This window comes from Aegilops tauschii, chromosome 4 (genome assembly GCF_002575655.3).
Source record: "Aegilops tauschii subsp. strangulata cultivar AL8/78 chromosome 4, Aet v6.0, whole genome shotgun sequence".
Lineage (NCBI taxonomy): Eukaryota > Viridiplantae > Streptophyta > Magnoliopsida > Poales > Poaceae > Aegilops > Aegilops tauschii.
Window position 1 is genome coordinate 56,386,064 of NC_053038.3, and position 72,089 is coordinate 56,458,152.

At 46.8% G+C, this 72,089-nt stretch overlaps 1 protein-coding gene across 2 annotated transcripts; it reads right to left on the reverse strand.

Annotated features, from left to right (window-relative positions):
- Positions 1-31,559: 31,559 nt before the first annotated feature.
- Positions 31,560-38,308, reverse strand: LOC109752963 (phototropic-responsive NPH3 family protein NPY4). 2 transcript variants are annotated; one of them, XM_020311894.4, is made up of 5 exons: positions 38,011-38,308; positions 36,300-36,775; positions 34,342-34,411; positions 32,528-33,712; positions 31,560-32,440 (listed from the first exon to the last, which is right to left on the reverse strand). In XM_020311894.4, exons 2-5 carry the CDS (start codon positions 36,359-36,361, stop codon positions 31,853-31,855), a joined length of 1,905 nt encoding a protein of 634 aa, XP_020167483.1. In that variant the 5' UTR covers positions 36,362-36,775; positions 38,011-38,308; the 3' UTR covers positions 31,560-31,852. The 2 variants fall into 2 exon arrangements, with proteins under 2 accessions (XP_020167483.1, XP_073352365.1); XM_073496264.1 differs by lacking the exon at positions 38,011-38,308 and adding an exon at positions 37,496-37,735.
- Between the last annotated feature and the right edge of the window lie 33,781 nt (positions 38,309-72,089).

Below are 72,089 nucleotides of genomic sequence, written 5' to 3' on the forward strand. Positions count from 1 at the left end.
AGAGATTGAAGGCAGAGCATCAGAAGCCAGCAGGATTGCTACAGCCATTGTCGATACCCGAATGGAAGTGGGATAAACTAGGCATGGATTTTATCACGGGATTGCCCAGGACTCGTTCAGGCTATGACTCGATATGGGTTGTAGTCGATCGTTTGACGAAGGTAGCTCATTTCATCCCAGTGAAGACCACTTACACCAGTGCTAAGTTGGCAAAGATATACATGATTAGGATCGTATGTCTGCATGGAGTTCCGAGGACCATTGTATCAGATAGAGGAACCCAGTTTACTTCAAAATTTTGGAATCAGTTACATGAAACTTTGGGTACCAGGCTAGAGTTCAATACAGCCTTTCACCCACAGACAGATGGACAGACCGAGAGAGTCAATCAGATTTTGGAAGATATGCTGAGAGCTTGTGCGCTAGATTATGGATCTAGTTGGGACGACAATTTGCTGTATGCAGAGTTTTCTTACAACAACAGTTATCAATCCAGTTTGAAGATGGCCCCTTTCGAAGCTTTGTACGGAAGGAGGTGTAGAACACCATTGTTATGGGACGAAGTTGGAGACCGCCAGTTGTTTGGACCAGATTTGATTAAAGAGTCTGAACAGAAAGTGAAGTTGATTCGCGATAGGCTCAAGGTAGCCCAGTCCAGGCAGAAGAGTTATGCGGATTCTAAACGCAAGGAGACAGTTTACGAAGTCGGAGACAGAGTTTATCTATGAGTATCACCACTTCGAGGAGTGAAGCGCTTTGGAGTTAAGGGAAAATTAGCGCCACGTTTTGTAGGACCATACAAAGTTTTGGAGCGTATGGGAGAAGTTGCTTACAAGCTGGAATTGCCTGAAGGATTGTAAAGAGTTCAAGATGTATTTCACATATCCCAGTTAAAGAAGTGCCACACAGAGATGGCTGAGATACCACTGAGAGATACAGTGCCATTGGAAGCGATTCAGCTGGATAGTGACTTGACCTATGAGGAGAAACCAGTTAAGATTCTTGAGTATGCCAGCCGAGTCACCCGCAGCAAGGTTATCAAGTTTTGCAAAGTTCAGTGGAGTCACCATACCGAGGATGAAGCCACCTGGGAGCGAGAGGAAGATCTACGGAAGGACCACTCTCACCTATTTTCTAGCCAACCCGAATCTCGAGGGCGAGACTCCTCTTAAGGGGGTAGGTTTGTAACATCCCAAATTTTCAATTTGGAATGTTATACATTAGATCATCATTGTATATCATATTTTATTTCATTATGCCTAGATCCTAGAAATTCTACGCAACTCAAGGACCCACCGGAGAGAGTTGGGGATTTCGTTATTTTCAAGTTTGGGTTTTCTCAAATTTTGAAAATAGGATCATTTGGTTTTATTTATTTTATCTTCAATTATTCCAAATATAAAAATATGAGAGAGGGAATAAAATGACTTTCCCAAAATAAAGGAATAATTAGGATTTAATAAAAAAATCAAAGAAGATTTTATTTTGGAGTTTTTCGCTATTTTATTTGGATAGGAAAAATGCGTGTTTTTCAAAATTTCATTTAGGCGCAAAATAAATGTTCATCTTGTCCGGCTTGATTTTAGAAGTCGGGGAAAATTTATTTCGGGATTTTTGGAGTTCGTTTAGTATTCCTTTTGTTTGTTTTTTGCGCATATTTATTTAAAAAAACGAAACCGACTATGGGCCGTGTTCGACCAGGACTCGGCCTGGCCGGGTCCTTTATAAGTCGCGGCCCGACCCCGTTGTTGGCCCAAGCCGCCACGCCCCCGAACCCTAACCCTAGCCCGACGCCGCCGCCGCCGACGACGACGCCGTCCCGTCGCCCGTCGCCGCCCCGCCGCCCGACGCCGTTGCCACCGCCGCCCGTCCCGACGCCCGACCCCGCCGCCCGCAGACCCCGCCGGAGCCGCCGCCCTTCGCCGAGGTAGCCGCCGGAGTTGTGGCCGCCGCCGGCGGTTTTCTCTAGAAAACCACCCGGTTTTTTTTAAAAAAAATTGCGGTTGTTTTATTTTTTTAGATCGGTTTATTTTTTTTCTTTTTCTCGATTTAGTTAATTAGCGAGCGTTCGCTCGTTCGTTCGTTTTAACGAATGTGTTCATCGTTTAGTTACAGTTAACGAATGTTCGTTCGATAAACTGTTCGTCGGTTTTTCTTTTTCTCGGATTTTCCGCGATTATTCCAGATCGTGATTTCTGATCCGATTTTCGTTCTAGTATATCTTTTCGCTCGTTTATCGGAATCAGGCGATTCAAGCGCCTAGAGTTTTGTCTCGAAATTCTCTTTCCGTTTAACCAACGCAAACAAGTTTTTGCTACTGTAAAATTTGACTTAGATCCATATTAGTAAATGAAGCTTGTTTCTTTCGCCGTTTGACTTTCGTTGCTTCGTTTGATTTGATTCTTTTTGCAAACCGGAGTTCTTAAGTTGAACTTTCTGATTAGATCTTTTATTTGAGTTTTACCTATGCATTAGTTGAGTGCTTACTGTATGCTTGTTTGTTTGCGATAGAGTACCCGGAGTGCGCCGCTTGCTACTTCGAATCTCTAGGTTTCACGGATCATCAGCAAGGCAAGTAACACTTTGATCATACCTCTTTACTACCCAGTTTTATTGCATTAGACCAATCCTCAAACATTGCATGATTAGGATCTAATTAAATTGTGGGTATTGGGAAGTAGATGAGGTAGTACCTATTACCTGTTTTGTTATCAAACCCTGGGAGTTACTTCTACGTTTGCTCATATTGCTATCCTATGCTAGTAGACGTGGATTGGGTGAGTGTATCCATGACAGATGTGAGATTGTTAATTTAATGGTTTACTTAAGGTGGCAACTTGAACACACATCTGGGTGGATTGAGGCACTTGGGTATTCCAGTGATTGCCTGTTTTCTTTTGGACCGACACCCAGGCTCAAAGGGATCATGAGATTATTCATGCTAGAAACTTCCGTGTGCAGCCACAAGCTATTATGGGCTCTAGCATAGTTGAGTAAGTTGTGTGAACTCTTACAGTGGTAGACTAGCAGATGTAGGAGAAAGTAGGTGTAACGGTCTACCCCATCGTAAGGTGCAAACACTTCTGAAAGACTATGTCTCGGTCATCCGTTTCTCAAACACCATGTAGTGCGAGAAATCCAACGGAGGAGATCGAGTCTTGTGGGGAAAAGTGCACAAACCTCTGCAGAGTGTATAAACTAATCATGGTTAGCCGTGTCCCCGGTTATGGACATCTTGAGTATCTAGTACTTGGATTATCATGTGAATCTCATCATGTTACTCAAATTAATTTTGTTGGGTTAAGGATGATTCTTAATTGGGATTGAGATGCTGTCAACCATTCTCAATGTTTAACAACCACCATGATAGTTAAATAAAATTTATTCCTTTGCAGTAGGGAAAAATTGGCTTTTCGCAAAACTGTAACCATAGAGCTTAAACACCAGCCAAGTATGCATGTAGTATAGCTTTATTCAGTTCATTACTCTCTATGTGTTATTTTGCCAGCATATTCCATGTGCTGGCCCGTTTTTGGGCTGCAACGTTTCATGTTGCAAACTTTTCAGACGACGAGTAAGGTGCCTTAGGTCGTGGTCTTATACTCAGTGATGCCGTTGGAGTTGATGGACTCACTTATCTTCCAAGTCTTCCACTGTTATCGTTTTAGATGGCCTTAAGCCATATTTGTCATACCTATTTCTCTCTTGAGATATTCGATGTAATAAGTGTGTGATTGCTACTCTGTTATAAATCCTCCAAGTACTGTGCGTGTCAGCATTACTGATCCAGGGATGACACTGGTGCATGGTAGATCAGACTGTTTGAGGTCTGGTCGCTACAAAAACTGGCTTGCACCCATTGTATGTGAACGTAGAGCTTATCACACCCGATCATCACGTGGTGTCTCAGCATGAAGAACTATCGCAACGGTGCATACTCAGGGAGAACACTTGTATCTTGAAAGTTAGTGAGAGATCATCTTATAATGCTACTGTCGAACTAAGCAAAATAAGATGCATAAAGGATAAACATCACATGCAATCAATATAAGTGATATGATATGGCCATCATCATCTTGTGCCTTTGATCTCCATCTCCAAAGCACCATCATGATCACCATCGTCACCGGCGCGAGACCTTGATCTCCATCGTAGCATCGTTGTCGTCTCACCAACTATTGCTTCTACGACTATCGGTACCGCTTAGTGATAAAGTAAAGCAATTACATGGCGATTGCATTTCATACAATAAAGCGACAACCATATGGCTCCTGCCAGTTGCCGGTAACTCCGTTACAAAACATGATCATCTCATACAATAAAATTTAGCATCATGTCTTGACCATATCACATCACAACATGCCCTACAAAAACAAGTTAGACGTCCTCTACTTTGTTGTTGCAAGTTTTACGTGGCTGCTACGGGCTGAGCAAGAACCGTTCTTACCTACGCATCAAAACCACAACGATATTTCGTCAAGTATGTGATGTTTTAACCTTCAACAAGGACCGGGTGTAGCCACACTCGATTCAACTAAAGTTGGAGAAACTTATACCCGCCAGCCACCTGTGTGCGAAGCACGTCGGTAGAACCAGTCTCGCGTAAGCGTACGCGTAATGTCGGTCCGGGCCGCTTCATCCAACAATACCGCCGAATCAAAGTATGACATGCTGGTAAGCAGTATGACTATTATCGCCCACAACTCACTTGTGTTCTACTTATGCATATAACATCTACGCATAAACCTGGCTCGGATGCCACTGTTGGGGAACATAGTAATTTCAAAAAAAAAATTCCTACGCACACGCAAGATCATAGTGATGCATAGCAACGAGAGGGGAGAGTGTTGTCCACGTACCCTCGTAGACCGAAAGTGGAAGCGGTATGATAACGCGGTTGATGTAGCCGTACGTCTTCACGATCGACCGATCCTAGTACCGAACGTACGTCTTCACGATCGACCGATCCTAGTACCGAACGTACGTCACCTCCGCGATCTGCACACGTTCAGCTCGGTGACGTCCCACGAACTCACGATCCAGTAGAGCTTCGAGGGAGAGCTTCGTCAGCACGACGGCGTGATGACGGTGATGATGAAGCTACCGGCGCAGGGCTTCTCCTAAGGACTACGACGATATGACCGAGGTGGATTATGGTGGAGGGGGGCACCACACACGGCTAAGAGATCAATGATCAACTTGTGTGTCTATGGGGTGCCCCCCTCCCCCGTATATAAAGGAGTGGAGGAGGGGGAGGGCCGGCCCTCTACTATGGCGCGCCCTGGGGAGTCCTACTCTCACCGGGAGTAGGATTCCCCCCTTTCCAAGTAGTAGGAATAGGAGAGAAGGAAGGGGAAGAGAGAAGAGAAGGAAGGAGGGGGCGCCGTCCCTCCCCCTAGTCCAATTCGGACTAGGCCCTGGGGGGCGCGCGGCCTGCTCTAGGCAGCCCTTCTCTCTCCCTTAAAGCCCAATAATGCCCATATACTCCCCGGCGAATTCCCGTAACTCTCCGGTACTCCAATAAATACCCGAACCACTCAGAACCTTTCCGATGTCCGAATATAGCCTTCCAATATATCGATCTTTACGTCTCGAACATTTCGAGACTCCTCGTCATGTCCCTGATCTCATCCGGGACTCCGAACAACCTTCGGTACATCAAAACACATAAACTCATAATACCGATCGTCACCGAACGTTAAGCGTGCGGACCCTACGGGTTCGAGAACTATGTAGACATGACCGAGACTCATCTCCGGTCAATAAACAATAGCGGAACCTGGATGCTCATATTGGCTCCTACATATTCTACGAAGATCTTTATCGGTCAAACCGCATAACAACATACGTTGTTCCCTTTGTCATTGGTATGTTACTTGACCGAGATTCAATCGTCGGTATCTCAATACCTATATCAATCTCGTTACCGGCAAGTCTCTTTACTCGTTCCGTAATGCATCATCCTGCAACTAACTCATTAGTTACATTGCTTGCATGGCTTATAGTGATGTGCATTACCGAGAGCGCCCAGAGATACCTCTCCGACAATCGGAGTGACAAATCCTAATCTTGACCTATGCCAACTCAACAAGTACCATCGGAGACACCTGTAGAGCACCTTTATAATCACCTAGTTACGTTGTGACATTTGATAGCACACAAGGTGTTCCTCCGGTATTCGGGATCGGAGTTGCATAATCTCATAGTCATAGGAACATGTATAAGTCTGAAGAAAGCAATAGCAATATACTAAACGATCAAGTGCTAAGCTAACGGAATGTGTCAAGTCAATCACATCATTCTCTAATGATGTGATCCCGTTAATCAAATGACAACTCATGTCTATGGCTAGGAAACTTTAACCATCTTTGATTCAACGAGCTAGTCAAGTAGAGGCATACTAGTGACACTCTGTTTGTCTATGTATGCACACATGTACTAAGTTTCCGGTTAATACAATTCTAGCCTGAATAATAAACATTTATCATGATATAATGAAATATAAATAACAACTTTATTATTGACTCTAGGGCATATTTCCTTCAGACGCGTCGTGGGTTGCCGCTGCCATCCGCATGACAACCACCTGAAGACCTCTGCACGACGGCCGCGCCGGGCGCCATGCTCTCTGGTTTATCCCACAGAGAGCATGGTTGTCCCCAACGGCCCTGAGATCAAAAACCACGGCACGTTCCGAAGACGTGTATGAGAGCAAGAAGCCCTCCTGCACGACGAGAGGATGACGCCCGCGGAAGATCAGATTCGCCTACATCAATGGTGAACCCTTTTCGAGGCTCCTCCTCAGCGCCGCGAAGGGATGAAGAATGGGGAGCGTCTGACTACCACGCCCCATGCTCACTACGGGCCTCGACATGGTGTCGTTCACATCCCCTCCCACTATAATTAGGGCTACGGGCGACCCGGCGACGAGCGCACCGGAGACACCACCTCCGGTGCTGCCACCACGTCGCCCGGATATCATCCTCGGGTCTAAGAGAAGTTCTAGACTAAGGCCCGGGGTTGGCCCCGGGCTCTTCTCTTCAACATGGCCAGCAAGAGATAGAAGACAGAGAGAAAAGGGATGCGGAGATAGATAGCTCAGCTCCTCCTTCGCCCCTCCTTTTATAGGCGGGCCGAGGAGGGGAGGCGCTCCATCAACGAGCGACCACTGTCCTCCTCTGCCAATTCAAGAAGACCGGGCCCTCGCCTTGATACTCTCCCGTGCCATGCGCCTCCGTTACCTACCCCGCGTGATGCATGCCGCATATGTGGCTAAGGATAAGGGCGTGGTGGGAAGAGTGAATTGGCAGTTTCTACCCCGTGCATTATAGTCATTCATGGGCCACTACAAGGGCGGCCCCACCACCATGGGCTTCACACGACGTGCGGGGAAATCGGAAACTGACCCAAGCTCAAGATTAATGAAGAAGCAATGAAGACTCTAAGAGGCCATCCTCTTCAGCGCCCCTGCCTGTGCACTTATTAGGGCCTACCCTGACGACGCTCGGCAGCGCTATCAGGGCAGGCCCGGGGGCTTCTGTCGGTGCAACAAACCCTGGGTCCGTTGCCCAAACTGTGCGCAGGCACGGGAACAAGATTACAACACCAGGTCGTGCCAGAGTACAAGAGACCAAGATCATCGAGGGACCAACGTGCAGATCAAGAGGATCAAGATCAAGCCAGAAGAATAAGATACCACCAGGAGAAAAGCCTCCCTTGCTGGGAAGGCGAGCTCGGTGAGGGCGGGGTCACCCCTGGAAGAAAACGACCAAGACAGCCCGGCAAGGCCTGCCGGGACTTACGGTGGCAAAACCACCTCACCCAACCACTCTGCCACGACCCACGTCGTCAATTAGTACGGTGTCAAGCCGCAAGGTGATTAAGTGGCAGCCATTCGCCACATGGTGGCCTCTCTCTACAGGAAATGCCTACATATGACACCCGTCCTGCGACGTGTCGAGCGAGCAGGCGTGGAGCTGGCAAGACGAGCCCGGCAAGGCTTGCCGGGCAAGCAAAGATGTGACGTTGAGCGGTGCATTTAATGCATCCTGTCAGCCTGCGGAGTTAGGTATGATAGCACTGTTTGCTATCTTATCAGTCCATAATGACTGTTTTGCCATTATGGTGACCCCTTAATCTATAAAAGGAGGCCCATGGCAACCGTAGAAAGGGTTAGAAGGTTGGACAACACACACACACACACCCATATGTGTGTAGCCACTGCCGCCCCTGCTGGGAAAGTGTACTATGCTCCACCACCATTCTTCCACCATCAACCCACCAAAGCAGGAGTAGTAGGGTTTTACACCTCACGGCGGCCCGAACATGGGTAAAATTGCCTGTGTGATCGCTGCCGCACTGCCCCCACGTTCTTCTGCTCTTTGTGTAACGCGAAATCCCCCCTGTCGAACCAGCAAGGGGCCCTTGGTCCCATAGGTGGCCGTGGTTTCCCATGACACTAGTTCATCCCAATCCTATGAGGAAAGAGGTCTTGATGATAGTCTTCTCCAAGAAGAGGTCTTGAATCCACAAGGGGGTCTTCTCCTAGGAGGTCTTGATCTTCTAGAGGAGTGGATACAATGAGCAAAGCTCTCTAATGTCTATCAACTACTTTGCTAAGTCTAAATGGAGGAGGGAGAGGGATATATATATAGGTAGGTGGAGGAAGGGGACGAAGTGGAGACCCAACAGGTGACTCTCGGCCGTCCATCTTGATGAGCCCGTGCGCACGGGGTAAGTTGGCCCGTGCGCACGGGGGTCCCGTGGGCATGGTACAAGCCCGTGAGCATGGGGTGCTCCAGCGCCAGCTCCCTGTGTAGCCCGTGCGCATGGGGTCTTCGAGGGTCGTGGGCACGGGGTCACCTGGGAAGTGCAGAGATGAACTTCGTGCACTCCTTCTTCTTCCTTGTGGCCCCTCTCCTTGGCCTCCGGGAAGCTTCGTAGCTTCTTGGTGGCGGTCGCCCTCGTACCTAATGATGCACAACGTTCCATGGTGAGGTAGCAACCAAGTCCAATAGATATTCATGTAAATCTCGAAGAGGAGCGGGTTCACCTTAAGTCTGGTCAGTCCACTTGGGGCTTGAGGTGCTATGAAGGTGTATAGATGACCGTGGGATGCTCCGCATCATCCCCTCCCCCTTGGGAAAGATCCGACCTCGGATCGTAAACCGTATCGCCATGTACACGGTAGGCATAGATGTACTTGTTGTTGAGCGGAGTGTATGTGATGGCGTAATCCAAGTGCTTCAAAATGTCATCAGGATGGTATACATGCAAAACGAGCAAACACAAGGGACACTTGGAAATACAATGGTTAGCGCGCACAATGCATCCATCAAGGAAAGAGTCCGTTTGAAAAGATTGTTCGTGACAAGGCATGAGATGCTTATCTAAATGATGTAGAATGATATGTAATGCATTCATGGAAGCAAATTCATTCACTGTACACACAAAGGTGTTGTGAATGTGATCAAGGCAACCATTGTGCAAAATGATGTCATAATGTGATGGTTTATTAAGAGCATGAACATGGTAATTGGTGCTCAATGTGAGTATGTGCTCATGCAATTGATGATGGGCAATATGGTCATGATGTATGAATATGCCATCAAGAAAGATCACAACAAATTTGCTAAGAAAGTGCACAAGCTCATATATCATGGATGACATGGAAATGCAAGATGTAACAAGGCAATCATAATGTGAGTCAATCCATGCATAAGATGCAAATTTGTTATGGGTGGTGTTGTACAATAGCTCAATGTCATGACACTCCTCAACTTGAAGGCCCATGGGGTCCATCTCCAATGTCGTTCCTCCATCCAATAGATGTATCATGTAGACAAGAAGAAGGAGACAACAATGAAAGAATGACCCATCCAATATGCATGTGTGAGGATGTATCAAAGGGAAGGAGGTCACCTTTAGGAGTTTCTCAAGGATGTTGGAGGTGCGCATCTTGTATGCCTTCACATAACCAATATGTCTCGTAATGGTACCGCCTTGTGAATCCTTCAAAATGAAAGAACATGACAAACACTCGAAAAAACAAATGAGGTTAGTGCAAATGCAACACCTATCATTCGTGTGGTAAAATACCCAACAAATGTTTGCATCATTCTTATCATTATTAAGGACAAGGTGTGGTATAGTATGAAAGCATAAGATGCTAGCACAACCAAAGGCATTAAGCTCAAATAAGTAAGCATGCTTCACAAGTAATGTGTCCAAGTCTCCATGATCAATAAGCGTAGCAAGTTGGCACTCAATACAAGATGATATGAGAGATGTAACTAAGGGAGACAAGTGAAAATGATCAATATAAATCATGTGAGGGCATGAACATATATGCTATCAACCCAAGAAAGCGAGTAAGAATGGAACATGGGTGATGCAATGAAGCAAGTAATCATAGTGATCAAGTCAAGCAAGCTAGTAGTGCGAAGATGCAACGTACTAGAAGGAATCATGGCAAGCATGTCATGTGTGCAAATAGTGGTCATGAATAATGCACATGACATATCACAAGCATGAAAACAAGATATGAGCAAGAGATCATCAATGTATTGGCGAGAGGCCATATGTAAATAGCAATGGGACATCATGACTCTCGCAACACAACAAGCAACAATAGCATAAAGCATGTATATAACATGGCAATAGCAACAAGTATCTCCACCAAGCATGCAAATACACATAGAAGTATTATAATGGTGAGTCATATGTAAGTGCAAGCAAGGGTCACAATTGCATGGCAACATCATGTGAAGAGGCATAGAAGCGAGCATAACATGCAAAGTGAACACGGTAAAATGAGCATAAGGTGACAAATGGTAAATAGCCCATAGTCGTGTGAGAGCCAAGTAAAAGATATGCGCGTAGTCGTTGTGCGAGGGAAACGGTGGTAAGGATAGTCCACATGATCCCAAGTCATCGTTGCTCTCAAGAGCTCGTTTCGCCAACTCTTGGGATTGAGAGGTTGATGAGTATATGAGAGTACCTACACAAAGAAAAAGCAAAAGGAAAATTGTGTGTGCGTGGTATATGTACACATCATCCATTATGATGCATACGTGCAAGTGTTGTTTAGCACAAAATATCCAATGCTGAAATAAATGAGATGCATGATATAGAAACATGTCATCCATCATGATGGGTTTGTTGTTATGTATAGCATAATGGAGACTCGAATTGTGTAATGCATCACGATAAATATGTAGAGCATTGTTATTCATGGAATGCATATGGTGCACACAATCATGGGAATCATGCAAAGTATGGAATGCATCAAAATCTCCTAATATGTAAGAGGAAACTATGGGGGTCTCCTCATGAGCATTAGTGGAAACATGACATGGAGAATATTGACAACATTGAAAACAATGCATATCCGAAGCAATGTGTTCATGGCATGGCATAGTAGATGAATTGCGCAAATCATTTAAAGGATGCATGGCAATATCATCATATGAAAAACAAAAGCCAATGACCATCATCTCGTCATCTATGCCACAAGTGCAAATGGGATTTATTTTAATGGGGGCATGCATAGTGACTATGTTGAGATTGTAATGATGCAATATGGGAGATCTCACTCATAGCATATGACAAGTTTAAAGGGTTGTCGAACATGACATGACCTATAGAATTTTCACATGATATCCTATGGAGCATAGCATCACAACTAGGAAATTCGACATTCTCATCATCATATTCATCATAAATAGGTAAGTCATGACATGAGGAAGTCGCACTAGCATGAAGCATGGTAATAGGTGTGTCAACATCATGCAAGCAATCATTGGTAAGATAGTCCACTAGTGGGACAAGAGAAGCACCATCACCTATGTTACATTTGGAGCATTGCTCATGTGTTGTAGATGAGGTGTCGAAGACCAAGTCGTGGTCATCTTCATCGTGATGGAACCATGTGGGGGTGCATCATCGTCCACCATGGCCATCGTCGTTGTTGGAGGTATGGACTCGTCGAGGGTAGGCATGTTGTCATGTAGGAGACCTAGCACCAAAGAAGAAAACACACTCGGAGTAGAGGTTAAGTCGTCAGAAATCATAGTGGCCTCACAAGCCGTGTCAACTACCTCACTCACTAAGTGTTGTGGCTCACTCACTCTCGGTAATATGCTCTCACTCATATGGTTGGTGGAGTCACTCAAATTGCTCTCAACCTCACATAGGATGTGTGGCATAATCTCGTGTGTGTGGCTAGTGGTGGTCACACTCATCCTCTCATAGGAAATGCGCTCAATGTCACATATGGTGGAGTCACTCATATCACTCAAGGTGGTGTGGCTCTCCTCACATGGTAATTGGGGCATCTCGTCATATGTGGGTGTCGGAGAGATGTAGGTGCAAATGTCTCCATGTGCGGTCTCGTAGCTTGACTCGGAGTATGAGTCCCGTTGGGGCGCCATCTTCATGTTGTTGAAGGGGTTTGCACTCGTCGCCGTGATGGAAGGGGATGGCCCTTGCTCGATCGTCTTGTCGCCGTCTTGTAAGAGGCCCATCTGACGTGGCACCTCGTGTTGGGGAACGTAGTAATTTCAAAAAAATTCCTACGCACACGCAAGATCATGGTGATGCATAGCAACGAGAGGGGAGAGTGTCGTCCACGTACCCTCGTAGACCGTTAAGCGGAAGCGTTATAACAACGCGGTTGATGTAGTCGTACGTCTTCACGATCGACCGATCCTCAGTACCGAACGTACGGCACCTCCGCATTCAGCACACGTTCAGCTCGGTGACGTCCCGCGATCTCACGATCCAGTAGAGCTCGAGGGAGAGTTTCGTCAGCATGACGGCGTGGTGACGATGTTGATGAAGCTACCGACGCAGGGCTTCGCCTAAGCACCGCTACGATATGACCGATGTGGATTATGGTGGAGGGGGGCACCGCACACGGCTAAAAGATCAATGATCAATTCTTGTGTCCTAGGGTGCCCCCTGCCCCGTATATAAAGGAGCAAGGGGGGAGGCCGGCCGGCCCCTGTAGGGCGCGCCAGGAGGAGGAGTCCTACTCCTAGTAGGAGTAGGACTCCCCTTTCCTACTCCTACTAGGAGGAGGAAAGGAAGGAGGAGAGGGAGAAGGAAGGAGAGGGGGGAAAAGGAGGAAAGGGGGCCGCCCCCCTAGTCCAATTCGGTTTGGGCTAGGGGGGCCGCGCGCCCTGCCTCCTCTCTTCCACCACTTGGCCCATGAGGCCCATTACTTCTTCCTCGTATTCCCGTAGCTCCCCGGTACCCCAAAAAATACCCGAATCACTCGGAACCTTTCCGATGTCCGAATATAGTCGTCCAATATATCGATCTTTACGTCTCGAACATTTCGAGACTCCTCGTCATTTCCCCGATCTCATCCGGGACTCCGAACTACCTTCAGTACATCAAATCACATAAAATCATAATACTGATCGTCACAGAACTTTAGGTGTGCGGACCCTACGGGTTCGGGAACTATGTAGACATGACCGAGACACGTCTCCGGACAATAACCAATAGCGGAACCTGGATGCTCATATTGGTTCCTACATATTCTACGAAGATGTTTATCGGTCAAACCGCATAACAACATACGTTGTTCCCTTTGTCATCGGTATGTTACTTGCCCAAGATTCGATCTTCTGCCATGGTCGGGCTTTCAGTCTTACTCAATTTCACACCTTGTAACACAGGCATGAACTCTTTCTTTGACTGTTCCATTTTGAACTAATTCAAAATCTTATCAAGGTATGCACTCATTGAAAAAAGTTATCAAGCGTCTTGATCTATCTCTATTGATCTTGATGCTCAATGTATAAGCAGCTTCACCGAGGTCTTTCTTTGGAAAACTCCTTTCAAATACACATTTATGCTTTCCAGAAAATTCTACATTATTTCCGATCAACAATATGTCATTCACATATATTTATCAGAAATGTTGTAGTGCTCCCACTCACTTTCTTATAAATACAGGCTTCACCGCAAGTCTGTATAAAACTATATGCTTTGATCAACTCATCAAAGCGTATATTCCAACTCCGAGATGCTTGCACCAGTCCATAGATGGATCGCTGGAGCTTGCACATTTTGTTAGCACCTTTAGGATTGACAAAACCTTCTGGTTGTATCATATACAACTCTTCTTTAATAAATCCATTAAGGAATGTAGTTTTGACATCCATTTGCCAGATTTCATAAAATGTGGCAATTTACTAACATGATTCGGACAGACTTAAGCATCGCTACGAGTGAGAAAGTCTCATCGTAGTCAACTCCTTGAACTTGTCGAAAACCTTTTTCGACAAGTCTAGTTTTGTAGATAGTAACACTACTATCAGCGTCCGTCTTCCTCTTGAAGATCCATTTTATTCTTAAACGCTCACCGATCATTGGGCAAGTCAATCAAAGTCCATCTTTGTTCTCATACATGGATCCCATCTCAGATTTCATGGCCTCAAGCCATTTTGCGGAATCTGGGCTCATCATCGCTTCCTCATAGTTCGTAGGTTCGTCATGCTCAAGTAACATGACCTCCAGAATAGGATTACCGTACCACTCTGGTGCGGATCTCACTCTGGTTGACCTACGAGGTTTGGTAGTAACTTGATCTGAAGTTACATGATCATCATCATTAGTTTCCTCACTAATTGGTGTAGGAGTCATAGGAACAGATTTCTTTGATGAACTACTTTCCAATAAGGGAGCAGGTACAGTTACCTCATCAAGTTCTACTTCCTCCCACTCACTTCTTTCGAGAGAAACTCCTTCTCTAGAAAGGATCCATTCTTAGCAACGAATGTTTTGCCTTCAGATCTGTGATAGAAGGTGTACCCAACTATCTCCTTTGGGTATCCTATGAAGACACATTTCTCCGATTTGGGTTTGATCTTATCAGGATGAAACTTTTTCACATAAGCATCGCAACCCCAAACTTTAAGAAACGACAACTTTGGTTTCTTGCCAAACCATAGTTCATATGGTGTCGTCTCAACGGATTTAGATGGTGCCCTATTTAACGTGAATGCAGCTATCTCTAATGCATAACCCCAAAACGATAGTGGTAAATCGGTAAGAGACATCATAGATTGCACCATATCTAATAAAGTACGGTTATGATGTTCGGACACACCATTACGATGTGGTGTTCCAGATGGCGTGAGTTGCGGAACTATTCCGCATTGTTTCAAATGAAGACCAAACTCGTAACTCAAATATTCTCCTCCACGATCAGATCGTAGAAAAACTTTGTTTTCTTGTTACAATGATTTTCCACTTCACTCTGAAATTATATGAACTTTTCAAATGTTTCAGACTTATGTTTCATCAAGTAGATATACCCATATCTGCTCAAATCATCTGTGAAGGTCAGAAAATAACGATACCCGCGGTGAGCCTCAACACTCATCGGATCGCATACATCAGTATGTATTATTTCCAATAAGTCAATTGCTCGCTTCATTGTTCCGGAGAATAGAGTCTTAGTCATCTTGCCCATAAGGCATGGTTCGCAAGCATCAAGTGATTCCAAAATCCCATCAGCATGGAGTTTCTTCATGCGCTTTACACCAATATGACCTAAACGGCAGTGCCACAAATAAGCTGCACTATCATTATTAACTTTGCATGTTTTGGCTTTAATATTATGAATATCTGTATCACTATGATCGAGATCCAACAAACCATTTTCATTGGGTGTATGACCATAGAAGGTTTTATTCATGTAAACATAACAACAATTATTCCTCTAACTTTAAATGAATAACCGTATTGCAATAAACATGATCAAATCATATTCATGCTTAACGCAAACACCAAATAACATTTATTTAGGTTCAACACGAATCCGGAAAGTATAGGGAGTGTGCGATGATGATCTTATCAATCTTTGGAACCACTTTCAACACATATCGTCACTTCACCCTTAACTAGTCTCTATTCATTCTGCAACTCCCGTTTCGAGTTACTAATCTTAGCAGCTGAACTAGTATCAAATACTGAAGGGTTGCTATAAACACTAGTAAAGTACACATCAATAACATGTATATCAAATATACCTTTGTTCACTTTGCCATCCTTCTTATCCGCCAAATACTTGGGGCAGTTCCGCTTCCACTGGCCAGTCCCTTTGTAGTAGAAGCACTTAGTTTCAGGCTTAGGTCCAGACTTGGGCCTTTTCATTTGAGCAGCAACTTGCTTGCCGTTCTTCTTGAAGTTCCCCTTTCTTCCCTTTGCCCCTTTACTTGAAACCAGTGGTCTTGTTAACCATCAACACTTGATGCTCTTTCTTGATTTCTACCTTCGTCGATTTCAGCATCGCGAAGAGCTCGGGAATTATCCCTTGCATATTATAGTTCATCACGAAGTTCTAGTAACTTGGAGATAGTGACTAGAGAACTTTGTCAATTACTATCTTATCTGGAAGATTAACTCCCACTTGATTCAAGCAATTGTAGTACCCAGACAATCTGAGCACATGCTCATTGGTTGAGCTATTCTCCTCCATCTTGTAGGCAAAGTACTGTCAGAGGTCTCATACCTCTCGACACGGGCATGAGTATGAAATACCAGTTTCAACTCTTGGAACATCTGATATGCTCCATGGCATTCAAAACATTTTTGAAGTCCCGATTCTAAGCCGTAAAGCATGGTGCACTAAACTATCAAGTAGTCATCATATCGAGCTTGCCAAACGTTCATAACGTCTGCATTTGCTCCTGCAATCGGTCCGTCACCTAGCGGTGCATCAAGGACATAATTCTTCTGTGCAACAATGAGGATAATCCTCAGATCACGGATCCAATCCGTGTCATTGCTACTAACGTCTTTCAACTTAGTTTTCTCTAGGAACATATCAAAAATAAACGGGGAACAACATCGCGAGCTATTGATCTACAACTAGATATGCAAATACTATCAGCACTAAGTTCATGATAAATTAAAGTTCAATTAATCATATTACTTAAGAACTCCCACTTAGATAGACATCCCTCGAATCATCCAAGTGATCACATGATCCATCTCAACTAAACCATGTCCTATCATCACGTGAGATGGAGTAGTTTTCAATGGTGAACATCACTATGTTGATCATATCTACTATATGATTCATGCTCGACCTTTCGGTCTCAGTGTTCCGAGGCCTTATCTGCATATGCTAGGCTCGTCAAGTTTAACCCGAGTATTCTGCGTGTGCAAAACTAGCTTACACCCGTTGTATTTGAACGTCGAGCTTATCACACCCGATCATCACGTGGTGTCTCGGCACGACGAACTTTCGCAACGGTGCATACTCAGGGAGAACACTTATACCTTGAAATTTAGTGAGAGATCATCTTATAATGCTACCGTCAATCAAAGCAGAATAAGATGCATAAAGGATAAACATCACATGCAATCAATATAAGTGATATGATATGGCCATCATCATCTAGTGCCTTTGATTTCCATCTCCAAAGCGCCGTCATGATCACCATCGTCACCGGCGCGACACCTTGATCTCCATCGTAGCATCGTTGTCGTCTCGCAAACTATTGCTTCTACGACTATCGCCACCGCTTAGTGATAAAGTAAAGCCATTACAGGGCGATTGCATTGCATACAATAAAGCGACAACCATATGGCTCCTGCCAGTTGCCGATAAATCCGTTACAAAACATGATCATCTCATACAATAAAATATAGCATCATGTCTTGACCATATCACATCACAACATGCCCTGCAAAAACAAGTTAGACGTCCTCTACTTTGTTGTTGCAAGTTTTACGTGGCTGCTACGGGCTGAGCAAGAACCGTTCTTACCTACGCATCAAAACCACAATGATAATTCATCAAGTTAGTGTTGTTTTAACCTTCTCAAGGACAGGGCGTAGCCACACTCGGTTCAACTAAAGTTGGAGAAACTGACACTCGCCAGCCACCTGTGTGCAAAGCATGTCGGTAGAATCAGTCTCGCGTAAGCGTACGCGTAATGTCGGTCCGGGCCGCTTCATCCAACAATACCGCCGAACCAAAGTATGACATGCTGGTAAGCAGTATGACTTGTATCGCCCACAACTCACTTGTGTTCTACTCGCGCATATAACATCTACGCATAAACCTGGCTCTGATACCACTGTTGGGGAACGTAGTAATTTCAAAAAAATTCCTACGCACACGCAAGATCATGGTGAGCCATAGCAACGAGAGGGGAGAGTGTCGTCCACGTACCCTCGTAGACCGTTAAGCGGAAGTGTTATAACAACGCGGTTGATGTAGTCGTACGTCTTCACGATCGACCGATCCTCGGTACCGAATGTACGGCACCTCCGCGTTCAGCACACGTTCAGCTCGGTGACGTCCCGCGATCTCACGGTCCAGTAGAGCTTGAGGGAGAGTTTCATCAGCACGACAGCGTGGTGACGATGTTGATGAAGCTACCGACGCAGGGCTTCGCCTAAGCACCGCTACGATATGACCGATGTGGATTATGGTGGAGGGGGGCACCGCACACAGTAAAAGATAAATGATCAATTGTTGTGTCCTAGGGTGCCCCCTGCCCCCGTATATAAAGGAGCAAGGGGGGAGGCCGGCCTCCTCCTCCTAGTAGGAGTAGGACTCCCCTTTCCTACTCCTACTAGGAGGAGGAAAGGAAGGAGGAGAGGGAGAAGGAAGAAGAGGGGGGAAAAGGAGGAAAGGGGGGCCGGCCCCCTAGTCCAATTCGGTTTGGGCTAGGGGGGCCGCGCGCCCTGCCTCCTCTCTTCCACCACTTGGCCCATGAGGCCCATTACTTCTTCCTCGTATTCCCGTAGCTCCCCGGTTCCCCGAAAAATAACCGAATCACTCGGAACCTTTCCGATGTCCGAATATAGTCGTCCAATATACCGATCTTTACTTCTCAAACATTTTGAGACTCCTCGTCATGTCCCCGATCTCATCTGGGACTCCAAACTACCTTCGTACATCAAATCACATAAACTCATAATACTGATCGTCACAGAACTTTAAGCATGCGGACCCTACGGGTTCGAGAACTATGTAGACATGACCGAGACACGTCTCCATAAAATAACCAATAGCGGAACCTGGATGCTCATATTGGTTCCTACATATTCTACGAAGATCTTTATCGGTCAAACCGCATAACAACATACGTTGTTCCCTTTGTCATCGGTACGTTACTTGCCCGAGATTCGATTGTCGGTATCTCAATACCTAGTTCAATGTCGTTACCGGCAAGTCTCTTTACTCGTTCCGTAATGCATCATCCCGCAACTAACTCATTAGTCACATTGCTTGCAAGGCTTATAGTGATGTGCATTACCGAGAGGGCCCAGAGATACCTCTCCGACAATCGGAGTGACAAATCCTAATCTTGATCTATGCCAACTCAACAAGTACCATCGGAGACATCTGTAGAGCACCTTTATAATCACCCAGTTACGTTGTGATGTTTGGTAGCACACAAAGTGTTCCTCCGGTATTCGGGAGTTGCATAATCTCATAGTCATAGGAACATGTATAAGTCATGAAGAAAGCAATAGCAACATACTAAACGATCAAGTGCTAAGCTAACGGAATGGGTCAAGTCAATCACATCATTCTCTAATGATGTGATCCCGTTAATAAAATGACAACTCATGTCTATGGCTAGGAAACTCAACCATCTTTGATCAACGAGCTAGTCAAGTAGAGGCATACTAGTGACACTATGTTTGTCTATGTATTCACACATGTATTATGTTTCCGGTTAATATAATTCTAGCATGAATAATAAACATTTATCATGAAATAAGGAAATAAATAATAACTTTATTATTGCCTCTAGGGCATATTTCCTTCACCTCGTAGCTCGCCTCCATGACCGAAGGGAATTTCCCAAGCTCGGTCGTCTTCCTTGAGGGGCTTCCGAAGATGGAAGTGTCGCCCTCGCTCGTAGGTGATCACCTTGGACTTGATGATGTCGAAGTAGGCATACTCGTGGGAAGTAGGCGAAGATGCCGTACGTCCAAAGGCGAAATGCCAAAGTTGTTGATGAAGCCGCAGCCTTGGGGTCGATGGTCCTGTTCTGTAGAGCCCGTGCGCATGGGGGTGCAAGAGGCCGTGTGCACGGGGGTCGAGGGCCCGTGTGCATGGGGGTGGCAGAGAAGCCAACTCTCGTCCCGAAGGTCGCTCTTCATGGTCTTGTTCATTGTCTTGGCAGGCGTCTCGAAGATGATGACAGTGTCGCGTGGTACTTGCATCGTGTGGCCGCTCCGAAGGTGTGCGACTTGAGCGTCTCCGCCATGAAGATGACGGAGGGGAAGAAGACTTGTAGTTGGCCAACACATGTCGGATGTCATCCATGTGTGCGTCCAACTTGTCGTCAAGGTAGTCCCTTTTCCTTGCTTCGGAGTGTCGTATGTCGATGGCGAGTCGCTCGAGGCGGTCGAAGACCGAAGATGATGTGTTTTGCCTATCCATCACAAAACTCGAGCAAATGTGAGTGGAAGAATGGGAAGAACTAGACCAAATGTACCTTTCCAATGTTGAAGATGGATCAACGATCACTCAATAATGTATTATGGAAGTAGCACAATTGGTACCGGATCTTGTCAATTCTTACACCTACACAAATAAGGCTTATGGTGGAGCTTGGTGAGGATAGTGGCACAAAACTTTGATGCAAAATTTTAGAAAGAGTCAATAATGTTGGAAAAGATTCACAAATTCGCAAGTGAAACAAGTAGAACAATAGCAATGTGTGGCACACGGAAACACACACACAGATAGATAAATGGGGTCGTGCAACCAAGGAATGAGCACAAAATGTGGAATCCACGGAAAACGCTCGTGTTGCACAACTGAAGAGAGACGCTAGCATGATTGCTCACAAGGTAGATACGACACTTGTGCACAACCTATAACATGCAAAATGTATGAGCTTTCTATCCCAAGTATGCTATGTGTATGATGTTCCCGGTGTTCTTCTTAAGATGATCCAAGATGATCGGGTATGGCAATCTTATGTGCAATGTGGTATGATGCTATGGCTATTGCTTACAAGCTCTTTGTTTTCTCTTCTTTGCTTAAAAGCTTATTCTTCCTTTTTTTGATATGGCCACTTATGCAAAATGCTCGAACCAAGATAGCAATTGTGTATATTCGGGAACAATCTTGTGACACAAGAGATGATATGATACCAATATGATATGGTATGTATGCAATGGAAGGTGTAGATTGATGATCACTAATGTGCACAAGTAACGTTGCCGGCAATACTCAAGGGCTAGTCTTGATAAGCAAGTGACGCAAAATTGGCTAAGGGGTTATCAATGCAATGGCAAGAATGTACAATGATGGGATACCACGATACCAAGGTGATATAGAGGTTACCGTTCTTGCGTACTATTAGGGTGTCAAAATGCTGAAGTGGTCAATGTCGAATCCTTTTTGAAGTTGAGCGGCGGTGTTGTCGATGTCGAACCGTTCCTAGTTAGCCGAAACACCCTAGGAAACGGAATAACCGCAAACTCAAAATCTCCAAAGGTAAATGTCAAATGGTAGTAGCGGAATGCGTTGGTGGTTCCGGAGTTGGCAATGTGGAAGTGGTGGTGGTGGTTGATGAAGAAGCAACCGTCCCTAAGTATCCTAAACACCTTATGAGACTCAAGTCACAACTCAAACAACCACAAATGCTAAATGGAGCAAAATGGGTTAGGTTGCGGAAAGCTCTTGTGGTTTTGCGGATGACATGGTGGAGGGCCTAGGCAAAGATGCCAAAATGTAAAAATTGTGATGGGGTCAAATGGTGTTGGAACCTATCTACATGGATGGGGGATGCCAATAGCTTCTCAACGAGCTAAAGAACACGAAAATCGGACTCCGTATGTGGAAGTTATGCCCAAAACGGTGATGTGTCGGCGGCTGAACTGGGGGGGGGGGCGTGCACACGGGGGTAGAGGCCCGTGGGCACGGGGTCCCGTGCGCATGGTACAGGTCCGTGGGCACGGGGTGTCCAGATACTTTTCGGTGGCCCGTGCGCACGGGGTCTGGGGCCCGTGGGCACGGGGTGGGCGGAAATTTCACGATTTCGGGGCGGAAGTCGAAGATTTCTAGGGCAAAATTAGAGAGAATTTGGGGATGGATGGTGGAGAAAAGATGGGGGAAAGCTGGATCCACTTGAAACCAAGCAAATCCATGGATCAAATCCAACAAAACCTCATCAAACCAACAAAAAAAATTGGGGCTATTTTTGTTGGGGATTTTCGAAATTGGGGATGAACACAGCAAAATTAGGCTAGAAAACAAGAAGGGGGGGCTCCAATTTTGTGATAAACCATGGCTCATGATACCAAGATGTTGTAGGGTGGAACACTAAGATGGATCTTTCACGAATTGGAGGGGAAATACTATGAAGAACACGAAGAACACAAGAGAGGGGAAACACTCAAATCAACTAGATCCAATCACACATGTGCTAAACCCACATACACAAAGAGGATACAAGGGTCCAAATCCAACGCAAGAAGATACAAGAGGTAACTAGTTCATCCCAATCCTATGAGGAAAGAGGTCTTGATGATAGTCTTCTCCAAGAGGAGGTCTTGAATCCACAAGGGGATCTTCTCCTAGGAGGTATTGATCTCCTAGAGGAGTGGATATAAGGAGCAAAGCTCTCTAATGTCTATCAACTACTTTGCTAAGTCTAAATGGAGGAGGGAGAGGGATATATATAGGTAGGTGGAGGAAGGGGACGAAGTGGAGGCCCAACAGGTGACTCTCGGTCGTCCATCCTGATGAGCCCGTGCGCATGGGGGTCCCGTGGGCACGGTACAAGCCCGTGCGCATGGGGTGCTCCCGCGCCAGCTCCCTGTGTAGCTCGTGCGCACGGGGTCTTCAAGGGCCGTGGGCACGGGGTCGCCTGGGAAGTGCAGAGATGAACTTCGTGCACTCCTTCTTCTTCCTTGTGGCCTTGGGGGTCCTTCTCCTTGGCCTCCGGGAAGCTCCCTAGCTTCTTGGTGGCGGTCGCCCTCGTACCTAATGATGCACAATGTTCCATGGTGAGGTAGCAACCAAGTCCAATAGATATGCATGTAAATCTTGAAGAGGAGCGGGTTCACCTTAAGTCTGGTCGGTCCACTTGGGGCTTGAGGTGCTATGAAGGTGTGCATGGAGATGACCGTGGGATACTCTGCATCAATTATGATCAGACCATCATGGGTACAAACCCTGGTAGTAGAGTTGTAGTTACAACAGTTACTCCAAAACCAACTACAAAAATACCACATCCAGGACCAAGGTTTCATGCTATGTTCTTCTGCATAAATGGAGCAAGGGAGGGATTTCTCAATGGATGCAGACCATTCATTGGTTCGTTATGCCTTCCTTGTCTTATCACTGGTGCTCAAATCTTTGTTATTGTACATCGCAAGTTTTAATTGTTTAGTATTGCTTTATAGTGACTTAAATATATAGTATTGTTAGATTAGAATCTCATAGTTTAGTAGTGATTTATAGTGACTTAAATTGTTCTTTGGTTGCAACAACAGGTGTTGATGGATGCTTTATTAAGCTCACCACCGGTGCTCAAATCCTTGCTGCCACTGGAAGAGATGGCAATTACAATATTTTCCCACTTCCATTTGCTATTGTTGGACAAGAGGACACAACTAACTGGTGTTGGTTTCTGCACCAACTGAAGATATGTCTAGGAGGAGAAGTTGGCATTTATACTATGTCTGATAGACAGAAGGTTTGCATGCATCTTCCTGTTATGTTCTTCTTGTTATGTTCTTCTTGTTATGTTCTTCTGCATTAGAGTTACTCTCTGCATTAGCATGTTATGTTCTAGATGCAGTAGTACAGCAGCTAAGTCTAGCATGTTATGTGAACAGGGGCTACTAAATGTGGTAAACCAAGTTTTTCCGAACTGCCATCAAAGATTTTGCCTTAAACACTTCTATGCAAAATTCCAAAATGCTGGGTTTAGGGGGGAAGATCTTAAGAAATGCATGGATAATGCCAGCTATGATTATAACCAGCACAAGTTTAGCATTGCCATGAATGACCTGAAAAATGAGAGTGAGGAAGCTTGGAAGTGGCTAAGTGGAATACCTAAGCACACATGGGCTAGGCATGCTTTTAACACTAACTGCAAGACAGACTTGGTTGTTAACAACCTGTCTGAGGTGTTCAACAAGTACATCCTAGATTTTAGGGAAAAACCTATTAGGACTATGTTGATGGTATTAAGGACAAGCAGATGGCGAGGTGGCATAGGAACACACACACACACACAGAGAGAGAGGGAGAGAGAGAGACAGGAAAGGCAGCTCTGTGGGAGATCACACCACATTATGCTGAGAAGCTAGAGGTGGAAAAGGAAAGGGCCAGATTCTGCAAACCTATTCAAGTTGGTGTAAATCTTTGGCAAGTGACCAGTGGGCAACAAACACATGCTATAAACTTGGAACTTTATACATGTGGCTGCAAAAAGTGGGACCTGTCTGGCATACCATGCAACCATGCAATATCAGCAATTAACAAGGCAAAAATATTTTCAGAGGACTATGTCTGCAATTTCTTCAAAAAACATTTTTACCTTGCTGCATATGAACCAATGATATATCCAGTTCCTGGTGAACATGGTTGGACAAGGAAAAGTGGACCAGACATAGAGCCACCCAAATTTCATGTGAAGAAGGGGAGAAGGAAAGAGAAGAGAATAAAGGGCAGATTTGAGGTTCCAAAACCAAAGGACAGTTCAAGAATGGCCGCTATAACATGCAGCAACCGTGGGCTCCAAGGCCATAGGTGCACCAACTGCAAGCAACAGTTGAGACCAGAGTTGGCTATGAGGAAAAACAAGCATGTGGTAAACCCTTGTTAATAGTACTTGTTAATTGGTTTCCTTGTATGTTTTATGTGCTAAACCCTTGTGACTAACTACCATGTTTCCTTGTATGTTTGCAAGGCACCTGCAAGATCAAGGAATGAAGCTACTCCACCTGCAAGATCAAGGAATGAAGCTACTCCACCAGCAAGATCACAACAGCCACCATCAAGATCACAACAGCCACCAGCAAGGTTTGCTACTGCAAGTTCTGCTTCTGCAAGATCTGCTACTGCCAGATCTGGAAGAAGGCCAGCTAGTGCAAGTGTCCCAAGGCCTTTCATTGCCCCACAATTTGCTGTTGGAGCTTCATCTTCTGGTCCTTCTACTTCTGGTGCTCCTCCTTCTAGTGTCCCAAGGAGTCATTCTGGCTGGATGGCATTCTTTAATGCCAGTGGTAACACTTGAGTAATAGAATGGTGCAATTTATCATTCTGAACAATGAATGTTGCAACTTTGTCTGATGTGTACTGGAAAATGCTTATGGGTTTTGCTTCTGAACTAAGTTATTTGTGCTTCTAAACTATGTATGTTCTGATGGAGTACTAAGTTGGGTCTGATGTGTACTAAGTCTCATATGAGCAATGTTTAATGTGTACTAAGTTTAATGTGATTCTGAACTATGTATGTTCTGATATTTGTTTGTTTATAGCTTCATATGATAGTTGTCTGGTTTAGGGTGGCTCGGCGCCGAGGGAACCCTAGCCACCCAACTTGTTTGGTTTAGGGTGGCTCGGCGCCGAGGGAACCCTAGCCACCCAACTTGTATGGTTTAGGGTGGCTCAGCGTCGAGGGAACCCTAACCACCCAACTTGTTTGGTTTAGGGTGGCTCGGCGTCGAGGGAACCCTAACCACCCAACTTGTTTGGTTTAGGGTGGCTCGGCGTCGAGGGAACCCTAACCACCCAACTTGTTTGGTTTAGGGTGGCTCGGCATCGAGGAACCCTAACCACCCAACTTGTTTGGTTTAGGGTGGCTCGGCGTCGAGGGAACCCTAACCACCCAACTTGTTTGGTTTAGGGTGGCTCGGCATCGACGGAACCCTAACCACCCAACTTGTTTGGTTTAGGGTGGCTCGGCGTCGAGGGAACCCTAACCACCCAACTTGTTTGGTTTAGGGTGGCTCGGCATCGACGGAACCCTAACCACCCAACTTGTATGGTTTATGGTGGCTCGGCGTCGACGGAACCCTAACCACCCAACTTGTTTGGTTTAGGGTGGTCCACGTCGATGGAACCCTAACCACCAAACCCCAACCATGAAAGCGACATCTATCAAGATATATATAAACCATCATCCAGCATCTATCATCCATCTATCAAAGGAACATATATCATCATAGGTATAACTTGAGCCATCTAACAGCCATCAAAGCAACATATATCATCATAGGTATAACTTGAGCCATCTAACAACCATCAAAGCAACATATATCATCATAGGTATAACTTGAGCCATCTAACAAAGCATTAACTAAATACCATAGCATAGTGGAGTTCAACATAACCATAGATTCTTACATCCATAATTAATAGATTCTTACAACATTAGCTAAAGACCATAGCATAGTGGAGTTCAACATAGTTCACAACTACTACATCCATACATTACATTTCATTAAACCACCCTTCACAAAAGATTAGCAAAGCCTTCGATCAAAGCAACATATATCATGATAGGTATGCTCTCATTCATCTACCCAGTTCATCTTCATCTACCTCATTCCTTCAAGATGTCATGGATCAACTTCAACTTCTCTTCGTTCTTCTCCAGTGACTTGAACTGAACAACAACCTGGAGCTTGAGCTCATCCTTGCATTTTATCATATTCTCATGTCCCTTCTTGAGATCAGACATGTGAAGGTTCAGCTGCACATTCTCTTCAATGACTTTTTTCACAGACTTGGTGAGCTCATCAACATGAACCTTTAAATTGTTGTTGCCTTTAGTTAGCTTTTCCTTCTCTTTCAAATGATTCATCTTCAGGTTCCTATGACACTGCCTTGAGCTTCTACCAGGTTCATCAGCACTGCATACTTCTCTTGCAGCTTCAAGTTTGCTGCCTCTTTCTTCTCCATCTCATTCTTCGGGCCAGCCACAGCTGATGCACTGGTAACCTCAGCTCTCTTCTCCTTAGCCTGCACATAGCTGAAATCCAACACCCTGTCCTCCTGGGCATTGAGAAGTTGATGAACATCTTCAACCAGTTTGTCATAGTTGGCATCCAGATTCCTTTTCTCTTCTTTAAGGTGGTGAATAGTAAGTGAACTATCCAGGTTATCCTTCCTCCTAGCAGTCCTGCTGTCTTCAAACATTTCCCAAAGCTTCAACAATGCATTTTGCATTGTGGGAGGCCACTCTGGGTCAACCCACCCAAGAAAACCACAATTCCGACCTTCATGTAATATAGCAAACACTTATATTGTTACTCTCCGAAGAATTGCAATTATAAAAGGGAATTTTAAAAAAATCAACTAACAGCATAACAACTACAACCTATGCATGTGGCCAACTAAACAATGCTACTTCTACTGCAACCTAAGATCTAGGACAAATTGTCATGCAATATAAAATATAGACAAGCAACTATGAAACACTCAACTTTGAGCTTCTACTCTATCAAATAATCGCCATTTGCCTCAATTAAAAATGATCATCTCCACTGCTAACTAAGTTGCTGGCCAAATATAATACTACAAAATAGTGGGCAGTTTAACTAAACAAAAATACACATGAGCACATGCCTACACAACATGTTGCAGTGAGCTTCAATACTAATAAATAACTAAACTATGAGCATCTCCACTGCCAACTAAGCTGATGCCCATATATATTACTAACATCAGGTGGCATGTTTACCAAAGGTGAGCATCAAAACTACTAAATGGTAAACAATGACTTCATCATCAGTAGTACTAACTTACTGAACAGAGGCTACCAACTATATTACAGTGAACATAGAGAGAGAGCATGATTCTTACAGGCTGAGCACAAACTAGAAACCTCCTGCCCGTCTCAAATCCTTCAAAAGCTACACGACGCTCAGTTGGCAGCCGATGCTCCACGCAGAGCCCCTCGGGTGCCTTCTCCAAGCCATTGTAGTCTTGGTCTTCAATGCTAGCAGGAATCTACAGGAGCAAAAAGAACCAAAATAGCCAAATCAAAAAACCAGATCACCAAATCCCCAATCCCCAAATCAGAAACCCTAACCCTATCTCTACCACTGACCTGATACTGCATATCGTCGTCGGAGGAGGAGATGTGCAGGCTGGACCAGTCGTCACTGCTCTCATCCTCGAAGACCATGGCGCGGCGGCGCTGGCGGACGCGGCGGACTGCACGGCGAGCGGCGGCGGATGGGAGAGACGAGGGCGAGGGGGCGAACAGAGGAGAGGGACAGAGTGCGGTTGGCTCCGGTTCGACCAGCCTCGAGCCAGATACAGCGACCGACCCAGGTGCGGGCGGGTACGCCACCGTGGCACCTGACACGTGGGCCCGGTCGGTCAGATACGTGGTCAATACGTTCTTATACGGGCGTCAGACCGTTTTGCAACACTTAGGCTTTGAGTTGGTACTGAACTGCAAAAAATTGACTAGTGGTACTGATTCGTTACGGCGTCGCTGACAGAGCTTTAGCACGACGAAGTGAACGAGGTGCCCACACGGGGGGCGCGACCTGGCCTGACACGGCTTCTTGCATGGACGCCGTTTGCTGCACCGTCGCAGTGTGATACGACTGCGGTGACAACGAGAGGGAAAGAAGAACAAGAGACGATCGTCTTAAAGCATTTACAGTGGGACCTCTTAAATCCACCTCAAACGCAGATAATCTGATCACTGTTCAGATGGGAGGAAAAAATGGTCATCCAACCAGACCCTCAAATTGGGACGCAACTATTCTCAACTCGAGCTCATATACTCTCTAATGAAGAGTAAAATAAAAAAAGTAGTAAAAAAATAAAAAATCTGAATCTTTTTTAGCGCAAACTTTGACAAACGTCTCAGTTCTGGGAATTCATCCCGAAATAACATTCGTCGAAGTCGTGGTAAAAATAAATAAAATCGGCACTCCAGAAATGCTATTTAAGAAAGCATTTTGGAGTGTTGTTTTTTTTTGCCATAACTTCCACGAATGTTATTTCGGGATGAATATTTACAAGCGCTGAGAACATTTGTCAAAGTTGCACCCAGAAAAATTCAGTTTTTTCTGATTTTTTCTTCAGAATTTACTATCCACCCCGAGCTCAAATGAGCTCGGGAGTAGAAGGGGACTTTCGCTCAAATTGTTCTTATATGTCCGGGCTGTTCGAAAACGTCATATTTAGGGAGGATATAAGGGCGTTCGGGTAGTCCGCCACCTATGATTTGGCCCGCCCTAGACTACTTTCTCCCTTTGTTTATATTTTTCTTTTTCCTTTCTTTTTATCCCAACCAATCATATGCATGTGACTCAACATATAGGGGAAAGGTGATTGGCATGGCCGCATGCACACACAAATAAGGGTTTGAAGAGAACACACCTAGACAATGTCCGAATGTGTCTGTGGATATGTAGGGGATCAAACTAGCCCAATCCGATTATAGATGCTTTTTGAACATGTGCAACCGCAATTCACAAATCTGACCCCTATATCTCTGCGGACGAGGACAAGAGCAGTCGGCCCCCCTCATTTTTCTGTGTCCACAACCACACGCTCCATTTTTTAACCCTCAATTCCATTCAACTACATGCAACCTAGATTTCATCATACGTATTTCATACAAAGATTAAACGAGAACTACACTTCCTACTTCTCATATGAGGAGATGTCGACGATCCCCTTGCCGGAGCTGTCGGCCTCATGATCATTGGAGGCAATGCGAGTGACTGGTATCTCCTCTTCCTCGTCCTCATTCACGAAGAGCCGCTTAGGATAGCCCGCTTGATCCGCCTCAAACAGCTCCTCTATGCCAAATCCGTCAAGCTAAGTGCTCAACCTTCATGCTCGACGCCTCCTTCTCCGCATCCTCCTTCGCCTCGCCCTTCTCCACAAGGCTTGCGGTGTGACATTCCTCGGCGTCGCGCTTCTCCTGTGAGATCTCCGCCCGGCGCTCGGGCGTGAGCCTTTTCTAATAGGCGATCTTCTGCAAGATCATGGCGGACAACAAAGTCAGAGCAAAAGGAGAAGCGTAGAGGGGAATCAGTGGCGACGCGAACCAGAGGGAAATGAGGAAAATGGGTGCGGCTAGGGTTTCCCTCATCGTCCGGTTTAGATAGTCGGATTTGGCTCCTCGAATGGCTCGCTGGAGCGGTGACATGAATCCGGCATCACCAAACTCGTGAATCTCCTCGACAGACCGATAGATTTTGGCGCGAGTCTCGCCCGTTTGTCCGACGTGGCGGACACGTCCATGCGTCCTCAATCCGCCCCACATATGGGTTGAGGGGTGTCGGAGAGCCCAGACGTATAGATTGGCTTTGAAGGGTCCGGTCAGGCTACTTTATATCGCTCACAGCGAGCGAGAAAAGTGTCGCGTTGCTCAGGTTGGCAGGTGCTACATGGGCCTGGGCCGCATAAGCGAGTATCCTCATGCGAATGAGAGCGAGCGTAGGCGACTGTTTTTTTGAGTTTTTTTTATAATTAATACCAATTATGAATTAAAAAAAGTCCTCAAATTTGAAAAAAGTTGCGCGGTTTTTTTCATGAATACAATAAAAATTCAGGGTTTAAAAAATGTTCGCAAATTCAAAAAAAGTTCATGAATTCAAAAAAGTTCACGTGAATAACAAAAATGTTCTCTAGCAATTTTCTGAAATTTTCGAACATTTATTGAATTTTTTAAAAAAAATGATATTTATGAACAATTTTTAAATTGTGAATATTTTTTAAATTTTTTTTGAAAATGTGAACAATTTTTAAATTTAAAGCATCTAAAAAGTGACCACATTTTAAAATTGTGAATTATGTTAAAAAATTAAAAGAAACAGAAAAACGATAAAAAGAGGATAAAACAACAAAAGGAAAAAAATCCAGAAGCTTCTACATGGTTTTACCTTTTTTAGGGGATCTACAAGGTTTTCCTAAAACTTGTCGTAACGGTTCGCTCGCTAATGAGCAGGCCCATGTTCTACGCTAGTGAGCGCTCGGAGACTTAATGCTCACAATGAGCGACACATAGTATTTGTGCTGTTTGGGTGGCGTTTCTTGGTCAAGGCGAGCTGTCCGCCCAGATGTCTAGGGTCTGGTTGTAGATATTCTTACACCTAAAGTGTCCTTCTGCTCTCGAGCTGAGCTCGATAAACAGTAAAATAAAAAATCGAAAGAAAAATAAAAAATAACTGAATTTTTTTGTGACAAACATTGATAAAAGTTTCAAGTGCTTGCAAAAATTCGTCATGAAATCACATTTCTATAAGGCGTGGTAAAAAAAACAAAATCAATGCTCCAAAATGCTTTTGAAGTAGCATTTCCAGAGTATCAATTTTGTTTTTTTACCACACCTTCTAGAAATGTGATTCCATGACGAATTTCTGCAAGCACTTGAAAATTTTGTCACAAAAAACATTCAGATTTTTTGTGAACAATCCGAAGCGATGTGAATGCTTAGATTTGCACCTTCAGATAAAAGTAACCAATGCTCCACCTAAATTCCAATCGCTTCATCAACAGATAATTCACAGTTGCCAGGCAGCATGGATGAACTGAATCCTTGACGGAGGATTCCAAAACACATGGATTTTCTGTACTCTGCCAGTCTGCCTCCTCCAAAAAAGGCTTCCTTTTATATTGCCACCGAAAACAAAAACAATTACAGTTTTATCTCCTGAAATGTGTTCCTGAACACCAATGGCCAGACCTCTACGGGCTACACCAGTTACTAGCATAAAATGCTTCAAAAACATCATTGGCGACAGGGCAGGGCAGTCAGTAGTACTCCACTTTTTAAGATTGCTACTCTCGTGTAAAGCAAAAAATCAAAGCAATGACAGCGAAAAACTACGTGTGCTATGATACTGTTAGCACCAGCCACTAGGACGTCGATTGCCTCGTGTTCCGTGACGGCGTCGACTTCACCTCCTCCGGGTTGGCGGATCCGGGGCTCACCGACGCGTCTGAGCTGCTGTTCTCGCCAACGTGCGTCTTCCCAGACCAGAGCTTGCTTAGCATCTTCGGCATCAGCATCACTTTCGCCTTGCCGGTGGTGGTGCTCTTGTCTTCGCCGTTCTTGTTGATGTCGCTGCTTGTGCTGCTCCTCTCGCTGCCACCGCAGTTGTTCGCGAGCCGCATCGACCTGAAAGAGTTTATGTCGCTGGATGTCGGGACTCCACTGCCTTCCTCTTCGGTTGTTGTTGTGGCGGCTGACCTTGAGCTGCCGTATGAGTTGCCGTTCTCTCTGGGAAGAAGCGAGTGAACAGCGGATGAAAGGTCGGCTCCAGAGTCACTCCTGGCAGAAGCGGCTGATGCTCGGACTTGCTCAAAGAAGAGAACTTGCACAACGACACGCAGAGGAAGCCGTTCATTCTGCACCGCGTGCATGCAGGCCTCCTGGGACAGCTTCTTGCAGTCCATCAATCCACATAATCTCTTCTTTTCGCTCTTTGATAGGCTGGGGTGCTCCTGTAAGCATGGAATTGCGTGTAAGTTCCAAACTCCCAACAGCAGACATGCTAACTGGAAACAGAAGATGTATGTGAAAAATATTACCTTTAGATACATGTCGATGGCATGGTATAGTTCGTCATGCATTTGTCGGGACGAGGCAGACACCATTTCAGCAAGTGCAATGAACTTCAGAACAGGCAGGTTAGGGTCTTTAGCGATCTCACCAAGATATTCATCGACCAGCTTTGCAACTGCCAGCTTTGACGTGCTGGAAACAGAAGCAAACTTCTCGACTTCCACAATTTCATCATCATCTTGAAAAGTCATTTTACCATTATCACTATGATGTGACATGAACTGCTCTACTATTGCCATGATCAGGTCAACATTATACACACCATTTTCAGCACTGGTTGCTGGTATAAGAAGGTCTGCAACTGAAGCACCATCCAGTTGGGTGCCTATTCTCTTTACCAAGTTATCACGATAAAACTCTCCAGATTCCAGCAAGCATGCAGCATTTAGTAACTTGAGAAGAAAACCACATGACACTGAACCTTTTTCAGTGGGCAGCAGAAATACAATGCTTTCGAGAACTGCACGACGTTTTGTGCAATCAATTCCATTGCTCACAGCATCTTCAAGGGAACCAAACAGCCATCGGAATGCATAGACTCTTAGTGCTTCTCCAATAACTACAGCAGGTGTTCTTCCCTTTGCCTTGATTGTTAGGAGCACACGCTTGTACAAATCCATTTCAAGTTCAGAAAGGTCCTCAACCCACCAGTCCTTAGGGACCATCTGTTGCATCCTGACTCCATTCCAGTGAGAATCAACACCATTCTTGGATTGGAGCTTTTTTCTGTTGTAGGTGTATGACCACTCAACCTCTGACGGATCAATTGACGCCTTCGATGCAATGGAATCAATGCAGTGGTTGATTACCTTCAAATTCTCAGACCATGGCAGCAACGACTTTGTACTTTGCAGAACTATGATTGAGTCTTTCCAGGTGCGAAAAATGCTCGATGTCAAGAACACATCAATTTTGTAGATAAGATTTCCTTTGTCAATGGTCTCAAACATTTCTAGGTACTCAGCTGCACAACGAGCAGCAAGAACATTATATGCATTGAGTGTTACAATCATGCCGTAGCAAAACTTGGCACAAATTTCAAATGCAGAAGCACCACCAGGAATGTCGGATATATTCACTTCATCGTCGCTTTCCTGGTTACTTGAAGCTACTAATCTTTGCAACCGTGAACTCTTTGACAAAAGAGGGAACTGCAAATAATGTGCACAGCTCAATTATTTTAGATATAATAAAGTAAAGCTGAACTAGGAAAAAAACAGATGCTAACTTATTAACCTCTACTCTATTATACTGCATAAAGGACATGTATAAACAGTTCCTTCAGTTATAAAAATTTACAATACAAAAGTATATGGAAGGAGTAATTGCTAAACATAGACAGCTGACACTTCCAAAGCTTGAAAGCACTTCCATGTTTCCTTTTTTTCTTTTGCCATTAGGCAATTTCTAGGTTGAAACAATCATTTGTAAATGATAGAACTGTGCAATGTAGAAGACCCACCAAGTTCTGAAATGTTGTGCTTAATCGAGGAGTGTATGTGCAGTCACAAATAACAAAGGATGTAATGCTCTAATTGATAAAGCATAAAGAAAAAAAAAGGGGTCATCTTACCAACCTTAGTATACCTAATAATCAGGTGTTCTAAACTAAAGGCTAGTCATATAAATCTGTAGCAATTCTGGTAAAATAATTCTTTAACAGCTCTAGGAAAGAGCCTTAGCAATTAGTTCACGCTTAATAGCCAATATTAGTATGATGAATTCTTCTCAAAATGTCACAGCATGAGAGCAACAAGTTATACAGATAAGAAGTTGATACCTTGTGAAGATAAAACTTGACATCCCCTATGGAGATAACGATGTCTGTTGCCAGCTCTGTTGCAACAAACCTGAAAAGCATGTTAACACGACATTAGCGTCAAAGCTGTTTAGTATAAATAGAGGCAAAGCATAATATAGAAACTGATGAGATGCAAAAAAAAAAATACAGGTCAATTTTCAAATAAAACAGATGCAACATTGGAATTGACGGTCTTTACATAACCACAACAGATCTAAAAGCAGTAATGAAAGAATTCCAGGCCGCATATATCGATATATGCCCATTTTTTACATTTTCCCACTACCTTCCTGCTCCTGTGTTTTTATGTGTATGTACACATGTCATAGCTGTACTATGCAACTAGCATATTACACAGGCATGAACTATACAAGGGGCAGATGGTAGTGATGACATGTCATTATTCAATGAACAGTATATCAGTCAGGACACAAACACTCACGTCTCGCACGTCATTACAAGAGAATGACAAAGGTGACAATTGTGAGGATATTGGCAGATTACTGGATCACACACCGTGTGGAAACGGCACAGTTCATAAAAGTGGGCCCACAATAATTCTCGAAAAGATCGTCACATATGTTGCACACAAACAATTGGTTACAGATCACAAAGATGGCAAAGTAATAAACTCACATAATCCACAAAAAACAAATAATGGAGAGCTCAAATGAAAATGAAACAAAATCCCAACCCACTGAATCAGCTAAAAGTAAGACAGCGAGTGACAGACCATTTACCTAAGCAAAGTACCACAAGCAACGCTGGAGAAAGGTGTGGAAAGCAACTTCACATCTAGTAGCATTGTGTATGACAAGTAATATAACTAATTGAACTGGCGCAGGACCAATGATTAAATAAATTGGACATAGCAAGGTAAAGAGAACTTAATTGAGCTCCAAGAATTCAATCTACACGATGGACCACAAGGTCAATAACTAGCTCACTTATAAAAAATGAATGAACACTAAACAAACTAAGAAAAGCATTGCAACCATTAAATGTGCACATGCCCTCAAAGTACAGAGGAGCTTAAGAACATATGCCACTAGCAGGAATCAAGGAAAAATTAACCTATAAAGAACATCAGTTGGATAGTTAGCCATCCGAATGTCAAGATACGATGCATCACAGTTAGGAGGCATGCTAGGCAACCAATTTTGTGAACATTGTTATAATGAGAAAGCAATCCAATCCGTATGGTGAATCTTTTAAAACTTAGTTGCTAAACATGACACAAATATAATAGCTGCACATATTATATAGATATGTACTTATGTAGTTTTATCCATTTATAAAAGGTTTCGTAATGTAAATTTGCAATAGTAATGTCCCTCCGTCCGAAAAAACTTGTCCCTCAAATGGATGGATCTAGCACCAAGTTAGTGCTAGATACATCCATTTGAAGGACAAGCTTGAGACAAGTTTTTTCGGACGGAGGGAGTACTTCAGAATGATTGGACGTTTTCCGCAGATTCACAAGCTCATACTAGTAACTGAAATCAAAGAAATGGCACCGATGGAGCATGCTCACATCCTTTTCTTCCTGTTTAAGAAATGGAGCCCAGGGAACTACAGATCAAGGCCAGTATTCCCCACCAGAGCTAATTAATTGCTGAACGCATATGACCAGTAACCAGTATGATTGGCCCCCTTTAGCGACTTCATTTATTTGGAATTTATTTCAAGAAACAATCAAAAGAAGATCCCCTCGATTCTGGCAAATTTGCAGAACGAAGATGCATACAAAAGCCAAATCTCTCAAGTGAACAGATCTCAGAATTTCAGCCACAAAATTACTTGCCATCATCCAACAGGACTGGTACTAAACTGGAGTAAAAGAAGAAGAACGATATCCAGACCAAGCGCTGGATAAAGTAGAAATGTTAACAGAATCTGAAGAAACTCTGAGGACGAACAGAGACGAACTGACTAACCTGATATTGCTGCCCTCTGTCTGAAAGACATCCGGCTTGGAGCCAAGCTTCATATGCTTCATTGTGCCAAAACCGAAAAACAGCCTGCAAATCTCCTCCCCTTTTTGCTTTCTCTCTAGCTCTTCTACTTTCCCCTACCTCACCGGTCACCACCGAATGGGAGCCAAGAAGAAACGCCTCAACAAACCCACAACACTTAACCCATCAACAAAGTACCAAACCGGTGGCCACTGCGATGTGAAAGGACAACACCAACAACTGGTGATAAAGATCCACGCCCAACTGTCCCCCTTTGAACCGCGGCAGAGCCCCCACCAAATCAAATCAGGTCAAGAGCCCAAGCAGACCTCCTTCCCTCTAGATGAGTAAACTAGCCGGCAGTTGCATCAAGATCTGGGTCCGGGAGAGCACAACGGCAACAAGGACTCGTCCTCGTCCAAGCTGGATCACACAGGGAGAGTAAGGGGCGGCAGCACCTGCAGAGCACAAGGGCAGCATCTTGAGGTGAGGGGACAGCGGGAATAATCGGTGATGCAATGTTGGGAGACCATGGGAACAAGCACCAGTGAGGGGAGGAATCTTATCTTGGTTAAAATCACAAGCAAGCAACATGAATGGCACAGACAGGTTGCAAGATGAGAATAATTTAAGGGTGTGGCACATGTAGGCAGTCAAACAGTAGTTATAGAATTGCAATCCGTAGACCACTGGTTTGGAGGGGTTGCTTCTCCTCTTGGTGGGCAACAAGATCGAAATGTGCATAAAGAAGTTGACATAATCTGATTTTTCTAGGTAAATTTTGGCTAAGGAGGAAAGACCTTATAATAAATCCAAAATTAGGAAAATGGAAGATAGGATTATTATGAACTTTCCCGTACAAAAAAGACCACAAAAACTGTAATACCGGGATTGACAAATAATGGCACATATCTCAACAAAAAGTACACTCTATCTCATGCTACAGAAAAAAAGGAACAAATTTGTGATTTACTTTCAGTTAACAAGGAACGCAAGTTCAGTTCAGTAGTGCCTAACAAAGGGAAAGGATGATCAACAGAACCCTTAGAAAAACCTTTTAGAAAATAATCTGCAAACAAATCCGCTACAGAATAAATGGGTGTATTGGAGAGACTAAACGTTGGGATTAGATCGCCGGCGTCAAATAAATCAATCGAAACGGGTTAGGGGTCCGTCACCAGCAAAAGAAATGAATCAGCGGAGGGCGACGAAGATCTTTGTTGGGCGGAGCTGCGGAAGGAGACGCCTGGCGGCGGAGAGGGGAAGAGGAAGGATCCGTCCGATCTCGAAGGCCCTAGACAATGGACCCGGCGAGGAGGATACGCCGCCGCCTCTTCCTCTGCTTCTCATCAGACGGAGGAGGAGGGGAGGGAACCAGTGATGGGAGGAAAGAAAGGCCTTGGTTGGCAGAAACCAACAGAAAAGCGCAGAAGAAAAGGCAGCTTTTTAGGACAGGGGAAACGACCAAACCAACACCAAGAAACATTCCTACCGAACCACCACCACTACTGGATACACTCCTCCAACTCATTGTCGGAGTAGCGTAGAAATAAACCTCAATAATACGTACACCATTTCATCTCATTATTGGACGGGAAAAATGCGCGGCTTGCTTAACTCACGATAGAGAGCAAAACAAAATATCCAAACCTGTTTGAAGGGGGAAAAGAAGAACTGGTAGGGGCTTAATTACCTTGCAGCAGTTGTGACTTGTGAGTTGGGTTGATGCGATCAAGCACAACGCTTATGTTTCTTGGCGTCGATCTGCCGCCCGGCCGCCGCTGGTGAGAGTGTCTTTCTTGCGGAGCGAGCTGAGTTTGGTGGTGCCTGCTTCTGCTTCTGCTCTAACGCAGAGCTAATGGATTTGGTTTTTTATCTTGAGGAAAACCGGTGGGGGGTGCCGGGGTGGGGTGGCAAAGCCTAGTTCATGGGCTCTGGGAATGGACTGTTCTGCCCCTCTAAATGTTCTCTTGCTGCCCCCTCCCTTTCTCCACTGGTTCCACATAAGCGTTTATAATCCTGTGTTCTTTTTCTCCTTGTCCTTTTAGTTTTGGTGAACTTTTTTATGTAGGCTCATTTCATTAGAATATATGTGGTCTCATTTTGTGTGTGGGGAGTGTTGCACAGTTCAGGCAGGCATTGATGGAAACCAAACACGCTCATAGAGCTAGTTTGGTTGGTGCCCTGGACAGCAAGTCTGGACATTTTTCACGACTGGCCTGGGCCTGAGCATTTGAAATTATTTGCCTGGTCAGGCTAGCACTGTTTGGTTCCTTACCTGGCCTGGTGGGGCGTTTGTACTTTTAATTCGTCTCCCCATCCCCTCGTTTTCTGTACCTTCACTACTAGTGACTGCAATTTGTGTCAGCCTGCTGCTCCAGGCACGTCCAGGCGTCTAGAATGGGTCGCCTGGCTCAGGCTAACTATGTTGCATGGCTAATCACGTTCCCAGGCTCAGGCGCTCAGCCTGAGCACTCAACCTGTGGACACCAACAAAACAAGAGCCAGGCAGCTTCCAGGCAGGGGCCAGGCCAGGCGCCAAGACCTGTGGAAGCCAACCAAACTGACCCATAATCCTCGATCCAGACTGAGGGGTCAATCGACCCGTCGTACTTTTGGACATTCACAATTTTGAAGCCTGGTGGGAATTTATGTTCGATGACTTCATCTGTGAAGCACGCCAGGTGGGCTGAACCTCGGGTACGGGGTGATGGCGTGACGCACATTAGAACTGTCCACATCCCCGTACTTGGTGCAGTCTCGCTGATCGCGGTATTTGGCCAGCCAAGCTAGCCGACTTGCTTGCTCAACGGGCAGGGTGCATGCGCTTCTTGGTCTGCTAGATGGTCCGAGGAGCTGGGACCTCGGGCGGGGAGGACGTCTGCTTGAGCTGCCCATGCCAACGGATGGGGCATTTCTATTGCGTCGTCGGTCCGACGCCTTGGGGTGTGCATGCTTGTACCGTTCCTTCGGCCGTTAGGGGTGAGGTTGGTTTTCGGCATGCTTGTGCAATTTGGCCCATTGGCGCTTGGATATTGCACTTCCGACGGTGGCGGCATCGAGGTCTTTCATCAAGTTCTTGTAGTAGCTAGACGGCACTTTATTGTTCGTCGCCTGCTTCAACTTGGCCTTGAGCACTTCCTAGGCCTGGAAGAGCTCGTTCCAGTGGTCGCCCAGGTACTCTTGCTCTTCCTAAAGTCTTCACTTCTTGTTTGTTATCTTGTTGGGCGTGCGGACCAACCTTACCTCAATGAGTCGAGGTTGGGGCCATTAAGTGACTTTTTTGGGATGTCAATGTCCTCGGGGCTGAGGTTGTTGTCCGGTTCGTCGACATTTGATGTCTACTACGCAACTTTATTCTTGTAAACTCGTGTTGGGCCTCCAAGCGCAGAGTTTTGTAAGACAGTAGCAAATTCCCCTCAAGTGGATGACTTAAGGTTTATCAATCCGTGGGAGGCGTAGGACGAAGATGGTCTCTCTCAAACAACCCTGCAAACAAATAACAAAGAGTCTCTTGTGTCCCCAACACACCAAATATAATGATAAATTGTATAGGTGCACTAGTTCGGTGAAGAGATGGTAATACAAGTGTAGTAACGATAGTAGATATTGATTTTTGTAATAGGAAAAATAAAAAAACAGCAAGGTAGCAAGTAACAAAAGTGAGCACAAACGGGATTGCAATGCTTGAAAATGAGGCCTAGGGTCCGTACTTTTGCTAGTGCAAGCTCTCAACAATGCTAATATAATTGGATCATATAACCATCCCTGAACGTGCGATGAAGAATCACTCCAAAGTTCTTATCTAGCGGAGAACATAAGACAAAATTGTTTGTAGGGTATGCAACCACCTCAAAGTTATCTTTTCTGATTGATCTATCCAAGAGTTCATACTAAAATAACACCAAGTTACCTTTCCGATCGATCTATCTAAGAGTTCGTACTAAAATAACACCATATGATACACATCAACCAACTCTAATGTCACCTAGATACTCCAATGTCACTGCGAGTATCCGTGAGTTGATTATACGATATGTATCAAACAATTTCAGATTCATAATACTCAATCCAACACAAAGAACCTCAAAGAGTGCCCCAAGATTTCTACCGAAGAAACAAGGACGAAAACATGCATCAACCCCCATGCATAGATTACCCCAATGTCACATCGGGAATTCGCGAGTTGAGTGCCAATACATATATCAAGTGAATCAATATGATACCGAATTGTCACCACGGGTATTCATAGCAAGACATACATAAAGTGCTCTCAAATCCATAAAATTATTCAATCCGATAATAATGAAATCTCAAAGGGAAAACTCAATTCATCACAACAAGATAAAGACGGAGAAACACCATATGATCCAACTATATTAACAAAGCTCCCGATACATCAAGATGAAAGTGCAACCAATCCCCGGGTGGTTTTGGTAATTCATAACAACATATAGCTCATTGGAATAATATCCATTCAAGATAAATATTTCAGGAAGTTCAATGGATGGCATGGCATGGACTAGAGATGTGGACCCCCTCAAAATGCTAAGGACATATATTGGCAAAAGCTCAAGACTCTTCATCTTTATTTTAGTGATCCAAGATCACATTGAGTCCATAGGAAAGACAATACTATTAAAAGGGGATGAAGTGTTGTTTAATGGCTTGCTTGCTCAAATACTTAGTGATATTGCTCCAAAACCCTCATCCACTTTCTCCATCCAAATATGTCAAAACCCTAAACTCCAACTCAGCCCCACCGATTCTTTCTATCCGGTGCCACCGAGTTCATATGACATAGCCACTGCCAGAAACCCTAGCAATCCGGTCTCACCGATACGGGTCTCGGTCTCACCGAGATGGCCTTGCCAACGCTGTATGACTTGTTGCATTTATTTTGGTCTCACCGAGTTATGCAATCGGTCTCACCAAGTTGGCTTGATATTCTCTCTGTTGCCTTATTGCTTCACTTCGGTCTCACCGAGTTGATGCAATCGGTGCCACCGAGATGATGTTTGCCCTAAGCCCTAGCACATCGGTCTCACTGAGTTGTTCCAGTCGGTCCCGCCAAGATTCCTAAGGTTCACATTTTTGAACATATCGGTCTAACCGAGTTTAGCTATTCAGTCCCACCGAGATGAGTCAAATGTGTGTAACGGTTGGATTTTGTGTGGAGGCTATATATACCCCTCCACCCCTTCTCCATTTGTCACATTTTCTGAGAGAGAACCACCTACTCATGTGTTGAGATCAAGATATTCCAATCCTACCACAAGAATCTTGATTTCTAGCCTCCCCAAGTTGCTTTCCACTCAAATAATCTTTCCACCATACCCAATTATGTGAGAGAGAGTTGAGTGTTGGGGAGACTATCATTTGAACCACAACAGCAAGGAGTTCATCATCAACACACCATCTATTACCTTTTGGAGAGTGGTGTCTCCTAGATTGGTTAGGTGTCGCTTGGGAGCCTCCATGAAGATGTGGAGTTGAACCAAGAAGTTTGTAAGGGTAAGGAGATCGCCTACTTTATGAAGATATACCCGAGTGAGGCAAGTCCTTCGTGGGCGATGGCCATGGTGGGATAGACAAGGTTGCTTCTTCGTGGACCCTTCGTGGGTGGAGCCCTCCGTGGACTCGCGCAGCCGTTACCCTTTGTGGGTTGAAGTCTCCATCAACGTGGATGTACGATAGCACCACCTATCGGAACCACGCCAAAAATCTCCGTGTCTCCATTGCGTTTGCCTTCTCCAAACCCTTCCTTTTACCTTCATATGCAATGTTCTACTTTCTGCTGCTATACTCTTAGAATTGCATGTGTAGGTTGAATGCTTGACTTGTGCTAATTACTAAAATCTGCCCACAACTAAAATTGGGAAAAGGCTAGATTTTTATTTGGTCACGTAGTCTAATCACCCCCCCTCTAGACATACTTTTGATCCTACAAGTAGCATCAGAGCTTTGGTCTCCATTTGCCTTGATTTCCATAGCTTTGGTGATCATAGCCTTGGTTTCACAACCTACGAGAGTATGGCGTCTAGCGAGGGAAATTACCACCATAGAGGTCCTTACTTTGATGGTATAAATTTTGCTAGTTGGAAGCATAAGATGAAAATGCATATTCTTGGTCATAACCCCGCCGCTTGGGCTATTGTGCGTGTTGGCTTGCAAGGTGATTTCTTCAAGGATGGTAAAGAACCGGATCGTGAAGCGTCCATGGAAGAGTTGAAGATGTTGCAATACAACGCTCAAGCTTGCGATATTATCTTCAATGGATTGTGCCCCGAAGAATTCAACAAAATAAGCCGCCTTGAGAATGCAAAGGAAAATTGGGATACTTTGGTTGATATGCACGAAGCTACCGAGTCCGTCAAGGACTCCAAATTGGATGTGCTTCAAAGTCAACTTGACAAGTTCAAGATGAAGGATGGTGAAGGAGTCGCCGAAATGTACTCTAGGCTTGCTCTCATCACAAATGAGATTGCCGGATTAGGAAGCGAAGAGATGACCGACAAATTCATCATCAAGAAGATCCTAAGAGCCTTGGATGGAAAGTACGACACTGTGTGCACTTTGATCCAAATGATGCCCAACTACAAAGATCTCAAGCCCATGGAAGTCATTGGTAGAATTGTTTCTCATGAGATGTCACTCAAGGATAAGGAAGAGCTCCACAACAAGTCAAGTGGTGCTTATAAAGCTTCAAGTGATGCTCCTACAACATCAAGCGGAAAGCAAGTCTCCAATGAAGAATTGAGCTTAATGGTGAAGAACTTCAACAAGTTCTACAAGAATAGAAGCAAAGATAGAAGCTCCAAGTCAAGGTCCTACAATGACAAAAGATCTTCTAGTTGTGATCGTAATTGCTACAATTGTGGAAGACCCGGACACTACTCCAATGAGTGTACGGCTCCCTACAAGAAAAGAGAAGACTCACCAAAAAGGAGGAGTAGAATAGATGAATCACCTCCAAGAGAGAGAAGGAGTAGAGATGATCGTTATGAACGAAGACCCTCTCATAGAAGCAAGGATTCGGAAAGGAAGGACAAGTCATCAAAGAGCTACATAAGACGAAGACATCAAGCTCACGTTGGTGAATGGGTATCCGGTTCCGACTCTGACAACTACTCTGAGCGATGCTATCACTCCGACTCCGACTATACTCAAGATGAAGGTGTTTCCGGTCTTGCACTTGTGTCATCCAACTCCTACGACATATTTGACTCACCAAATTAAGGAATTGGAAGATGCTTCATGGCTAAAGGCCCTAAGGTACCACACCTCGAGTATGTTGATTTAAATAGTGATGAAGATGATTTGCTAGGTGATGATGATTTACTTGTTGACAAAACTAGTGATGAAAACTATGATGAACTTGCTAGTAATCATGCTAATCAAGATAAAACGAATGACAATGATAAGAAGGAGATTGAGCGTCTAACTAAAGAACTAAACACTCTTAAGTTAGCTCATGAAACAACTCTAGAGGATCATAGAGAGCTCCTAAGGACTCATGAGAAGCTACGCTTCGAGAAGCTAAATTTAGAGCAAGAGCATGAGTTTCTAAAAGCTATCAATGATGATCTTCGAAAGAAGAGTTCTTCTTATCTTGCCAAGTGTCTCCTCTTGTCTACTTATACGTCACAAGTAAAATCTAGCAACAAGAGCAAGAAAGATTCTTCCTCTAGTAGTAACAATAACCATGTTAAATCTAATATTGTTGCCTCCAGTAGTTCTCTTGATTCCACTAATGATTCTCTTAGCCAAGTTACACTTGAGCAAGAAAATAGCTTATTGAAGGGAATTATAGAGAAAGGTGTTTACAAGAGCCTTGTCGGGAGTAAGAAAATTGAGGAAATTGTACGCAAGAAAAGAAGACACCGGAAGAACCAAGGTGTTGGTTTTGAACGAAAGTTCAATGCCAATAGAGTTGTGGGAAGAAGATCAATACCCCAAGACAAAGTTTGTTCCTCAACAAGAGAAGTATGACCCCACTTCTTTCAAGGGAACAAAAGCTCAAGATGATCTTCCACCACAAGACCACAAGCTAAAAGGCAAGGACAAGATTCAAGAACATATTGACTCATTTGAAGAAGCTCCTAAGACCATGGTCAAGTGGGTTCACAGGACTACGTCAAGCTCTACATCATCAAGTACGACTACAACTCCAAGGATTCCCATCAAGTTGATGTGGATACCAAAGAAGAAGAACTAGAGTGTTCTTCAGGGTGACTCTGCCAACATACTTCACTCATATTCATTTTGGCGAGGACTTGTGCAATCAACTTTCACATCTTGCACTAGTTCATGGAGTCACAAACCCTCTTGTTGGTAAGACAAGGGACAAGGTAACCAAATGCTTTCATGGACATCATCATATGTGCAATTCACTCTATGTCTATGGATATCCTTGTATGTTCCTTGTGGGACTAACCCATGTAGGTATTGAAAGTGGAACACTCCAATGGATTGCTCCAAAAGATCTACATCAACATTGAGCATCCACATCTTCAACATCTACATGAAGTCATCATCGACAAAACCCAAGGTTAGTCCATCCCTCTTAGGGGGGATATCACATCTAGGGGGAGCTTTCCTCTAAAAATTGAGCTAAAGCAACTCTAATGCTGTGAACACATCAATGCTTTATGTAAAAGTGGTAACCCCACTTGTGCTTAAACGATGAGTATGACATATGATCAAATGTTCTCATTTATACTCATATATAGATGACCTAGTCATCGCCAATTGCTTGATAGATGCTAGAATTGTTTGTGCATGCTTTGCCACATGTTTCATTTGATATATTATTGTGTGAGAATGTTGGTTGCATAATTTCTCCATTCGAGGACATCAATTTGTTGTTTTTGATTGTTTGGTTTTCATTGGCCAAATGGATGGACAAGAATGCCTAAGAACCTTCTCTAGCTATCTATGCTTTTCTAATCTCAAACTCTTTTCATGCTACATCAAAAAATTTGAACAAGTCTTTTTCGGACCCTCCGGGTGACGAGCACTCGGAGTCACCGATTTGTCAAGGGCTGCCTTCCAAAACCTTCTTGTGTATTTCAGTCAGACCAACTCACTCCTACTCGGTCCCACCGAAATCACCAGATTGATCTAGGTTTTCATCTCGGTGATACCTATTAGAATGACTCGGTCCCACCGAGTTGCAATAATTGCACACAGTTTTGCATTTCGGTGCCACTGACAGCGTCTAGGTATATATATCCTATGAACCCGTACGGTTGAAAACTTCTTCAAACTACACAAGCTCGCGCCCCAGTGTTGCCGCCCCTTGGTCTCCGGATCGTCGCCATCTCTGCCTGTGCGCCTCCGCCGCAGGTCTCCGCCGCTGTCAATGGGATTCTGCACTGCCGTTGATGCCGTAGCGAATCGTCACCAAGTTAGGGTATGGTTCGACCACTCTGTGCTATTCCATTTTCTGGTTCAATGCACAAAGTCAATGTCTAGCTTCTTGCCACGAATGAGAACTTCCCACACAAAAACTTCTTTAGATTAGATTCGATGAAGAATTTTAGGGTTAGGTTTCCACCAAGCTCATCGCGAACCGACCGAAATGAATTTTTTGGTCCCACCAATTGGCCCTGGCCATTGCACTAAGTACAATTCGGTGCCACCGAAGTGTACTAATCGGTGAGACCGAAAGCAAAACCTCAATGAAACCCTAGCATCTCGGAGTCACCGAACTGCAACTCGGTCTGAGCGATGTTGTGTGTTTAGACTCTGTTAGTGCTTCGGTGTCACCGAGATTTTCATATCGGTAGCTCCAAATGCTTTCTACAGAAAACTAAAACTGAGGTTTTGACTCAATTTTTTTGCAAAACTAGCTGCTTTTTGTGATGCTCATCCACTCTGCCCATACCTATCTATTCACAGGGTCTATCTGCAAGATGTCTGAAGCAAGTGATAGCCAGAACAGGTCAGAGGAAGAGGTTCATCTCAGTGAGGGCACAAGCCCCAGTGGAAGCTATTATGAGGGCAGCAGAAGCACTCCTAGCAATCTGCCCAAAGCTGCCACTAGACAAAGGAAGAAAAGAACCTCAAACAGTGAGTATGAAGATTTTGTGGTTGAAGAGGAGGTCACCTCAAATAAGAAAGTGTTGAAGAAAGAGTATGATGCTGCTGCTACAAAGCCAGGTCTCCAAAAGAAAGGCCCTGCCAGGAGAGCTCCAATGTCTAAAGTCAGAAGATCCACTCAAGAAACAATGAAATTCACACTTGAACAGTCTGATGATAATGATGCTGCTGCAGGAAGGAAAAAGAGAGCTAGAACAACAACTGCTAGAGCGCTTGGCAAGCCTTCCATGAGGGAAGAGGAAGAGGAGGAAGAGGAACCAGCTGCACCCCCTGCCAAATCTCAGAAGTTGATGGCTGATGCCATGAAATCTGCAGGTGCACCCTCCAAGACCAAGCCCAAAGCTCCAGCTACTGCACCTAAAGCTGCTGCTCCCAAGAGATCTACAAGAAATATCCCTGCTGCAGAAAAGAACAAGGCCCCAGTGCCAGAGGTTCAAGAGGATGAAGAGCCACAAGTGCTCACAAAACTGAAGCCCAAGATTCCAGACCATGATGATGGACATCCAGTGGCTGAAAACATGAAGTTGAGGAAAGATAGTGGACTAAGAGCATGGAGGAAAGTTGATCCCTATGCCACAAGGAGACGAACTATTGTTGACTATCATTTCCACACCAAAGAACAACAAGATTTCTATGAGATAGTGCTGCTTGACAAGAAGCCAATCATAAGCAACATGAAGTGGCTGGATTGGAAGTACATAGATGCAAATGAGGACTACTTCCCCCACGTTCATGAGAGTTTCAGATTGACAGGAGTTGATGTTTATGTGGGACAAAAGCTAACAAAGTGGAATGATGAAATGGTAATGCAATTTTACTCCACTGCACACTTCTATCCAGATGGAAAGATTGTGTGGATGACTAAGGGCACTAGATAATAGTCATCAATCTCAGAGTGGGCCGCTCTTATCAATGCCCCAAAGGAAGAAGAGAATGATGTTGATATATATGGTAAGACCATGATGGATCACAACACAATGGCACATATGTACAAGCCCATTGCTGACAAGGCTTTGGAAACTCACAAGTTTGGCTCCATTTACTATCTGCTTGCTAGTTTGGCCACCACAAACTATATCTTGAGGCACACCTTGTTGCCTAAATCTAGAGATGAGAGGATAATCCGTGGCCACTCCGTCAACTTGCTGCACTTGTTTGATATACCACAGAAGTTTAAAGTCATGAGCCTGATTGTAGAGACAGTCAAAAGGACTGTTGCTGATCAAAAGAGGTCATGTGGATATGCACCACATATACAGATGCTTATCAACTCCAAGGTTGGTACAGGAACATATCTTCTTGACAGAGAGCACCTTCCTCTTTAACCAGAATTTGAAGATAATGAAGTGGTGGTGGATGCTTCACACCCAACTTTAGTTGAGGCTCAAGAGAAGGCTGAGAAAGCAAAGGCAGATAAAGCGGCAAAGGCAACAAGTGCACCAGATGCTTCAATAGTGAATCTCAAGTCAAAGCAAGACCAATTGACATATCTGCTAGAAGCAACTCTGAGGATTGAGAAGAGTCTGGCCAACTTAACCAAGAATCAGGAGAGCCTTGAGCGGACAGTGGAAGATAAGATGTATAATCTTGATGTCAAGGTCACAGAGATCCAATCTATTATTGAGAAGCTGAGAGATGATGCTGAGAATAGTGATGACAGACCTACAACTGACAGATTCCAGACAGTGCCTAGGGCACAGAGGTCATCAGCTGAGCCAGTTGCAGACATCAGGACTAGGCACTCTACTCCTGCCACCACTGCCACAGTGCCACCACCAGTGTCAACACCACTAGCTCAACAAACATCAGTCGAGGCATTTGCAGAAACAGTTATCTCAACGCCGTCTACGCACACCGGAGCATCAAGCCAGAAGACCCTTCAGGAGCTCCCGGAGATCGTGCCTAGAGTGTCGTATAGCACTATACGTTTTCAAGCTTTTTGGTAACATGTTGCTGATAACCCACAAGTATAGGGGATCGTTTGTAGCCTTTTCGATCAATAGGTTAGTCCAATAAATCATATAAAAAGTTGCCAAAAATATGTGAAAGTTGTATAATATTGGCATGAAACAATCAAAAATTATAGATACAACGGAGACATATCAGCATCCCCAAGCTTAATTCCTGCTCGTCCTCGAGCAGGTAAATGATAAAAAAGATAATTTTGGATGTGGAATGCTACCTAGAATAAACTTGATCATATGTCTAATCATGGCATGAATATTAAGACATAAGTGATTCAAAGCAATAGTCTATAATTTGACATAAAGACATCAATACTCAGGCATCCCAACAAACAATCATGTCTTTCAAAATATCAACGCTAAAGAAAGTTATCCCTAAAAAATCATATGGTCTTGTCATGCTTTGTCTTCTTAACACAAAGTATTTATCATGCACAACTACGATGACAAGCCGAGCAATTGGTTCGTACTTTTTAACGCGCTTCAGCTTTTTCAACCCTCACACAATACATGAGCGCGAACCATGGATATAGCACTACGGGTGGAATAGAGTATGATGATAGGGGTAAATATAGAGAAGACAAAATAGTAAGAAGGTCTCACATCGATGCGGCTAACCAATGGGCTATGGAGATGCCCATCAATCGATATCAATGCGAGGAGTAGGGATTGCCATGCAACAAATGCACTAAGAGCTATAAGTGTATGAAAGCTCAATATGAAAAAACTAAGTGGGTGTGCATCTAATCCTATAATGAAAAATTCCCACTTGTATATGAAAGTGACAACATAGGAGACTCTCAATATGAAAAACATGGTGCTACTTTGAAGCACAAGTGTGGTAAAGGATACTAACAATGCCCCTTCTCTCTTTGTTTATTTTTTCTTTTTTTTTCTTTTTCTTTTTTTCTTTTTATTTTTTTTTCTTTTTCTCTCATTGTCCGGAGTCCCATCCCGACTTGTGGGGGAATCATAGTCTCCATCATCCTTTCCTCACTGGGGCACTCCTCTAAAAATGAATAATGATGATCATCACACTTCTATTTACTTATAACTCAAAAGAAATAAAAATTACAACTCGATACCTATGACAAAATATGACTCTATATGAATGCCTCTGGCAATGTACCAGGATGTGCAATGATCTAGTATAACATGTATGAAAATTGATGAACGGTGGCTGAGCCTCAACTACTATGTCAGCTATATGATCATGCAAAGCAATATGACAATGAATGCTCAAGTCATCAAACAGAAGCGGTGGAAGTTGCATGGCAATATATCTCGGAATGGCCATGGAAAAGCCATAATAGGTAGGTATGGTGGCTGTTTTGAGGAAGATATAATAAGGCTTATGTGTGATAGAGCATTTCATATCACGGGGTTTGGATGCACCGGCGAAGTTTGCACCGACTCTCGATGTGAGAAAGGGCAATGCACGGTACCGTAGAGGCTAGCAAATTGCGGAAAGGTAAGAGTGTGTATATTCCATGAACTCACATTAGTCATAAAGAACTCATATAATTATTGCAAAAGTTTATTAACCCTCGAAGCAAAGTACTACTACGCATGCCCCTAGGGGGATAGATTGGTAGGAAAATACCATCGCTCGTCCCCGACCGCCACTCATAAGGAGGACAATCAATAATAAATCATGCTCCAACTTCATAGCATAACGAGAGACTATACGTGCATGCTTCGGGAATCACAAACCTTAACACCAATATTCTTACTAAACACAACCATTTACTAGTACCTCCCACATATTCCATCTCTATATCACAAAACTATTGCAAGGAATCAAACATATCATATTCAGTGATCCATAAGTTTAATGTAGGATTTTATGACTAACCATGCAATTGACCAATTCCCGTTGACTCTCTAAATAGATATAAGTGAAGCATGAGAGTTTAATTATTTCTAAAAAAGACCATGCTCTAACAAATATAAGTGAAGCAAAAGAGAATTCTACAAATAACGGTTTTCCATGTGAAGAGAAATAGGCAATCCAAACTTCAAATGATACAAGTGAAGCACATGAAGCATTATATAAAGGCCATACTCAAAAGATATAAGTGAAGTGCAATGAGCATTCTATAAATCAACCATGGACTATCTCATACCAGCATGGTGCATAAAATAAAAGTGAAAAACAAAAGCAAAAGACGCTCCAAGAGTTTACGCATACATGTAAACGAAACGAATCCGAAAACATACCAATACTTATTGAAGAAAGATGGGATGCCTTCCGGGGCATCCCCAAGCTTAGACGCTTGAGTATCCTTGAATATTTACTTGGGGTGCCTTGGGCATCCCCAAGCTTGAGCTCTTGACTCTCCTCCTTCTCCTCACATCAAGACCTCCTCGGTTTTTGAACACTCCATCCACACAAAACTTAACCGAACTTTTAGTGGCGGGGTTAGTGAATATGGCAATGAAATCCCATCATGTACTGCTGTAACATTATTGTATAATTATAAACAAACATTACCCACTGTATTCTATCACAATTCTATGGCCCCAAGTCAAGGAGGCTTCAACAAGAATTCAAACATACGCAAATAATGAAGCTATAACAACAATCCGTGAAAACAGGACAGTCTGTAAAGATTTGAACATCCATCATACTTCTATAACTCTAAAAATTCTGAAAAATGAGGACAACGTAAACAATTTGTATAGCAAGACTGTGCAAAATGTTTCAGAAACATTTGACGTTCCTGTAGAAAATGAAAATTCAAGCGCTACAGCCAAAGTTTCTGTTTCTGCACCGCACATACCAACAAGCAATCTAATCATCCTAAAGGAAAATCTTGGCACATTATTTTTATAATACAATGAAATTGTACAAGGGGATAATTATTTTTTGTTGAAAAGTTTCTGTAATTAAGATTCACAAAGTTTCCGTGAGCATGAACAAAGTTCAAGGAGCTTCCCCACTTCAACAATGCTCGTCTCTCTCACTTTCACTTTCCTTTTTGAAAAGTTTTGGGTTCCCCTCTATATTTTTTTGTTTTTAAACTTTACAAAAGCACTCAACAATAAATGACTCTCTAAAACTTCCAGGTTGTCTCCCTGGCAGCGCTTTCTTTAAAGCCATTAAGCTAGGCATAAAGTGCTCAAGCAATGGATCCACCCGGATCCCAACGTATATCAAAGCCAATTTTAATCAACAATGATTTGTAATTTAGTAGTGAGCACAAAGCAACATAAATCATGCAATGACGAAGTCTAACTCTCTTCCTATGGATCGGCATGTCATACAAGAACTGTCGGAGTAATGGGCCACGGGTAGCCAAACCCGAGTCCTGGAGCCTTTCAAGACTTTGGGCTGGCTGCGCCCCACGAGCATCCAGAATGAAGCGCCGCCTTTTGGTGGCCGGCTGGCTCATGAGGCCGGCCTCCAGAAGACGGCCAAGTTCCGGAAGGCAGCACCAAGATGGGCCGGCTCCTAGCAGGCGGCCTCCAGAGAGGCCGGCTCCTAGCAGTCGCCCCACGGCGTCCTCAAAGTCTGTGCCTCCATTAATAAGACAAGACAGGGTGTGGCTACAGTGTAGTCCATCACCCCCACGTCCAGGGCAAGGCACGGCCACAGTGCCCCGTACAGGCGGAGGTCTCCACACGGCGTGGCACTGTTGTCACTCCACCCTTGACGTCACTCCTGACAGGTGGAGCCCTGTTCCCACGACGGCCTGTCGGTATGGCCTGCAGGCGGTGGGCCCTACCAGGAAGCGAGAGCCCGGAAGACGGCGGAAGCCCAACCAGTTGGACCCAAGGGAGGCCGGCCTCTAGCAGGCGGCCCACCCTCCCTCGGGGTCCGTGCGCCATTAACCAGAAGAGACACGGAGTGGCTATAGTGATCTCCCACCAGGCGGCGGGACTGTAGCCACGCTCCCCTGACCAAGCATGTGTCATTAGCCCTGCGACTACAGTAATCAGCAACCGACCAGACCCGCAGGCGGCGGGGGTGGCCTGTCGGCTCCGTACCAGACCAGACGGTGGGGGCCCGCCAGGCGGCGGGCCCCAGCAGCCGGCGACCAGAGACACTGACAGCCGGGCCCTACACCCGGCCAAATTACCATTATACCCCTGGGGGGTAGGCCTATATAAACCCCCAGGGCACCCATGCAAAGGGTTCCCAACCTGTTAGAACTAGACTCACACATAGAGGGAGGAGAGAGCAAGCCTGACCTTCTCCTACCTCTAGCATACAGCTCTAGGAGCACCATTGTATGCTAGAGGTAGAGAAGGACCCCGCAGAGCAGGACTAGGGGTGTTATCTCCTAGGAGAGCCTCGAACCTGGGTAAAGTGCGCCGGCGTTCGTGTCAACGCCTCATCCCGCTTCCAGGCACTGGCGACGTTCTACTCGCTCCCACCATGATAAGCCATCCATTGGCATACGTCGCACCCAACCCCCGACATTTGGCGCCCACCGTGGGGCGAGGTGTACCGTCTCCCGGAGACCTGTTCTAGACGGGAACCTTGTTCCTTCCTGGCGAGCGCAGCCAGCCCAACATGCCAGACGGCGTCTGCGCCGACGCGCTGCACGGCGCGGAGGTCGCCTGCGCGGCGAGCTGCCACGCCGATCTTGTTGGCGAGATTCGCCTCTCCGACGAGCCCGCGTCTGATGCGGGCACAGATGGCCCCGAGAGCCGCCTCGTCAGCCTCCTCGATCAGCTCCACGTCGCCAGCGAGCCTGCTGTGGACTTGGAGTCGGTTGGCTCCACCGATGTCGGCGTTCTGGGAACGGGGGTCCCAGACTTGCCTGCCCGCGGCCCACGGCGTGGCTATGCTAGCGGGCTTGTACGGTCCATCTTCATCAACGAAGTGTTCAAGACCCTCGCGAGGGGCCAAGCCTCGCGAGGCGGGCGGCGCAAGATCTCCTCGGGAGCGGCCTCACCAGGCTGCCTCGCGAGGAGCGGAGATATCAAGGCGGGGAAAACCTCATGAGGCTCTCGTGACGTGAGCCATGAAGATCGACACCAGGCGGGCGCCAGCGCGTGCAGTGTCCTTGTTTCCTCTTTGGTGCTAAGGAGGCAGGCGCAGGCGCGGAGTACCCAGGCATCAGGCAAAGGTTTCCATATCGGTGCAACAAGACCAAGACCAGCAGGACGGCAAGACGGAGGTCACCGTAGAGCCCAAGACGGCGTCACCGCCAGAGCCTTTTGCAGGCGAAGACCGCTTTTGTCAGGATAGCTTGTACTAGCTGTCCCCTTTCAAATTCGCCCGCCGTTGTTGGCTCCCTTCCCGCTCAATATTTGGGGAGAGGACCAGGGCCTATATAAGTAGACCTAACCACCACAGAAGAGGGAAGACGGATCGAGTTCTCGCCCACAAGTCCACAGAGCAAAAGAACACCTCAACCTCAGGAGGCTGTTCTTCCCTTTGTACTGTTCTTCATCAGCCCAAGAGGCAATCCACCACCACACACTGGAGTAGGGTATTACACCACAATGGTAGCCTGAACCAGTATAAATCCCGTGTCTTTTTGTGTTGCGAGTTCGTCGTCACAACTGGAATCAGGGATTTTGCCATCTGCCAGTTCTTTGCCGTCCGCTAGCAGACGGCAAAGAAGGTCTTTGCCATCAGCTACTAAAAAGCAGAAGGCAAACAACTGGCAGACGACAAAGAAGGTCTTTGCCATCTGTCACTTCTTTGCCGTCTGCTGGCTGACAGTAAAGAGAGAGGTGGCCCCCACTAACGAGCCAATTAGAAAAAACTTAACGGCCCCCCTCTTTGCCGTCTGTTAGCAGACGTCAAAGATAAAAAAAGCGGACGACAAAGGCTTGGCCGGCGGCAAAGGCTAACTAACCTAACTAACGGCCGATCGAGCCCCCCTTCCCGTTACTCCTCTCTGTTTCTCTCCCTCTCTCCTCCCCGACGCCACGCCACCAGATCCACCCACCGCCGCCCCCGCCGCCTGGCCCCGCCCCCGCCGCCCGGCGCCGCCCCCGCCCCCGCTTGCCCCGTCGCCCCACCACCCCGCCGTCCCCACCCCACCCGCCGACGCCTCGTCGCCCTACCATCCCGCCGCCCGGCGCCGCCCCCGCCCCCGCTTGCCCCGTCGCCCCACCACCCCGCCGCCCCCACCCCACCCGCCGACGCCCCGTCGCTCCACCATCCCGGCACCCCGGCGCGCCACCACATCGCCGGCCCACCCGCCCCACTGCCCCGACCGTCCCATTGCCCCGACGCGCCACCACGTCGTCGGCCCACCCGCCCCACTGCCCCGACCGTCCCATTGCTCCGGTGAGTTATTTTTTCTTTTTTTTCTTCTGTTTTTTCATTTTTTTGCTGTTTAATTGTTAGTGATAGATTTAGTGCTAGATATGTGTTATATAGTGTTAGTGTTAGAAGAAAAGAAGAAAAGAAGTAGAAGAAAAAAGAATATGTAAAAGAAAAGAAGAAGAAGAAGAAGAAGAAACGAAGTAGAAGAAGTAGAAGAAGAAGAAAAGAAAAGAAGTAGAAAAAAGATGAAAAAAGAAGAAGAAGAAAGGAAGAAAAGAAAAGAAGTAGAAAAAAGATGAAAAAAGAAGAAGAAGAAAAGAAGTAGAAGAAGAAGAAACGAAATGAAGTAAAAGACGTAGAAAAAAGATGAAAGAAGAAGAAGAAGAAAGGAAAGAAGAAGAAGAAGAGAAAGAAAGAAGAAGAAGGATAGAAGGAAACACCCCAACCCCCTGACCCCGACACCACACCCCGACCCCCTGACCCCCTGACGCCGACACCCCGACCCCGACACCACACCCCGACACCCCGACCTCGACACCACACCCCGACACCCGACCCCCTAACCCCGACACCCCGACCCCGACACCACACCCCGACACCCCGACCCCGACACCACACCCCGACACCCCGACCCCCTGACCCCGACACCCCGACACCGACACCACAGCCCGACACCCCGACCCCGACACGACACCCCGACCCCCTGACCCGATACCCCGACCCCGACACCAGACCCCGACACCCCGACCCCGACACGACACCCCGACCCCGAAACGGCACCCCAACCCCGACACGGCACCCCGACACCGACACGACACCCGACCCCCGACACCTCCCGAAAAGGTGCTCTTTGGCCGTCCAGAGGCCGACGGGGTCATATATTTGTGAATTATGAGTTAGGTCATATATTTTTCGATTTTGTTATGAAAAACATCATATATAATTGTGTTGATCGGGTAGATTTAAATGTGTAGTTCTTTCATCGCTGCGAGGTTTGGTGTTCGACGACCTCGCCGTGCGTTTGATGAGCTCTACCCCTTCGTTCGTGGGTGAGCACGAATGACATGTCCTCCTCCCCCATTAATTATTTGCTCTATTCCGGTGTCCGTGCCGATGAAACTTGATAGCTAGCTATATATGTGTCTTGAATCATAAGTATGCGTAACCAATATGTGTCTCCCGTTCGAAAGCGTTATAGTTATAAATATGCATGCATTTGCATATTTATAACCTTGATTCTTTCGAATTGTCCAACGCTATCCATGGACAGCCCGAGTATGTGTAGATTGGGTTCGTTTTCCCATATGCTTTGCTCTGGATCCGACGCATAAATTTCGTCAGTGCCTCCCCTGTTATTCTCCGGGTACACATCCTCTCTGTTTATTGCAGATACGTGTATCAGGAGAACAGCGGGGAGGTGCTGCCGAAATTTTGCGTCGGATCTGGAGCATAGCATGGAAAAATGAACCCAATCTACACATACTCGGGTGGGATTAGGACCTATCATTACCTATTAGAGTGTAGGTTGCATGGACGTAATAAAATTGACAAAGTAGATCAACTGATGAATATATATATTTGTTGTGTGTCCAGTAGCTCTGAAATTCAAGATGAGTGATCATGCGTGGATGTATACCGGTCACACTGGTCAGAACAAATGGAGCGCTGAATGGTTCACAAAAACCAAGGGGTTTGTGCAAGCCGCATTTGCAAATGGCCAGAGGAAAACCTGGTGCCCCTGTTTCCGGTGCGGCAATTGGGAAAAGAGGACAGATGATGAAATGGGCAAACACCTGCAGAAGAGTGGTTTTACGCCCGATTATACGGTGTGGACATATCATGGTGAGTCTGCCCAACGTGACAGAGCTGAGGTGGATCGTCATCGCACCGATGAGCATGGTACCGGGATGGAAAACATGGTGCAAGACTATGATGATGCTCGGGATCCGGACGAGGAGATGGAGGAATCTGCAAAGGCCTTCAATGAAATGTTGGAGTCTTCAAAACGTCCCCTCCACGAGCACACTGAGCTTTGTCAGTTGGATGCCATCTCACAAGTAATGGCTCTGAAGGCTCAGTTCAACTTGGGCAGAGAATGCTACGACGCAATAATGACAGTATTTGGACGCTTTCTACCCAAAGGCCATGTAATGCCTGCAAACCTGTACCAGTCGGACAAAATCCTCCGTGCACTGAAGATGCCCTATGAGAAGATACATGCCTGTGAGAAAGGATGTGCCTTATTTAGGCTTGACTATGCGGACTTGAACTATTGTCCCATTTGCAAGTCTTCCAGGTATGTTGTGGTAGACAACGGTATGGGTGAGAAGACACAGACCAAAATCCTCGTTAGTGTTCTTCGGTATATGCCAATCGTACCAAGACTTCAACGTCTTTTCATGGTCGAAGAGACGGCCAGACAGATGACAGGTCACAAAACAGGCAAAAGAACCAAACTAGATGCAGATGGGAATCTGATGATGGTACACACATCGGATGGCGTTGCGTGGAAAGATTTTGATGAATTACACGCTGACAAAGCGGCAGATCCGAGGCATCCTCGAGTCGGCATCAGCACGGATGGGTTCAGTGTGTTTGGTATGACGGTAGCCCAATACAGTTGTTGGCCCGTATTTGTCTTTCCACTCAATCTCCCCCCGGACAGATATGCAAAGAAAGAACATTTTCCTGACGTTGATAATTCTAGGGCCCAACTATCCGGGGAAAAATATGAATGTGTACATGCAACCGCTTAAGGACAAATTGCAAGAAGCCTGGGATAATGGGTTCAAGACATACGACGCCTATAGCAAACGGAACTTCATAATGCGTGTCTGGTACATGTACTCGACGCATGACTTGCCGGCGTATGCGCTATTCGTTGGCTGGTGTGTGCATGGAAGGTTCCCGTGCCCCACATGCAAGGGAGCTCTTGAGTTTCGTTGGCTTCAGGCAGGTCGCAAGTTTTCTTGCTTCGACATGCATAGACAATTCCTTGATCCTCTCCATAAGTTCAGGAAAGACAAGAAGAACTTCATCAGAGGTAGAGTTGTCAAAAACTCTGCACCACCTGCGTTGACAGGCCAACAGACCCTGGATCAGTTAAACGCTCTCGAGCCAGATCCAGAGCGTCCAGGGTACTTCAAGGGGTATAATTCTAAGCACGCCTGGACTCACAAGACATGCTTATGGGATCTGCCTTACTTCAAAGACCTCCTTTGCCTACACAACATCGACGTGATGCACACTGAGAAGAATATCGCCGAGGCACTTTTGGTACATTGTTCGGCATAGATGGGAAGTCAAAGGATAATACTAAGGCTAGAGTCGATCTGGAGGCGCGATGTGATAGGCCGTTACAAAACATGAAAGAACCGAAAGGAAAGCAGAACTGGACGAAGCCAAAGGCATGGTTCAATCTTGGAAGGCCAGCTATGAGGGAAATTATCTTGTGGGTGAAAATGCAGTTGATGTTCCCCGATGGGTATGCAGCGAATCTAAAGAGGGGAGCGAATCTTGATAAATTGAAGATATTTGGTCTCAAGAGTCATGATTGGCACATATGGATTGAGCGGGTAATGCCGGTGATGTTGCGTGGCTTCATCCCTGAGGATGAATGGCTAGTACTGGCATAACTCAGCTATTTCTTCCGTGTTCTTTGTGCGAAAGAACTATCGCCTGGCGTGCTAGAAGAAATGGAAGAGTTGGCGCCGGAGTTGATCTGCAAGTTAGAGAAGATCTTTCCACCGGGCTTCTTTAATCCAATGCAGCATTTGATTTTGCATCTCCCGACCGAGGCAAGATTGGGGGGGCCCGTGCAAAATCGTTGGTGCTACCCAACTGAGAGGATGCAGAAGACGCTTCGACAAAAATGTAAAAATAAACGTAGAATTGAAGCATCGATGGCTGAGGCATTCATCACTGAGGAGGCGGCAAACTTCGTGACAGCACACTACGAAGCCAAAAATCATCATTTGCATAATCCGAAGCCTCGGTACAATGCTGACGAACCTCAAAAGGGTGGATCCAACCTCAGCCTACTCAAAGGGAATCTCGCACCAGCCAGTGGTTCAAAACCAATATTTTTGGATAACGAAGAATGGCGGACCATTACGTTGTATATCTTCAACAACCTGACAGAAGTGCGGCCGTACATCGAGTAAGTTCTCGGTACATTGTTTCGCAACTTCTATTTCCTTTGAACTGCTCTTATTCCTGGATATTTCATAGAGTCGATACGTCGCCATATTCTCGTATGGAGCGGTAATCCAAAAGGATTCCGTCGAAGAGTATGAGCTTCTCGCAAAGCAAGGAGGCGGCTATCCCGGTTTCATCTCTTGGTTCAAACAAACGGTTATTTCTATTAGACCATTTCATTACATTCGCTAATTTCTGCCTAATGCAACAATCCTTTCGTATTAAACTTGTAGGCTAATTCAGAGTCTATGGACGCCGAATTTAGACAAGTCGCTAATGGTTTTGACTATAAGGTCCGTTCATTTGACAAATACGACATCAACGGGTATCGCTTTCGTACCTATGGCAAAGAGCTATCTATGGCCAACCGAAAGTCTACAAATTGTTGTGTATCTGCTATCGGCGAAGGAGGTACCGAGTATTATGGGAGAGTTGAAGCAATTTATGAACTTATATTCTATGGTGACAACCCACCGAATGTCGTACTCTTCAAATGTTATTGGTTTCAACCGAAGGAGACTAGAAGGACTCATGAACATATAGGGCTAGTTGAAATCAAACAAAGCACCCATTTAGATGTTCCTGATGTCTATATTACGGCTCAACAGGCGACCCAAGTATTCTATCTACCGTGGGCCTACCAAACTAATCCAAATCTGAAAGGTTGGGATGTCGTTTATGAAGTGCCCCCACGTGCTAGACTATCTCCCCCAAAGGAAGAGGATTATGAACCTCACATTAACCCAGACACATATGAAGGAGAATTCTTCCAAGAGACACGTCTTTCCAAAAAGCGTTTCAAGAACCGCTATACTTCACCCCAAAATATTGAAGTAGACAGCGACAGTGAATCCGACATCAACCCAGAGGAGGAACAAGAAGAGCCGGAACAAGAAGAGGTTACTGCTGCAGATGACATGTCAGTGCTTGACCGATTACGTCAAGGTGGCCTTCCACATGTTGATGCCACTGAACCCTATGAGCCCGTCATTGATTATAGTGATGATGATGATTATGCATTTATTGATGATAGTGATCGAGATTATTAGTAGTGTCAGGTATATAATTTTTTATGTTGTACTTGATGATGATACACTTAAGTGATATACATATTATTATTCATGTCGGTATTTTTTTATGTTGTACTAATTTCGTTTACTCTTTGTTATGGCAGGTGTTGAAAGATGGTGGTCGCTGGTAAGTTTCTTCTAGTGTTTTGCTTAACAAATGCATAAAGACCTAGACTTAGCCTTATTTCCTCCAATATGCTTACCACAATGACCTAGAGTTAGCTTCTTTTCCTCCAAAATGACTTAATAAGCTTACTAACCTCCAAAACCATCCATTTTACCTAAGTTAGCTCTAAAACGATCTATACTTAGCTTTGTTTCCTCCAAAATGACCTAAGTTAGCTCTAGTATGCTTAGTTAACTAGGTTTGCTCAATAATGACATGTAGTTAGCTTACTTATGTCAAAAATGGCATAATTAGCTTAGTTAGCTCATAAACAATCCATTTTACCTAGGTTAGCTCTAAAATGACCCATTATACCTTAGTTAGCTCATAAATGATCCATTTTACCCAAGTTAGCTCTAAAATGACCCATTTTACCTAGACTAACTCCAAAATGATCCATTTTACCTATGTTAGCTCTAAAATGACCCATTTTACCAAGGTTAGCTCCAAAATGACCCATCTTACCTAGGTTAGCTCCAAAATGATGCATTTTACCCAAGTTAGCTCTAAAATGACCCATTTTACCTAGATTAGCTCATAAACGATCCATTTCACCTAGGTTAGCTCACAAACGATCCATTTTACCTAGTTTAGCTCCAAAATGACCCATCACACCTAGGTTAGCTCTAAAATGACGCATTTTACCAAAGTTAGCTCATAAACGATCTATTTCACCTAGGTTAGCTCATAAACGATCCATTTCACCTAACTTAGCTCAAAAACGATCCATTTCACCTAGGTTAGCTCCAAAATGACCCATCTTGCCTAGGTTAGCTCTAAAATGATGCATTATACCTAAGTTAGCTCATAAACGATCTATTTCACCTAGGTTAGCTCATAAACGATCCATTTCAACTAAGTTAGCTCATAAATGATCCATTTCACCTAAGTTAGCTCATAAATGGCATATACTTCTTCTTCTAGTCACCTTTTTCTAACTTTCTTATTTGCCTTTTTGCAGATTTCATTCACTTCACGGAAGCTAGCTTGCTATGATGGAGTGCCTGTTTTTTCTTTCATTCTCCTCTAGTATTCTTCTAGCTTGCTATGATGGAACTTGCTATCTTGATGAAACTTTGCATTGTAATATGTATGGATGGAACAATGTGTATGTGCAACTTGCTATGTATGAATGGATGGAACTATATATGTATGCACGATGAAACTTATGTGCTGGATATGTCATATGTTTGCTGTTAAATAGCCCTGTGAAATATATATATATATATATATATATATATATATATATATGTCATATATTTGCTGTGAAAATTGCTGGATTAAAAAAAACAGAAAAAAGAGGCACCTTTGCCGTCAGCCGCTGATGGCAAAGGCGCCTTTGCCGTCCACCGCGGACGGCAAAGAAGCCACGTGGCGGCCACCTGTGCTCCCTGGGAGCTGACCCATTTGGTCAGTTTGCCTACAGCGGCGGACGGCAAAGGCTTTGCCTACAGTGGCAGACGGCAAAGACTTTTCCCGCAGTGACGTCCAGCTGACGTCATTCGGCGGACGGAAAAGGCCGGATGCTCTTTGCCGTCAACGGCGAATGGCAAAGGCTGCCGTTAGCCGCCTAATGGACTAACAACACATTTATTGCCGTCGGCTTTCTTTGCCGTCCGCCGCTGATGGCAAAGGCCCCTTTGCCGTCCGCTTCAGAAAGCAGACGGCAAAGAAGCTCTTTACCGTAGCCTACTTTGCCGGAGCCTTTTGCCGTCCGCCATCCTTGCCTTTGCCGTCTGCCGTGGCAGATGGCAAAGTAGCTGATTCCTGTAGTGGTTCGTCCGCGAGATCTTAGAGAGCTAGGGCGTAGATCGGTAGGAGGGAAAGAACTTCGCGCGCACCCCAGAGTTCGAACCTTAAGGGTTTTGCCGAAACCCCACATCTGACATTTGGCGCACCAGGTAGGGGTGCGCCGGAGCTTCTTCTCCGCCAATCGACTTTCCCACGCTCCGTGGCCACGATGTCCGGCAACCCAAGGGCTGATTCCGACCGCTGGGCAACTTGGCCGGCCCGAGCGGTGACACCTGCCCATGAAGACCTCGACCCCGCACCCCAGGCACCGCGAGCGCCGTCCAACGCTGCGGGGTGCGGGCGGCGTGGCCAGGCGTCGTCCACCCTCACACCACGGCAAGTACGAGCCGCTGCAAGGCAGCAAGCCACGCCGCAGCAACAGCGCCGCATTCACGGCGGGAGCAGGCAAACATGTGGGCAGCGCTCACGGTGGCGCGAGAGCTGCTGCGGTGCCGGCTGATGGAGAGCGACCGGGATGCACTGCTGGAGCGCGTTGCTGAGCTGCTGGATGCGACGGCATCAGGAGTGCCGCCCTTCTGCTATCAGCTTCCTTCTCAAGCCACGCCGGGGTCTCACGACGGGCCTCGCCGCAACCACGCGCCATCGGGTGCGCTTGGGGGCTTTGTCGACACCAGCACGGCCGGCGGCGCCGGGGGCTCCACCGCCCCCATGCCGCCCGCGATGAGCATGGGTACAAGCGTTGCCTCTCATGGTTCCAGTGAGATGCCGCGCTACCATCCTCAGGACGCCGCGCAGGGCCGGGCAACATGGAGTGTGGGGCACTACAGCGAGGTGTTCGGGGTGACAGCCCCGGAAGCCTACGTGCCCCGCATGATGGACCAGGAGTACGCGCCGGAGGACGACCCTGGCTCGTCCCTCGGAGAAGAGTGGGAAGAAGGGACGCTGGAAGTTGAAGCCTTCCCGGAACCAACAGAGAACCGCAACGATCGCGCCGGCGACAACGACTACAGGGTACCACTAATTTCTCAGGAGCAGGCTTACGCTAACCATGGGCTGCAAGTGAATCAGGTCACGGCGTCAGTCGGCGACCCCGGCGCAGCAGCATCCCTTCCGCCGGGGGGATCACGCTAGGGGGCGCGGGGAGGGAGCCAGGAATGAGGCCCCTTCCCACGTCACGCGAAGCCAGGCAACGCCCGGAGGTAGGCCCTCTGCTGGGGAGGTGCCGGCGAGCCTTCCCCCGGCAGAGGACCCGTGGTCGCCGGGGGCACCGCTGGCGTCCCCTTTCCCTCCTTTGTGTCGTCCAGGTTGCCGGTCGGCTCAAAGGTGGTCGAGGGAGGCGCAAGGCGGGGCCCTCGTCTGGCGATATGAAGCAAGGCCGGTTCCTGTGAAAAAGGCCCAGTGCCTGTGAAGCTCGCCGCCCATGACACTCTCACGTAATAATGAGTGGGGCTGTACACGCCCCGGAGTCTCAGGGGTGCCGGCCTCAGGCCCTGGGGCTCCCTCCCACGCCTAGTGGCAGCACTTAGCTCCGCGCTGGTGAGAAAACTTGAAGACCTGAAGACTAGACTAGGCGCCGGACGCGGCCATTTGCTTTGGATCTCTTCTTCCGTAGCCTTGCTTTCTGGATTTGGATTTAAGTTGATGTCAAGCTTTTGTCGATGCGTGCGGGGGGTGCATTTTCTCGTTCAAAGCGATTTCTTGCCGTCTGGTTCTTGCCTTATTCTCGAGCTCACACTCGCCGCCTCCCCCTCGTGGGCCCCTCGCGAGCGGGGCTGGGCCCAGCACGCACGCCGTGCGCGCCGATCAGCGCAGGAACCTCACGAGGTCCTCTCGGGCAGGTCAGCAGACCCTACAGGAGCCCCGCGGTGACGCTCGACCTCACAATACGATTCGGGGTCTGCCCCGGCTAAGGTAAACAGCATCGGCAAGACTTGCCATCAGACTCATGGCAGTCCAAAATGCACCCTTGATTCAGCGCAGAGAAATAGAAATCATGATTCATTTACATGAGGGGCTCCCCCTCCCAAAATGCTCTCACAATCTTTAGGGGCCACGCCCAAGTTTTTGCATACAGGGTGAAGCAGTAAAGGGATGAGGAATTAGCCAGATATGTCGCTCGCCGCGTCCTCCGCGTCATCTTCGGACGCGCTGCTCGCGTCGCTGACGTCGTCGTTGGCGCCACCGCCACCACGCAAATGTGTACGATCACGATCAGGGACTCACGGGAAGATATCACAACACAACTCTAAAACATAAATAAGTCATACAAGCATTATAATACAAGCCAGGGGCCTCGAGGGCTCGAATACAAGTGCTCGATCATAGACGAGTCAGCGGAAGCAACAATATCTGAGTACAGACATAAGTTAAACAAGTTTGCCTTAAGAAGGCTAGCACAAAAGTAGCAACGATCGAAAAGGCAAGGCCTCCTACCTGGGACCTCCTAACTACTCCTGGTCGTCGTCAGCGGCCTGCACGTAGTAGTAGGCACCTCCAGTGTCGTAGGTGTCGTCGTCGACGGTGGCGTCTGGCTCCTGAACTCCAACATCTGATTGCGACAATCCGATATAGAAAGGGGAAAAGAGGGAGAAAAGCAACCGTGAGTACTCATCCAAAGTACTCGCAAGCAAGGAGCTACACTACATATGCATGGGTATATGTGTAAAGAGGCATATCAGTGGACTGAACTGCAGAATGCCGGAATAAGAGGGGGATAGCTAGTCCTGTCGAAGACTAAGCTTCTGGACATCTCCATCTTGCAGCATGTAGAAGAGAGTAGATTGAAGTCCTCCAAGTAGCATCGCATAGCATAATCCTACCCGGCGATCCCCTCCTCATCACCCTGTTAGAGAGCGATCACCGGGTTGTATCTGGCACTTGGAAGGGTGTATTTTATTCAGTATCCAGTTCTAGTTGTCATAAGCTCAAGGTACAACTCCGGGTCGTCCTTTTACCGAGGGACACGGCTATTCGAATAGATAAACTTCCCTGCAGGGGTGCACCACATAACCCAACACGCTCGATCCCAATTGGCCGGACACACTTTTCTGGGTCATGCCCGGCCTCGTAAGATCAACACGTCACAGCCCCACCTAGGCTCAACAGAGAGGTCAGCACGCCGGTCTAAACCTATGCGCGCAGGGGTCTGGGCCCATCGCCCTATGCACACCTGCACGTTGCGAACGCGGCCGCGAGCAGACCTAGCAACCCACACGATCACGGCGGTTACGTCAAAGCGGTCCAACACGGCGCGCGCCACTCAGTCGCTGACGTCAAAAGAGCTTCGGCTGATACCACGACGTCGGGATACCCATAACTACTCCCACGTAGATGGTTAGTGCGTATAGACCAAATGGCCAGACTCAGATCAAATACCAAGATCTCGTTAAGCGTGTTAAGTATCCGCGAACGCCGACCAGGGCCAGGCCCACCTCTTACCTAGGCGGTCTCAACCTGCCCTGTCGCTCCGCCACAAAGATCCACTTGCGGGTACTCCTACGAGCCGACCCGACTTTAGTCATCACATGTGTCATGTATATAGTATATAAGTATATACCCGCGATCACCGCCCAGGTGATCACGGCCCGATAGTGTAGCACAGCAGACGGACAAGAATGTAGGGCCACTGATGGAAATCTAGCATCCTATACTAAGCATGTAGGATTGCAGGTAAAGGTATCAACAGTAGTAGCAAGGATAGGCTATGCATCAGAATAGGATATCGAAAAGCAGTAACATGCTACACTACTCTAATGCAAGCAGTATAGAGGAGAGTAGGCGATATATGGTGATCAAGGGGGGGGCTTGCCTGGTTGCTCTGGCAAGTAGGAGGGGTCGTCAACTCCGTAGTCGAACTGGGCAGCAGCAGTGTCGGTCTCGTAGTCTACCGGAGAGAAGAGGGGGAAGAAACAGTAAATACAATGCAAACATAAGCATGACGATGCGTGACATGACAATGAGCGGTGCTAGGGGTGTCCTAACGCGACAGTAGGTGGTACCGGTGAAGGGGGGGAACATCCGGGAAAGTATTCCCGATGTTTTGCGTTTTCGGACAGACGGACCGGAGGGGGAAAGTTGCTAGTTCGATAGGTTAGGGAGGTGTGGTGGATGAACGGACTGCGTATTCGGATTCGTCTCGTCGTTCTGAGCAACTTTCATATAGAAAACATTTTCATCCGAGTTACGGTTTAAAAGATATGAATTTTCAAAGTTTATTTGAATTTCTGGAATTATTTATATTAAGCAAAAATGAATTATGACGTCAGCATGAGGCAATGCTGACGTCAGCAGGTCAACAGGTCGGCTGACCAGTCAAACCAGACAGGTGGGTCCAGTGGGACCCACCTGTCATTCACTATTTAGGTTAATTAGGGTTTAGCTAATTAATTATTATTTAATTAAATTAAACAGGATTAATTAACTTAATTAGTTTATTTATTTAATTAATGAATTAATTAAAATTATTTTTATTTCTTTATTTATTAATTTATTAATTTTTATTAATTAATTTAGTATTATTTTTCTTATTATTAATATTTTATTTATTTTAACTATTTATTAATTAGTTTTTTTGTTTTATTATTATCATTATTACTATTATTTATTTATTTATATTTTAATTTTATTTATTTATTTTTATTAGTAAACGTTCTGGCGCTGGGGGCCCGTTTGTCATTGGGCCAGGGGGTCGGGCCCAGTGGCCAGTAGCTCAGGTGGGGCTAGGCCCACCTGGCGGTGGCCCAGAGGGGCGAGGCCCACTGGCAGTGGCCCAGAGGGCACTGCGGCTACGGGCGCAACGGCGTAACGGCGTCGGGCGTCCGCCCTAACGGGACGGCGAGGGGGCGCGGCGGACGAAGGCCGTCGGGGCGCGCGCGGGCGAGGCTCGCCGGCCGGAGCAGCGCCGCAGCAGGGGACGGGCAGAGGTGGCCACGCGCGGCCACGGGCGCGTACGGGGGCGAGGTGCGGGGCGAAGCCAGAGGCCAACGCCGGTGGGAGGCAACGGCGGCGCGGCTCGCGCGGGCGCGCGTCGGTGCGGTCGGGCGTGGGGAAGAAGCTGCGAGGGGGGGCGCGGTCGAGGCTATGGGCCTGCCCGCGACGGCGAGGGCGCGAGGACGAGGGGGGGCAGGCGGGGCGTGGCCGATGCTGGCGCGCGGTCGGGGCGCGCGCGGGCGAAGGCCGTGCGGGCGCGCGTGCGTGGCCAGGCGCGGCGGGGCGCGTCTGGGCGCGCCGGAGCGCGAGCGGGGCGGCGGTGACCGAGGGGAGAGGGGCGGGCGACGGAGGCCGGTGGCCTCACCGTGGGATGCAGGGTCACGGCAGTGGGGGTCGAGGGGGAGACGGGGGCGACGGCGATGCGGTGTCGAGGCGCAGGCCGGCGAGGAGGAGGAGGCAGGCCGGCGATGCAGTGCTCCGGCGAGGCGAGGGCGCGGGGTCGAGCGCGACGGCGACGGCGACGGCCTCCTCCTCGATCCAGATCGGGGGGGCAGGGGAGGGAGGTGAGATATTTCGGGGGGGGAGAACGAGTGGGTAGGCTGTCGGTGGGGGGGAGGGGATAAGGTGAGGGGGGTTGGGCCGGCCGGCTGGGCCTGGGGTGGCCCAGTTGGGCCATGTCCAGTGGGGGGGGCTTTTGTTCCCTTTTTTTTGTTCTGTTTTCTGTTTTGTTTTGCATTTTCTTTTATTTGTTTTCTTTCACCCTTTTAACCCATTTTAAAATACTTAGGCATTTTCTAAAAAGGAGTTTTCTCCACAATAATTACCAGTGTATTATTTGGCACCCATGGAACAATTTTGTTTAAACTTTTGAAAACTTTTTATTTTTCACTTTAATTATATTTGAAGTTTGAATTAGGAGTTTGAAAGAAAGGTGATTCCAATGTGATCAAGCCCTGTTTAGCAACGTGATTAGCTTAATCACAGAGAGTTACTGTAGCATGATTCTCGGGGTGTTACAAATCTCCTCCACTACAAGAAATCTCGTCCCGAGATTTAGGAGGTAGAAGGAAACAGTGTGGGGTATTCTTCGCGCAGACGATCCTCTCGTTCCCAGGTGGCCTCATCTTCAGAATGGTGCGACCACTGGACTTTGAGAAACTTGATCGCCTTCTGACGTGTGCGGCGTTCAGCTTGGTCGAGAATGCGGACCGGATGCTCCTTATAGGAGAGGTCTTGCTGCAATTCGAGCACTTCGTGATCCACAGCTCGGATTGGATCCTTGAAGCAACGGCGGAGCTGTGACACATGGAACACATCGTGAACCTGAGAAAGGTTCGGCGGTAGCTCCAGTTGGTATGCCACTTTTCCACGCCTTTCGAGAATAGTGAATGGGCCAATATAGCGAGGAGCTAGTTTGCCCTTGATCCCGAAGCGGTGAGCACCCTTCATAGGTGTGACTCGAAGATAAGCCTTTTCGCCAGGTTGATAGACCATGTCTTTATGATGACGGTCATACTGACTCTTCTGACGTGACTGAGCAGTCTTGAGATTCTCGCGAATAATGCGGACTTGTTCTTCGGCATCTTGGATAATATCCGGTCCGATGAGTGGACGTTCCCCAGTTTCTGACCAGTTCAGGGGGGTTCGGCACTTTCGTCCATATAACACTTCGAAGGGGGCCATCTTCAGACTAGCTTGATAGCTATTATTATAAGAGAACTCAGCATACGGGAGAGATTCCTCCCATTTCTTGCCGAAGGAAATAACGCAAGCTCGAAGCATGTCTTCGAGAACTTGATTGACGCGTTCAACTTGTCCTTGCGATTGAGGATGAAACGCAGTACTGAATGACAGATGAGTTCCCATTGCTTCTTGGAAACTTGCCCAGAATCTTGAAGTGAATAAGCTGCCACGGTCTGAGCTGATAACCAATGGAATACCGTGGAGTGAAACAATCCTGGACATATAGAGCGTTGCCAACTGGCTAGCAGTGATCGTTTCTTTGACCGCCAGAAAATGTGCAACTTTGGAAAGCCGGTCAATGACGACAAGAATAGCATCATTACCTTTCTGCGATTTGGGAAATCCAGTGACGAAGTCCATCTCAACATGGTCCCATTTCCATTCAGGAATAGAGATAGGTTGCAGAGTTCCAGTAGGCCTTTGATGTTCTGCTTTGATACGACGGCAAACGTCACACTCAGCAACATAACGAGCAATGTCTTGCTTCATATTAGCCCACCAGAATCTTTGACGGATGTCTTGGTACATCTTTGTACTACCCGGATGGATACTTAGAGGCGTATCATGAGCTTCTTTCATAACTTCCTGTGTCATATCCAGGTTTTTCTCTGTACATGGCACCACTAGGCGGCCCTTGAAGTATAGGGTGCCATCTTCGGAAATGGTGAAGAATGAGGGCTTTCCTCCTGCGAGGTAGCGCTTAATCTTGTAGGCTTCAGAGTCATACTTCTGTAGCCTTTTGATGCTGTCCTCGAGATCTGGTTTAGCAACTAGGGTATTGAGGGAACCCTGGGTAACAACGTGGAGGTTCACCTTGCCAAATTGTTTAGGAGGGGGAGCGAGTGCATACAGGGTGAAGCAGTAAAGGGATGAGGAATTAGCCAGATATGTCGCTCGCCGCGTCCTCCGCGTCATCTTCGGATGCGCTGCTCGCGTCGCTGACGTCGTCGTTGGCGCCACCGCCACCATCACCAGCGCCGGCGTCCCCATCGTCGACCATGTTGCCTCCGTCGGCGGCGACTACTACCGCGTCGTCCTCTGAAGTGAAGGCTCTGACCAACGCGTCCACATTGTCTTCCACCAACCGCGCCAGGTCGCCCCGGACGGCCTGCGGTACGGGGGAAATGGCGGCGTTGAAGTCGAAGTCGGGGAAGGTGTTCCTGAGGTGGCTGAAAACATGGGAGAACGCGCGCCCGAGCAGGCCCCGACCTCTCTCCTCCATGAGCCGGTGAGCCCTGTTAGACCGGGCTTCCAGGCGCGTCACCACGTCGGTGAAGAAGGTCAGGTGGCTAGCGTAGTCATTCGAGTGGGGGTGCGGTGCATTCTCGTCGCAGATGTGGCCCAGGGCGGTATTAGCCCTGTTCCAGAGGTCCTGAAAGCATGGGGACGTGCTCGCGCTCCAGCGTCCGTCGTTGGAGCACTTCCTCCCTGTTTTGCCGCGTGATGGCCTCGGCGTCATCAACCCGTTTCCGAAGAGAAAGCAGCTCAGCGCGGGCGGAGGTCAAATCCGCCTGCGCCGTGACCAGGGCGGCAGCCGTGGCCTCCCCACGCCTCTCCGCCTCGTCCAACCTGGGCTTGAGGGCAGCGGCCCTGCCCGCATCCTCCGTTCCTGCGAGCTTCAACTTCAAGTCATACCTACCCTCCAGGTCTGCGCGAACCTCGACCACCCGGCGGTCGACTTCCTCCTGGACCCTGGCCTCGCGAGCCCCGACGGCATCTTCCGCCTGAGCAACTTGACACTCCCTCATCTCCAGTTGTTCGAGCTCAAGGCTGCGCTCCACGTCTTCCAGAGCCAGCGCTTCCTCACACCTCCGGACCTCCTCTTCCTCAGTGGGCATCCCCCTCAGCGATGCAAGGGCGGCTCTGCACGCATCCACCTGTTGCTCGAGGGACGCACTCCAGGCCCAGAGCTCCCACGCGCGTTTCTCCGCAGCCTCGCGACGGCGGTCAGCCTCGCGAGCCTCCTCCAAGGCTCGAGAGCAAGCTTCGCGGGAAACCTTGAGGGACGCCTCGGCCTTCGCATTGTCGAGATCACGCTGATAGCAGCCAAGGTTGATGGCCACCCTCAGGTTACGCCGTTCCTCCACCAGCCGCAGACCTTCAGCCTCAAGGTGCGAGTCGACGCCCGCAAGTTCTTCACCGAGTCGGCTCATCGCGCCCATCGCCTTTTGGAAGAGCTCATGGCAAACAACGCTTCGTCCGTGCTCAGGCTCGAACGCATGACCCACCTCGTCCTCCACCTCGGGGGCTATAGGCAGGACATCAAGTGGCGCGCCGCCTCTCGGCAGGGGGTTGGGGGCTGGCGTCGCACCAGGTGCCGGCCCGACCTCGCGAGAAGCTCTGGCCAGACGCGGCCCGCTGCTTGAGGAAGAGCCGAAGGACGAAGGCAACCAGATGCTGTCCATAACCAGAGGAGGAGATCAGGGAACGCCCTCCAGGCTCCAAGCCAGACCGTGCAGGAAGGGCAGCGAAGCCACGAATTCAAGGCTCCATGAAGGCGAGCGCACCCCCTTTGCCGACCCAGTTCCGGGCGCGGCGTACAGGTTCGGGGTGCACAAGGCCAGTGGGGGTGCCGCGGAAGGCGAGGATTGCTTCACGAGGGACCCAACGGCCCTGGCAGAAGGGGTCCTGAAGAACTAACGTCAGGAAGGAAATCAACAATCAAGAAATCACAAGGTGTAGTACTTACTCGTCGATAGCAAAGTACTTTCGCCGCTTCAACGGCCCGAAGATGTTGTTGCTTCTCGGGGATACTTTCCTCTTGCGGAGCTCCTCGAAGTCCACGCAAAGCCGACCGAAGCGCTGGACGTGACGGCCGGTGCGAGGCAGGGCCGAAGAAGAGCTTGGAGAGACAACTTCGGGGGCGCCTGGCTACGGCGAACAGTCGGGCGCCGTCTCGCTACGACTTCCCGAGGCTTCGGGGGCTTTGACCTCGGGAACCGCGTGTCGCGCCGCCTCAGTAACCAACGCCCCAGGGGAGGGATCGCGAGCTCCCGAGGACGACGCCCCCTGATCACCGCGCGGCATGTGCTCTTCAGCGCTTGGGCCGCCGGCCTCCGTCGGAGCTCGCCCTCCTGCACCCTCACTTAGGGCGAGCTCGGCACTGGCGACGAGGAAGGGGACCACGTCGACGGGGTTCTCGCGGGGCCCCACCAGGCCGATCGGGCGCATGCCCCACTCATCAAAGGAGGGCATGCTCGCGGCAAACTCATCCTTGTTCTCGCAATGGTACAGCAGACAGCTCTTCATGGGCATGTCGTCCGGCAGAGGGGTACCCGTCAGGACCATAAGCATTGTCTCCCGCGTCTTAAGAGGAAGCCCTTCCTCTTGAAACCGCATGTGGTCCTGACTGCTAAGCAAGGCCCACATCGGGCGGGAATGGCCCTAAAGCGGAGCGACTCGGCGCTTGACGAACTCCTTCACCACCATAGGCGCAGTCACACCGCGGTCCTTCAACCTCCTCAGCCTGGCCCAGACGGGAGCAAGGCGGGGGCTCGTGAGCTTCTGATGGCTCCAACCGAAGTTTGGAATAGCAGGCCCCGCCGGGGCATGGAGTAGAGGGCTGAGCACACCGGCGTCGACAAACACCCATCATGTCCGGAACTCGCTCGTGGA

Bases quoted from the DNA above. Each gene is read 5' to 3' on its own strand.
- LOC109752963 (XM_020311894.4), bottom strand. From the start codon at position 36,361: ATGAAGCATATGAAGCTTGGCTCCAAGCCGGATGTCTTTCAGACAGAG. The intron at 33,713-34,341 runs GTATCAACTTCT...CATTATTTGCAG, and splicing joins TCAAGTTTTATCTTCACAAG to TTCCCTCTTTTGTCAAAGAG. The intron at 32,441-32,527 runs GTAATATTTTTC...CCATGCTTACAG, and splicing joins CCATCGACATGTATCTAAAG to GAGCACCCCAGCCTATCAAA.